General features: G+C 51.6%; 1 protein-coding gene and 1 long non-coding RNA gene across 6 annotated transcripts; both read left to right on the top strand.

Moving 5' to 3' along the window:
* Nucleotides 1-11,743: 11,743 nt before the first annotated feature.
* BMF (Bcl2 modifying factor) lies at nucleotides 11,744-32,332 on the top strand. 5 transcript variants are annotated; one of them, XM_084905168.1, is made up of 5 exons: nucleotides 11,744-11,933; nucleotides 12,250-12,383; nucleotides 14,563-14,856; nucleotides 16,298-16,461; nucleotides 28,440-32,331. In XM_084905168.1, the coding sequence occupies exons 3-5, from the start codon at nucleotides 14,568-14,570 to the stop codon at nucleotides 28,539-28,541; spliced, it is 555 nt and encodes a 184-aa protein (XP_084761294.1). In that variant the 5' UTR covers nucleotides 11,744-11,933; nucleotides 12,250-12,383; nucleotides 14,563-14,567; the 3' UTR covers nucleotides 28,542-32,331. The 5 variants fall into 5 exon arrangements, with proteins under 5 accessions (XP_084761294.1, XP_084761295.1, XP_084761296.1 ...); XM_084905169.1 differs by having other exon boundaries at nucleotides 12,253-12,383; XM_084905170.1 differs by having other exon boundaries at nucleotides 11,745-11,933; nucleotides 12,250-12,376.
* A 4,961-nt stretch (nucleotides 32,333-37,293) lies between these two features.
* On the top strand, nucleotides 37,294-41,494 carry LOC311633047. Its single transcript, XR_014796888.1, has 3 exons — nucleotides 37,294-37,758; nucleotides 37,943-38,019; nucleotides 39,859-41,494. It is a non-coding gene; the product is annotated as an uncharacterized lncRNA (long non-coding RNA).
* The last annotated feature ends 28,600 nt before the right edge of the window (nucleotides 41,495-70,094 follow it).

Raw genomic sequence — 70,094 nt, forward strand, 5'->3', positions numbered from 1 at the left:
CATAGCCTGTATAATATGATCTTTTAAGGAAAATATATGCTGTTTTTATAATGCTATACTTACTTTGTATGTGCTGAATTTTACTCCCTGACTAGAATATGTGCCTTCTGAAAGTAGGGCCAATGATTTCTTTCACTCTTCTTCTGGACTTTTTCCCCCTACCCTACACTTGTCACACAGTGTGTGTCACATAGTAATAACTATGATTTGTTGAGCATCTGCTATGTACCAAAGCACTCTGCTAGGTGCTTTGCTTAGTTTATTATACTTTCTACTCCCCAGCAACCACATCAGGAGAGCGCTATAATTATTTCCACCTGACAGGTGATATAACTCAGTTCAGAGAAGTTCATTTACTACTCGCCTATCACCAGCAGGTGCCAATACTGGGACTTTAATCCCCATTTGTCTGACTCCAAAACCTTTGTTCTTAGCCTGCTATTCTGGCTTCTTAACTGTGTCACAGTATTATCTCTGGCCACCTAAATGAATCCTCAAGGAGTCCTGGCTGCTTTTTTAATGGCCCTTGTGCATGACTGAAGTGGAGAAGAGAGGGGAGTGGTGTCATCAGACTTTGGGGATGCTGGCTTCCCAGGCTCGTAGCCCCTGCAGATTCTATCTTCCCAAACCACAGTCTTTGGCACATAGTTGATGCACAATAAATATTTACAGGTGCACTTGGAGATACTGTGTGTTTGTTTGGCTCCAGACCACCGAGATAAAGCAAAGTGCAATCTTTTTGTTGGTAGATGGTCTAGCCTGCAATTTGTAAAAAACACATTTGTAATAAAGCAAAGCACAATAAAACGAGGTATGCCTGTATTTAATAGAATAGCATTGACTGCATCTTATATTATAGCACTTGGTCATATACTGTTTTGCATTAAGTGACCTTTATTCCTTCTTCTGTGTAAATTGTACCTCCTCAAAAGGCAAAGACAACAAATGATTAGCAAACCAATGGCAGCAATACATGAAAAGGATTACACAGCACATAGAATTTTCCCTGAGATTGCAGGTTAATTTCATATATAAAATCAATCAATATAATGCCCAATATCAATAAAATAAAAAATAGAATCACTTGATCCTCCCAATCAACAAAGAATAAACATTTGACAAAATCCAACATGTTTTCATGATAAAAACACTCGATAAACAAGGAATAGAAGGGAAGGAACTTCCTCACCTGAAAAAGGGCATCTCCCAAACGCCCACAGCTAACATCATACTTAATAGCAAAAGACAGAAAGCTTTTTTCCCTAAGATCAGGAAAAAGACAAGAATTTTTACTCTTGTCACTCTGTGCAGCATTGCACTGGAGGTTGTAGCTTGGGCAGTTAGGCAAGAAAAAGTAATAAAAGGTATGCAGTCTGGAAAGACTACCTCTATTTGCAGATGACCTGATCCTGTACATAATAGTAAAGCCTTAGGAATCCTCAAAAAGAAAAACACAACACTATTTGACTAGTAAATGAATTCAGCAAAATTAGAGAATAACAGGTCAATATACAAAAATTAATTGTATTTCAATACACTAGCAATAAGCAATCTGAAAATAAAATTAAGGAAACAATTACATTTACAGTAGCACCAAAAACAATAAAATATTTAATAATACATTTTCCCAAAGATATTTAATATATATTTTTACTGATTGCAGAGAGGAAGGGAGAGGGAGAGAGAAATAGAAACATTAAGGATGAGAGAGAATCATTGATCAGCTGCCTCCTGCATGGTCCCTACTGGGGATCGAGCCCAGAACCTGGGCAAGTGTTCTTGGCTGGAATCAAACCCAGGACCCTTTAGTCTGAAATTTTGATTGCTATTGCACTGATTCTGTAAATCAATTAGAGAGTAATGGACTTGAACCCCTTTATACCATACACAAAAATTAGCTAAATATGGAACAGAGGCCTAAATGCAAGAGCTAAAACTGTAAAACTCCTAGAAGAGTAAATCTTTGTGACTCTGGATGAAATAATGGTTTCTTAGATAAGACACCAAAAGCATAAGTGACATAAGAAAGAATAGACAATACGAATAACGTTAAAATTAAAAACTTTTTGCTGCAAATGATATCATTAACACAAGTAAAAAAACAAAAAACAAAAAAACAACTAATAGAACAGGAGAAAATATTTGCAAATTGTGTATCTGCTGAGAGATTTGAATCCAAAATGTAAATAGAATTCTTACAACACATAATAAAAAGTCATATAATTAAATTTTTAAATGGGCAAAAATTTGAGTAGACATTCTTCAAAGATATAAAAGTGGTCAATAAGCCCATGAAAATATACTTCACAACATTAGTCATTAAGTAAATGCAAGTCAAACCCACTTGATTCTTGCCCGGCCAGCTTGGCTCTGTGATCTGTGGGCCAGGAGGTCACAGTTCAATTCCCGGTCAGGGCACATGCCTGGGGTTGCGGGCTCAATCCCTAGTAGGGGGGAGGGGTTGTAGGAGGCAGCCAATTGGTGACTCTCACTCATCATGATGTTTCTAGCTCTCTCTCCCTCTCCCTGACTCTCTGAAGTCAATGAAGATATATTTTAAAACAACAACAACAACAAAAAAACGACACATGATTCTTCAAAAGATTAAACATAGTTACCATTTGGTCCCGAGATTCTACTCCTATATACTCAAAAGAGCAAAAGAACAGGTGTTCAAATGAAAACCTGCACCCAAATTTCATATGCACAATAGCCAAGAGGTGGGAACAATCCAAATGTCCATCAGCTGATGAACAGATAAACAAAATGTGACATATTCCTATAATGGGATATTACTCCGCCGTAAAAAAAGAATGAAGTACTGATACATACTATCACATGGATGAATCTTGAAAATATTAAGTGAAAGAAGTAAGTATAGGGTTCTATTTATATGAAATGCCCAGAATGGGTAAATCTACAGAGACAGAAAGTAGATTAGTGGTTATTTGTGTTGGAAGAGTTTGGCAGAAATGAAGAGTGACTGCTAATGAATATGGGATTTCTTTTTTGGGGGGGTTGATGAAAATGTTCTAAAATTGTGATGGTGGTTAAAAAATTCTGGAAATATTTTAAAAACCATTAGACTGTGTACTTTAAATGGATGAATTTTATGGTAGGTGAATTGTATCTCAATTATATCTCAATAAAAATGATAAGGCCCTAACCAGTTTGGCTCAGTGGATAGAGCATTGGCCTGAGAACTCAAGGGTCCCAAGGTTTGATTTTGGTCAAGGGCATGTACCTTGGTTGTGGTCACATACCCAGTAGGGGGTGTGCAGGAGGCAGCTGATTGATGTTTCTAACTCTCTATCCCTCTCCCTTCCTCTCTGTAAAAAAAAAATCAATAAAATATATTTTTTAAACCCACAAACAAACAAACAAAAAACACCCTAAAAGGGCAGAAGGTGAGAAGGTGGGGAGGAGGTGACCTCTTTAACATTCCTCATATGGCTTGAAGCACGTGGTATGTTCTCAATAAATAATTAATTAAAGGAAATAGTTTGTTTTCAGAGAAGTAATAAAGTGCATTAGAGAAGTTAAACCTATTAGGGATGTGTAGAAATAGGAATAGGTCTCCATTGCCAAAGAACCAAAAGATATCAAATGAAACGAAGTCCCCAAAACATAAGACTAAATTGTTCCTTAAAATCACATTTCAAAGACCATGACACTGATTTTAAGTACTAAAGAAATGGAATGTAGAAGCTCTCTGCCTACCGGGTATATATGGCAGAAATAAAAGTTTAAGCAAAACTTCCTTCCTGCAGACAAGGAAACTAGTAAACTCTAGGAATGCTTCCCAAAGAACTGCATTCTAAACCAAAGCACATCAGTAATCTATTTTCTGCCAAAACCGGTTTGGCTCAGTGGATAGAGCGTTGGCCAGTGGACTGAAAGGTCCCAGATTCGATTCCAGTTAAGGGCATGTACCTTGGTTGCGGGCACATCCCCAGTAGGGGGTGTGCAGGAGGCAGCTGATCGATGTTTCTCTCCCATCGATGTTTGAGTCTCTATCTGTAAAAAAAAAATCTGTAATAAAATGTCTTAAAAAAAAAAAAAAAAAAAGAATCTATTTTCTCCTCCCCTCAGAGTTTACCTCGCCCACAGGAACGGTGCTGGTCACAGTCAGTGGCCTGTCTTGGAGCTGAAGTAAGCCGGGGAAGCAGTTTCTTCCTCAGGTCAGTAAGAATGTATGCCAGGGACTGATACAGAAGTCAGTTTTGTATATTTTATATCCTCGTTGTGAGAGAGGTCAGGATGAAAAAATGATTCCACCCTGAAGCGTCCAGGAAATGTTGACATTTTTCTCCAGCTGTGAAGTCCAGGGTTGATCTCGATATTTGGTTTCTTCCTCACGAGTCCACTTAGCCTCCAAGGACGCTTAGGAGGCCACGAAACCTGGAATAGGCGCCAAAACCCGGTCTGATTTGGAGGAAGCGCTCAGTGTCCGTGAGGTCCCCTTTATTCCTTAAAGGTTAATTTACATCTTGAACAGGTTTGCTGACCCTCAGGAGAGAGCCTGCATGGCCCTACTATTAGCCCATTACACATCGCATTTTGACATTTTTTTTCAAACAAAGTAATCCGGTATTGTTAAGGCTGGGCTGGTCCTAAAGGAACAACTTGATATTTATTCAATCACTGATTCAGATGCCCTCACCCCTTCCAAGGAGTAAGTCAGCTTAGTGGTGCAAAGAGCATCTCGGGGCTCCGAGAGACCACTGGTTTCATGTAGCTCTCTCTCTGAATGAAAAGACAGTGACAGCGTCACGCACAGGACCCTTTAATATGTCCCTCAGGCCGAAACTGGTTTTGCTCAGTGGATAGAGCATCAGCCTACGGATTGAAGGGTCCCAGGTTCGACTCCAGTCAAGGGCATGTACCTTGGTTGCGGGCACATCCCCAGTGGGGGGTGTGCAAGAGGCAGCTGATTGATGTTTCTCTCTCATCGATGTTTCTAACTCTCTGTCCCTCTCTCTCCCTTCCTCTCTGTAAAAAAATCAATAATAATAAAAAAATGTCCCTCAGACGCAAGCAAACCATTTTCAAGTGGGGGTGATAACGCCACATAGGATGACTTGCACTAAAATGTCGAGCATTTTATGGGCCCACGAAGGGCTGACCATTGCAGCGGTGGGCCAAGGTGAGCCCAGAGAGCGGTGGCAAATGCAGGAAGAAACAGGGCAGGAGGAGAGATGAAAGGGACAGAGAGTGCTGCACGGGGGAGAGGGAGAGGGGTGCCCGCAGAGAGAGGAAAGAAGCCCAGGTGCGCAGAAGAGAAACTACAGGGGCGAGGAGCTTCCTATCTTCAGATCCAGGAAATCCCACAGCCATGTAGGGTGGGAAGCCAAGCCCAGTTCAGTGCGTGTGCCAGTCTCCGGACAGGACGCCGGTGATCTCCTGGCTGTGCTGGGAGGCTCTTCCTCTCGCTGACCCGCCTGGCAGCCGGACACGGCCCAGACACGCGGGTACTCATCCTTGAACGGCAGATGTGAAGTCATGGTGGCTGCCTGGGACTGTCTCCTGCCTTCGGGAGGACTTTTCCTCTGAGCCCACAGGATCTTTGTCCTTGGCTGGGAAAGCCCCTTCAGCCAGCCACCCTCCCCCGTCTGGCAGCATTCAGACAGGGGAAAAGGGGCCTTTCGGGCCCCGTACACACCTCATCCAAGCGACAGACCACAGTCTCTTGTCCAGTCATGCACATTAGCCTCAACCCACAGCATCAGGCAAGGGGTAGGAGGTGAGGCCGCGGCTCATCGCAGGCACGGATAGAAGCAGGAACCGAAAATGTGCCCCAGAGCCGATGCCGGCCGCCAGACCGCTTCCTGCGGGTGATGCAATCGCATCTGCCACAGGTGGCGGCGGCTGTGGGAGTGTTTGCGACCGAGAGAGGCTGGAATTCACCTCGCGAGGTTGCCTCAGGCTTGGCCTTCCTGTTGTGGGGGCACTGGGGACGTGGTGTTGTTGGTGGGGGAAGGGGAGCGAATTCTGCCCTTGGGGAAGGACTGGGTGTGCCTTCAAGGCGGTAGACATAGGGTCCTCAAACTTTTTAAAGTGGGGGCCAGATCACGGTCCCTCAGAGAGCTGGAGGGCCGGACTATATGAACTACTAATTCCTACTGTAACACCTCGGCTGCGCTCACTGCCCAAAAAACCTGGCGGGCTGGATCAGACTCCTCTGCGGGCCGCATGTGGCCCGCGGGCCGTAGTTTGAAGACCCCTGATAGGGGATGAGAGCTGCAGCTTCCGTGCCAGACAGATGTGGCCTCGAATCGTAGTTCTGCCGCCGCTCGCCTTTCTTCAGAAACCGGACCTTGGTTTGCTGGAGTGTATGATGGCACCGACGGCGACAGCTCCTGCGGGGGCGTTGTTTAGGGTCCAATGAGATGTCTTTTGTCAGCAGGTGGGCATTGTTTGGATGATAGCTCAGAGACCTCATGCAGGGTTGGGATCAGAGGCTGGTGGCGCCCCAAAGTCCTAGCCCCTGCCAAGCCAGGCTGTTTGCCCGAGTTATGCCCCCTCTGAATCTGTTGGGGCAAGGACATGTATACGAGTCCTGGAAAGTCAACTGATGATAGCAGAGCTGGGAACTGCACCCAGATCTCCTGACATCTACTGCAGAGTTCTTTCTATTCAACCTGATGATGGGCAGGTGTTGGGTGCAGGGAAGAAGTGGGGCATCAGACATTTACAGCCCTAGCTGGTTTGGTTCGGTGGATAGAGCATCGGCCTGTCGACTGAAGGGTGCTGGGTTTGATTCCAGTCAAGGGCATGTACCTTGGTTGTGGGCACATCCCCAGTGGAGGCTGTGCAGGAGGCAGCTGATCCATGTTTCTCTCTCATCAATGTTTCTGGTGACTCTCTATCCCTCTCCCTTCCTCTCTGTAAAAAATCAATTAAAAAAACAAACGAAACATTTCCAGAAGGCTGTTTACTCTTAGCTTGTCCCGTTGCAGCTCCCCCTGCTATACTCTCCTCCTGTCCCCAAGTTTCTCTTAGTTTGTGGGTAGGTGTGCCTAGGAGGGTTCATGTTTGGGAAGAAAAGATGTGGATATGCGCAAGGGTCCCCCAGGGCCTGTCTCTGCACCTCCTGTGCTTGGCCAGGGGCCTAGCACAGGGCAGGGCCTTAGTTAACGGTTAGTGAAGTCACACCAGGAGCCGGAGCCTCTCTCTCTCACCGCCAGGTGGGAACCCTCTTCCACTTCAGGCCGTGGGGGCTGAGGGGTGGGCTGGGAAAGCAGCTGATCCAACTCCCTTCTCTGCCCAGATCCTCTTAAACACCAGATTCAAAACCTGGGAGGCTCCAGGCCCAGGAGGGACCAGTCCCCAGCTCCTCCGGACGGTCATTCTCAGTCCTCAGCTTGACATTTCCGAGGTTTCCCGGACAATCCTAAGGAGAGTCCGTACTGAAGTACTGATGCAGCTTTGTCCAGGAAAGAGGCTACATCCTGGGGGAGGTAGATTTAGACGAAGAGTATTCTGAGTGGATTTCTTCGTCTCTTAGCAGGACAAAGCCAACTTTCCCACCATGGGCTAGGTGTGCTGAGCGCTGGGCTGGGCTGGGCAGGAAGTGGGGGAGAGTGGAGTGGAGGCACCACCCTCAGGGCCACGCTTGTAGTTTTCCTGTAAATGTGTCTCCAAAGACATAGCTCCATCATGCGCCAAGCCTAGAGGGTGGTCTGAGGGTACCAAAGCGTTGGTGGCATCCGCTGGCGAGAAGAAACTCAGGTTAAGGCCAACCAATCCAAGTGGCAAACACAATGTAATTCATGGCAAAGCCTGCCACCGAAGGTGTTTTTCACTTATTTTAAAAATATGTTTTTTTCTTGATTTTAAAGAGAGAGGAAGGCAAGGGAAAGACAGAAACATCCATCAGCTCCTCCTGCATGCCTTCCATCGGGGACTGAGCCCAAAACACAAAACCCAGGCATGTGCTCTGAGTAGGAATCGAACTGGCGACCTCTCTATGCATGGGACAATGCTGCACACACTGAGTCATACCAGCCAGGCTAGTCATATTTTTAAAATGTGGACATGTACACTCATCCATTTGCTCACTCAGGAAATATTTATTGAATGTTCCCCCCAAACAAAACTGCATATGTGCTGAATATCATAATCCATGGATTTCACCTTATCTTTTAGGTTCCACTGGGCTTTAGCATGGCAGCCTCCGTCTCCACATTTCTCCTGACGTCCAGTTTTCTGAGTTCCCAAAGGTCTTCCCTTTAGTATCTGCTTTTTCTATTTCGGTCCCACGGAACCAGTGATTGGCACATAGTGAGCTCATTGACTGGGAAATCAAGTCTCTCCACTTGTTTATCCAATTAGCAGAAGCCAATCTGTCTGTCTGCTGTTCTCTCTCTCTCTCTCTCTCTCTCTCTCTCTCTCTCTCTCTCTCTTTCTCTCTCCCTCCAGGAGAGAGGGACTCATTCCCATGCAGACAGAGCAAGTCCAGCAAGGGATGGACACCCGGGTTGCTGGTCTCTCTTACCTCCAGGACCCCTCCTTGAGGGAGTTAAGAGGCAAAGGGGTCAAGCATTATGGGCTCCTCCACTGAGACCCCCACCTTCCCCATAAATCAGTTTCCAATCTAACCCCTCCCTGGGGGTTGAGTTACAAACCTCAGTAACCCCAGGGCAGCCTGCCTGGTAATTCCTATTATTCAGCTGTCAGCTGGTTTTTAAAAAACCTCCCTTCCCAGTGATCCAGTTACCAGAGTTTCAGAGCCCATTCCTTGTCTCGGAGAGAAATCCTATAGCCAGGTGAAACAATGGAGAGGGCTCCTGCCTGCTGTCTACTGGGAGCTGGGTTTTCTCTTTTGCTGAAAGCGTTCCTCTTAACTCTTTGCATCCCTCCAAGACTGTGGGGGAAGACCCGCCTCCCTCCTAGGCCTGCACACTTTGCCTTTCTCTGGGGACCCGCCTTCTAGAGCCAGGGTCAGTCAGCAGAAGAGAAAACAAATTGGGACAAGGGGGGCGGGGGGTGGGGGGGGTGGAGAGGAGAGGAGAGGAGTAAGGAAATTCTCCAAAATAAAGGCGGCTGCAGCTGCAATGTGCATTTGCTCTGAGCCCAGTCAAAAGCCTAGGGTTCCTCCGTTACTAGTGTGCGGCTGCTGCTGCTGGACAGGGGGCTCCGGTCCCAGATCTCTAACCCCGCAGGTCCTGCCTCTGCTGAGCTTGCCCTGTCTGGCAGGGGGAGAAAGGGCCCAGAGGGAGGGGTCTGTTTTGACAGTGATGAGAGGTGGGGAGTGAGGCTCCTGACCTCCCTGACCCCTTTATCCCTGACAGTCTTTTCTGGTCCCTCCGGCTCAGAAGGCTGGGCCCCTGCTGCTTGACCTTAGAGGCTGATAACACAGGAGGCCAAGCCACCAGGTGTCCTTTAGAACTAGCCTGAGGGAGCAGCCTGGGAAAGCCTGGGAGAGAGGTCTTAGGAGAAATGTCACTGGAGGGTGGGACCCTCCCTTCATCTTGCAAATGGCCCAGACCCACTAAGGGGACCCCCTCTGCTCCCCAGCCCCATTGCCCTACAATGATGATTTTTATCCTTTCATAGGGCACAGGCCCCTTTTGGAAACTGTTGTAAGCTATGGAGTCACCCCTCCAAAAATGTATGTGTGAACCCATGCAGAAGTTAGCCAGTTTGAGGGGTTCCTAGACCCTAAAGCTGAGGAGACCCTGGTGGGTGTGACAGATACACGGACCCCAGGTGAACACCCTGCTCTACCAGCTTCCTTGCCTTGTGGGCCCAATGCCACCTTGTGAGGGAGCAGACGGAGCGTTAGCAGCTTGGGTGGGTCGGGAGAATTAGGAGGACCCCTGCCCTTGGGGGCCTGTGCTGTCCCAGAGGACAGATTCAGAGCTGCTTCATCCTTCAGTCCCACTCTTCACCCTAAGTCCTTCCCATCACCATCAGTGGGCAGCCTGAGACACTGGCCCCGGAGGAAAGCCACCGGGAAGGATGGGAGGAAGGAGGGGAAGGAGGTCTGCATGACGAACGTGAAGGCTCCCGAGAACCCTGCACTGAGGCTGGGCTGGTCTCCTCCTCTCCCCACATGTGGCATGACAGGTTCTGACACTCCCTCTTGGCCAAGCCTCCTGGTAAAATAATAGACCTCGCTTTGGCTCCAGCACCTCTTTTTTTGGATGCCTGTCAACTCCTGGGGGGACTGGGCTGCTGGCCAACTTGGAGTCTCCCGTCTTTCCCTTTTCCCTCTTCTCCATCCTTTTGGGATGGTGCTGTTTTTTTACTCTAGCAACCATAGTGCTCACTAAGCCTGGTTTGCTCTCTTTGAAGCACCCTTTGAAGGATCCGGGGGGAAAATGGGTAGAAAAAAGGTATAAGATGATTCCAGGCTCCTCTGGGCTACGGGTCCCAGCTCCGCTTAAATCTGCCCCAGTTCACAACCACCAGTCCTATAATCAATCATCAGGTCTATTGCAGGGACTGGCTCCCTCTCGCTCATTTCTGGCCCCTTCATTTATCTTTCCTAAAATTCAGGCGTGGCCAAGTCACTAATTTTCTACAAAACCTTTGCTGGCTCCACTTTGCCTCCAGAATAAGTCCAGATTCCCCTGCCTGGCATTCTAGGACACTTCTGTACTCTGACTTAAACCTACCTGCCCATGCCCACAGCTCCTGCTTCGCAGTGTTCACCTAACGATCCCATCCTCTAGTCTGCCCCCAGGACAGATTCCCCAGCTTCCTTTATTCTGCTGCCCCGAGGCCTGGACTGTTTTTATCTGGTTTTCCATGTGGAAAAATTTTCCCATCCTCCCAGGCCTAACTCAAAAGCCTTCTCCCTAAAGCCTCCCACCTTCACATTCTGTGTTGTTCTGCATCTCTAGCAGTGATTATCCACAAATCAACACATTACCTCCTGCTTCCCATTATTGTCACGTCTGTTTCTCCGAGTAACTTGTAAGCTCCCTGAGGACAGACACCGGTTTTTGGCACCCCGCACAGTACAGGTGCTAAATAAACGTTTGTGAAACCCCACGCTCCCTTCCCGGTGGCATGCCGTCTGCAGGACACTTTGCTCTCCTGGCGGCACCAGCACCGCCTCTGGATGCGGATGTAAAGAGGATGCGTGTCCACTGCCCAAGCGGTCCCTGATCTCGCGTCTCCTCCGCCGGCCGGATGCTTATTTAGTAAGAGTGCTCGCCCAGTCAAGAAGAGGACCCGAGACCCCCTTTGGACGTATTTGATCTGAAAGCCACTCAGTGTCAGCTTCAGACACGTGTTCCCAGGCTTCCTCTATACTTGGGGCTGGCGTTTCTCCCGACTCGCCCGGCAAGCAGAGGGTGCTTTGCCCCCAGGCCAGGACCCACGGGCGCCCGCACCTGCACCCACTGGACGCCGCCAGCCGCGTCTTAAAGCTCTCAGCCCCTCTCCCCTCCCCCCTTCCTGTCTGGAGCCGTTTTTATTCAGCCCATTCCTGAGGAAGAAGACAAAAGTCATTTGGGCGCCCCCTCGCTCGCTCGTTCCTCGTGGAAGGGTGACGCTCTGGCGATTCCCGAGCTCGCGTTTGGGAACTGAATCTGCGCGGAGGACGGCGCACCAGTTGCGTTTCTGGCGCGGCTCGGAATTTTGCTCGGCCCCTTGGAGACACGGAAGGTTCGCACATTCTTGACCATCCCTGGCGGCCGCCCAGCCCGGAACCGGGGCTCCGCTCGCCATTGGCCAGCCGCCGGCGTGACGCGAGGGGGCGGGGCCTAATCAGCTGTTTGCGGGATGCCCGGAGCGGGCGTATTTTGGAAACAATACCGCGCGGTGCGGAGTGGCCTCCTCCCGCGCCCACCCGCCCGCCGCGGCTGCCGCCCCTGCCCGCGCCCCCCGCGCCCCGCAGCAGCCCGGAGGGCGCCGGGCGCCCGGGAGCCGCGCGGAGCTGGATCGCGCCTCCGCGGCGAAGCGGGGAGAGGAGTCGCGCTGTGCGTGGGGGCCCGGGGAGGGTTGGATTGCGGGTATCTGGGGTGACCATGCAGGACTGGGGCGCTGGGAGCTGTGGAAACGGGGTGCAGAACCCACATCGAGGGGCATTGCTCCCCGAGGCAACTTGGGGTCGTAGCATTGGAGAGGTCCCGGGAGTTGGGTCCAGGTGGGCAAGGGAGCCTGCCGCGCGCTGCCGAGCCGACCTCGGCGCCGGAGAACAGCCCGGTCTCCGGATCTCACTTTGGGGCAGGGCAGGAAGTTGTGGGGCGTCCTGCCTGCCTCCCCGCGGAGTCTGAAGGCCCCTCTCCCTAACAGCAGGGCTTTCCTCTCCTTCCCGATCGCGTCTGGGCGCCAAGCCCCCGAGAGCTCGTCACGCTGGACCCTGGCGCGGAGCCCTGGCACCACGACTCGGAGGCCGACACTCTCCCCTGGAGTCACCCAGGTCTGCTGTGAGTGAGTGTGTGTGTGTGTGTGTGTGTGTGTGTGTGTGTGGTGTGAGTGTGTGCGTGCGCGCGCGTCCCCAGAGTTTAGCCCGTGTCCAGGTTCAGAGTGCCTTCTCCTGGGAGGAGGAGTCTAAGTTGAGCATCCCTGTTAGAGCACGTAGGGACTGGGATGGCTACGGGCGGGCTTCAGTTCAGTATCCCTCGCTAGGAGTAAAGCCTTCCCTAGCGGTGCTCTCAGGAAGTGCCCCTCCTCTCATTTGGGCATCACCTCTTCAGGTCTGGGGACGGGGAGGAGAGGTTCTCTTACTGTATCCTAGTTTATACTTGACCTTGCCCAGCACCCCTCCGAGGCTCCCACCTGCAGTTCCTGTTGAGAGTAAAGAGGGTACCCTGGCTGGCAGAGCCACACCCTCTGGCTGTACCTACCCCCCACTGCCCAGTCCGAGAAAGGGTTGAACTTTGGGGCTTTGCTGGAAGGGGGAGGGGGAGGTGAGGTGACGGGCTTCAAAGGAAGAAACAAGACAATGAGTGCTGGTTGTGGTTGCCTTTGGGGGCCCCTTCTGAGGTTGGGGTTGCCGGCTTGCTGAGAGGAGGCTGAGGGACTGGAGGGGAGCCCCTGCCAGTTGACTGGCAGGACAGCCTTTGGTCTTTTCAGCAGGAAACTTTGTTTCCTGGCGCTGATAAGCTGGTGTTCTACCCCCTTCCCTACCTTCCCCCCTCCTTCCCCCCCCCCTTCCCCCCCCCCCCCCCCGCCCCCGCCACCTTTGGGAAACAATATTCAAAGAATAATCCAAGTGGCCATCTCCTCACTCTCCAGGGAAGAGGGCAGGGATAGGACCACAGCTTCAGGACTAGGTGGGGTGGAGGGACAGAGAGACAGACGGCTTGAGTTTGGGAAAGCCAGGACTTCTGAATTTAACTGCGATTTCTTAAGTATTTTACCAACCCACAGACCATTTGGCTTGTTCTTCAAAGGCAAGAGACTGGGAAGCAGAATTCCCAGGGGATCTCTAATTGAGTCTGGCAGTGACAAACATTGTCTCTCTGTATCCTTAACTATTCAGGTGGTTTTTGCTTCTAGCTGCTCCAGTGGGGTTCCTAGTGAGTGTGGAGGGGGCTGGGTTGGGAACTCAGGATGCTGGTTGGCTCCGAGGTCAGACTTCCAAGAGTCATCAGTCAGGCGGAGCAAGAGGAACTTCTTTATTACCAAGAAACTCATATCAACAACCTGAGTATTTTGGCAGTGAGTGAGGTCACAGAGAAAGGGCAGAATTTCACTTCCTCCTGCGAGGCAGATCGTACCAATCTAAGGTTCAGCGCTGGCAGGAGTGGTAGGCTGTGGGAAGAGGTTTGAAATCAGGGAGACTAGTGAGGAGGCTGAGCCGGAGGAGGTCGGCTACTTTGCTGGATGTTGGACCCACCCTCCAGGCCAAGCTGTGGTGGGCAGACAGCTCTACTGTGCCGAGAGGGCAGCTGCAGTGACTAACTCGGGTCTCTCTTCCCTTTCTCTCCCAGGACACGCTCTTACCACACCAGGGAGCCTGTTTGTTGTGTTGAGCAAGCTGGGGGTGGAGACTGGAATAGATGGGCAGATGGGCAGGGCCTAGCAGGTTTGGAGGGAACCTGGCTCTCCTAGGATTGCTGGCTGGCTTTTGTTTTTACTGCTGAGCCTGGGGCTCAGTAGAGACTTGGTGGTTGGTTACTCCTCAGGGCAGTGAGGGAGAGAGGAGAGAGAGAGAGAATGAGTGTTGTGAGCACTATGTGTCCCGTCAGTCACGGCACCCTTCTGCTCTCTCACAGAGGCTAGTCTCGCTGACATTTCCCCAGGTACCCTGAGTGCTTAAAGCAGCTGATCACACCCCTGCTGTTGCTCAGAGTTGGGAGCAGACTTCATGACTGTGACCAGCTGGGTCTGAAGAAGAGACTGAGGGGAGGGTGGTCGTGGGTGAGCTCAGGAAGAAGTATGGAGAGTCCCTGAACAGTGAGGTGAGGCAGTCCACCTTTGGGGACAGGTGTCACCCTTGGCAGCACTATATCACCGGGGTTATCAGTCATCAGAACCTGGCCCCACTTCCACTGATAAGAGGAGAGATAAGGAGGGGCGGGGGAGGACCCCTTCTAGGACTCCCACTGCAGGGTTGGCCTGGAAGGGATAGCATCCTGGATGCCTCATTACACCCAACAGGGGAGATGGATCCACCGCAGTGTGTGGAGGAGCTGGAGGATGATGTGTTTCAGCCAGAGGATGAGCTGGGGACCCAGCCTGGGAGCTTGCCCTCCGCTGACCTGTTTGCCCAGAGCCAGCTGGATTGCCCCCTCAGCCGCCTGCAGCTCTTCCCTCTCACCCACTGCTGTGGCCCTGGGCTTCGACCCATCAGCCAGGAAGACAAGGCCACCCAGACCCTCAGTCCAGCCTCCCCGAGCCAGGGTGTCATGCTGCCTTGTGGGGTGACCGAGGAACCCCAGCGACTCTTTTATGGTGAGTGCTCTTAGCCTCAGGACTCCTCCCATAGAGACGTGGGGAAAAGAGGGGACTTTCCCTCCCCGAACCTGCCTGTCGCTATTTCCTTCCCCAAACCAAGCAGCAGGGGCCATCGATTTCCTCGCCTCTCACCTGCTGCCTTTCTGCTTGTCGTTGCTCCTTACCTGTGCTCCTCCTCGGGCGCCAGGAAGGACAGATTGCCCTGCCGTTATTTCTGCTCTGTCATCCATCTCTGGAGGGGTCTTTGGGCCCATGGTGTCTCCTTGGGTTGGAGAGGGTACCTGAGCCTCAGCTTTTACATCCTGTGGCCAGTAAAGGGGTGCAGCCTTTTGTGTGCTGGCAGTGATGCACCTTCCGTAACTGACATTGCTCCGGAGAAGGTTGGGGGAATCTGTGACTGGCCATTGACACTGGAGGGGAAAACCCAGCTGGTTCTGGGACAGAAGGTTCCTGAAGGCAGAAGGTGGCCCCCCACTTGTCACTTGGGACTTTCTGGGCTTGGAAGGGGAACTGGAAAAAAGAGGTTGAGACTGCCTAGGCTCCATGCCAGCAGAGGGGCTTTTTCCAAGGTTCAATAGGACAAGACCCCTTCATTTGTGGGCTTACATGGTTTGTTTTATGAGCTGGGGGCCCTCCTCTGGCAAAAAAAAAAAAAAAAAAAAAGCCGGGTTAGACGCACAGTCTGCTTTCCACTTTTAGCACAACAGCGTATGGAGAGGGGGAAAGTTCAGAGGCTATCTTGCGGAGTCTGATGGACAGACTGGGGAGATGCTGCAGTTATTCCCAGACGGTGCCGGCCCATAGGGTGATTCCTGCACCGCAGTTCTGGCGGGAAGAGGGACAGGAGGGAGGAGGCAGGCGGGTGCCCCTAGTGGCAGCTCGGTTGCCAGCACTTGGTAAGTACGGAGCACTATCTGGAGGAACTGGGCTGTTCTGTGGGTCTGAGTTTTCTCTCACTAGTTTTTATACCACTGCCCAGAGCTTTAGGAACTGAGACCAGCCTCCCTCCGCTGCACTAATAAACGAAGACACGTTTTGGTTTTCTCTTTCTCTGTCCCTTGCTTTGCTCCACCCAGGAACTCTGGAGAGCTGCCTCCAGTGCTTTTCCAGAGAAGAGCTCCAACCTGCTACTACATGAATAATAAATTATGGTCAAGCATAGCTTGGTAAATAAGGACAGAAGGTTGGCAAGTTCACCCATACGTGTTACTTTTGCCACGGCACTGCCGACGAATGTAAACCCGAGGGGCGGGCTGGGACCTTTCCCTTCTGTCCTCCCGGCACCAACTTTTATATACTTGCTCGTGAGTCAGGTTGTCCGAATTTGGCAGACTGCCCTGATAAGGCCTCAACCCCAGGTCTCTGCCAGGAGCGTTAGGCATGGGGAGGAAGGGACGGCTGTGCAGAATGCTGAGACATGGGCCCTCTGTCCTTGCAGGCAATGCTGGCTACCGGCTCCCTCTCCCCGCCAGTTTCCCTGCAGGCTTGCCCCTTGGTGAGCAGCCCCCCGAGGGACAGTGGCAGCACCACCGAGCCGAGATCCAGATCGCCAGGAAGCTTCAGAGTATTGCAGACCAGTTTCATCGGCTTCAAATGCAGCAAGTAGGCACGGGTCCTTGGGGTGGGGGTGGGGGAGGGGGGATGAGGTTTAAGTCTGCCGGGAGGGTGGGTAGGGGGCTGGCTGGGGCCTGCCTCTGCAGCTTTGTCTTGCTAGATCTGAAGAACACGGTCCCAGAGTTCTGGCCTTGACTAATGTGATCCCTGAGGACCGGAAGGGCCCTCCTGGAGGAGTATGCCCGCCCTCACCTCTGAGCTCCAAGTTGGTTATCTGCCCACTTTCAGCTCAGGCTCCACAAGGTGGTTTGTTGGGAGATGCCACGATCCCTCCTTCCTGGAAAACGGGAAGGCTTTTTGCAGCCGTGCTTGACACACCGTGTCTTCTTGAGGCCAGGGTTGAGAGATTGTCCCGTGCGGCCCTCAGGGGAAGATGTTCAGGGTGCTGCAGGGGACCCGGGCAGTTGGGGGTGTCTGGCTGAGGTGCAATGGGAACCTAATAACCAAGGCCGAGGGATGGGCCGAGCGGGGGAAAGTGGTGGAACCGGTTGTAACCTGACACTTTCCAGCTGGGGAGGCTGCTCCTCATTGTCTGTGTCTGGGAACCGGGGCCTGGGACTCTGGAGAGCGTGCCTCGGGGAGTCTCTCCAGACCGGCGGCCGGCGCTCGGCCTGGTGCTTGGCCGGCAGCCTGGCACCAGCACCGCCAGGGCGGGGCATCCCGTGTCAGTGGAGCATGTGGCAGAGTCCGTCAACAAAGGCGGCGGCTGGCAGGCTTGTGCTGAAGGAGCCCTTGTGCCACGGGCTGTAGGCTGCCCGGCTCGGCAGCCCTGTCTGGGCGGCCCCCAGGCACTTAACCCTTCCGCTCTGGGCTGACTCTCTGGAGGGCTGCCAAGGCAGGGAGAGGGCTGCGGCTGATCTGGGCTAGGATGCCCGTCGCGTGAAGCAGAGGCAGGCCGCCTGGAAGTGAACACGTTCCCCCCTTTTGGGACAGTGTTCCTGGCCCGAAGGATAAATATGTGTGTGTGTGTGTGTGTGTGTGTGTGTGTATTTGTCTGGAAATCGGGAAAATAAATAGCATCGAGATTGGGCAAGGCCCTGAGGTTAGATGGGTCACGCCAGGTGGCCCGAGGAGAGCTATTGATGGTAGCAGGTTTGACTCAAGGACCAAGCCGTTGCCAGCACCAGGTGGGGAGAGAAATGGACGTTGGGTCTCCTGAGATCAGGCCATCACGAGTTAAATATGGTCAGTGCCTTCTGCCAAGGAGTTCGGAGGGGAATTTGGGTCTAGAACTGGCCCTGGTGGGCTCTCCTCGTCCCTCAGAGACCAGGAGGGGAGGGTGGCCCTGTGCTTAGATAATAAGGCAGCTTGGCCTCCTCTTCTGGCCCCAAACTCGTTTCTAGTCTGCCCTTTGATTTTTCTGTGGAAACTTGGCTTAGCGTCTCCCCTTCAGTCCATGTGCGGACTCACTCTGATTCTTGCTTTCTTTCTCTTGGCCTCCTTCCTGCCCATTCACTCTAGCCTGGCTGTACGGTACATGGTTGAGTCCAGCTCCCAGTGTCGGGTCCTGGGGCTGGAGCTGATGGATGACACGGTGGCTCTGGGTCTCCTAGACTCGTCTAAAGTACTGTTTGGAAGGCAGCTTTTTCATTTCCAACAGACCTGGTCTCTCTCGGCAGGTGTTTCCCGGAAAGTCCCCTCCCCTGGGAGCTCCTGGAGGCCTGGGGCAGGCTGGGAGGATAGGACTAGCCCACTGCCCAGCCCCCTTTCTTCCTGACTCAGTCCTGAACAGGAGGAGGGCGGCCCTTATCTCAGGGCCTGTCCCTGCTCTGCTGCTTGGCATCATTTCCCCCAGCCAGGGGCTGCCTCTGTGAGGATGCCGTCCTCCCAGCAGAGCCACCCAGCCGAGGTAGGAGGAAGGATAGAGCAGGAGGACTAACTGTAAGAAGGTGTTCCCTGTGCAGCACCTCACCCTGTACCGGCTCCTGAGCTCTCTGCCCCTCATCCGCCTGCCAGCTACCTGTTTCTGTCTGTGTCCACAGGCTGGCTGCCGAAGCCTTTCTAGCCCAGAGCTGGTTTTCCTAAATTTTCCATTACAAAGACACTCTGTGGAGTCCTCTTGCTTTTCACCCCCTCCTCCCCACTAACCCTGCTCACGGGGAGCGGGGAGTGGGGGAAGGGAGAGTTCGCTCATCCTGGGGGAAGGGCTAGGGTGATTGCACACATAGCATCTTTTAGCGCCTAGTTTTAAGGAGTTAGTCATTTTCTGAACTTCATTATTGCATAACTACCGTCTAATATGTCATATCTACAAAGTACTGTTGACACGCTTGCATTCTTACCCTTTATCTCCTTTCCCTATTTCCTTCCCTCATCTTTACAGGCAGGCAGACCGAGGCCCTAGGGAGGAAGGGGTTTAGGATTAAGTCTGTACGCTTTGAGTATAAAGTCAGTAAGCCCAGGTTTGAACACCAGTTTTGCCACCTACTAGCCATTGGGAAGTCACTTGACCTTGCCAAGCCTATTTCCTTGTCTATAAATTTGAACTAATACCACGGAATTTTACTTTGAAGGTTAAGTGAGTTAACACCTGTGGAAACTCCAGGCACATCAGTAGGCATTCTTTTTTTTTCTTTTTTTTTAATATATTTTATTGATTTTACACAGAGAGGAATTGAGAGGAACAGAGAGTTAGAAACGTCGATGAGAGAGAAACATCGACCAGCTGCCTTTTGCACACCCCCCACTGGGGATGTGCCCGCAACCAAGACACATGCCCCCGACTGGAATTGAACCCGGGACCTTTCAGTCTGCAAGCCAACGCTCTATCCACTGAGCCAAACCGGTCCTGGCTCAGTAGGCATTCTTTAATGGTTGTTTACTTCTGTCTCTGCCATCCCAATCAGCCCTCTACATTTCCCACCCCGCCCATCACCTGCTCCCTGCGCTCCCCTCTGCCAGTCTTGTCCGGAGAAATCAGTGTCCACACTGTTCAGCTTCGGGCTTTGGCCTCGAACACTCTCCTCTGTGAGTGGTGGTAGTTCCCGTCATTGTAGGCTGAGTGTGGAGAGCCACGAAAGATAACCCAAGAGGTAAGAAGAAGTTGAAGGGGCCTGGCCATCATCTTTCTCCTTGGATCTGGGATGGTCTCACGGAGCCAGACAGTGGCCATTAACCCCTGAGTCCTGAAGGCACTGAGCTCTGATTTTTGTCCCTGGTTTGAACCTCAGTTATTCTTTTTCTGTATAGGGTAGGATCTTCTCCCTAGGAGATGTGAAGCCAAGGGCGGGGGCATGCTGATGGGAAGCATGTTGATGGCAATATGGCAAACTGAGTGCATCCACGTGGCCCCAGACTGAAGAGGTTGCAGATCCTCCCGGGTCAGTTTGTGCTGGCCATGTTTCCCAAAGAGCATGCAGGTCTAGCCTGGTTACTCAAGTGATCAGTTCAGGTGGCTCCTCTGGACCAACCAGCAAGGAATTGGAGGCAGATCAGTGTCAGCGAGGGTCTTCAAAGCTGTAAGAGATTGGGAGGCAGAGTGGACGGAGGTAAAAGCCTTTCCAAACCTGGCCACATACTCTGCCTTCCTCTTTGTCCTTCTGTTATCTGACCGGCTACGGACTGTTGACAATGGCCTGCCTTGACCCAGGCTCTGAGTGTGCCCTGGTCCTTCCGTGTCCGTCCAGCTCCCACAGGGAAGTGGAGGTGCGGGTTTGCTTCCTCCCTGAGCTCATGGCTGCTCTGCCACCGTGTCCTCCTGCGTGGGCCTGAGAATGGACAGCGGGAGCTAGTGTCCCCTCCCCTTGAGAAAGTCTCCTGTCCCAGTGGCACCATCTTTAAATTTGTGGTGATATTTTGGGGCAAAGTTAAGAAGCCAAGAATCCTCCAAAAACGTAGCTAGTAGCTACTGTAGACTGTCGAGTAAAGCTGAAGGAGGGTTGGAATTTTTCATGTTGGAAATGACTTTTTCACTTGGACAAGGAGGATAGCTCCATTCAGAACAGTCAAATTTGGAAATTCCCTGAATAGTAATTAGACCCTCTGGAAAATGAAATCTGAGGAAAAAATTCAGCCACTCATTTGAAATCATCTTTAATTGCCTTACTATCACAGAAAGGATCCTGGACTTCAGAGGCAGATCGCGGTTGTAAGACATATCACTAGTAAGGAATGGAGAGTTTAACACTTTTGGAAATGTGTGAAAAGATGATTTTAAGGTTCCGCTTGGACTCGCCCTTGTGGTTCTTGGGGAGCTCTTTGGGCAGTTGTACCCAGGGTGGTGTTTGCTCGGTGTATTAACCAGCAGCTTCTCTGCCAGCAGCCTGGATCCTTTGTTCAGGGAGCCCCTGACTGCTTCCTGACCCTTTGGGATGCTCTCCTAGTTAGCGAGTGGTTTTCTGGAACTCAGACTGTGGCTAGTGAGGTTGTTCAGGCTTTAGATGGGACAGCACTGGGCAGAAGCTCCAGAGATTTGCCTCAAAGTGAGAAGGGCCCCAACGGAGCCAGCCCCTGACCCAGGATCGGGAGATCCACCTAGGAAGAGTGAGGCTGAGGGAGGGGCCGTGGAAAGCTCCGTGCGTGAGAGCCAGGGCAAGGGCTCGGGGGCCCTGTGTTTGCTCTGTGGCTGGCTCTGTTTATATCGCTCGCTATATTTAGCTTATGAGTCATCAGCGTGGCTGACTAGAGGCCGAGTTCCCCACACGACTCTGCACCTGACTACTCTCTTTTCTAGGAGAAGGGCCTTGCAGTTCCGGACAATTCCTTCCCTCCCCGCCAAGGCAAGCCGTGGAGAAGGGACGTGGCTTTTGTTGTGTGTGTTTTTCTTGGAGGAGGGGGGTGCTGACGGAGGGGGTGGCGGGAGGCACTAAAAAAGGAAAAGAAAAACGTCTAGTTTGCCTTTTGATCCACATCTGGCCACCAAGAGGGCATGTTCCAGGAGCAGGATGAGAACAGTCACTGGTATGGTGAGGAGGAGGGTTGGCCAGCTTCCGTGCTCAGGTGGCGACAAGAAGAGCCAGTTGCAAAGGCCCCAGGTCGGGAGTCAGAACCTTGGGGTTCCCTCTCCACAGCCTTGTAGATCACCACAAACCTGCCCCCTCCTCCATCCCGTCTCCCTTGCCTTTGGCCCTTTGGAGCTCTTGAGAGGTTGCCTGATAGCTGGGTGGAGCTGTTCTCAGACTGAGGGAAGCTGAAGCACAGAGCCCTCCCGGAGGGGAGCAAGGCAAGGGCCTCGGCAGTCCTTTCTGGGGAGATGGGGGTGGCACCCAGCCTGTCCCTCATCCACAGCCCCCAGTGGCTGAAGGTAGTGTCCTCCAGTTGCATTAGAGGAAACTCTCCTGCCTTTGACTGGGAGCCTGCTGGCTCCAGGCTGCCCTTCGCCATGGCGGTGGCCTGTGGCTTCAGTGTCCTGTTAGCACTGCTAGTTGAGCTGAGGAAGCTCTTGGCAGGGAGAATTGTTTTTAAAAAAAAATAATTTTAAATTGATTTTCAGAGAGAGCAAAAAAGAGAGAGAAAAAACACGTGAGAGCAAAACCAATTCACTACCTCCTTCACACCCCCTACCAGGGATCAAACCTGCAACCCAGGCATGTGCCCTGACTGGGAGTCCCACTGGCAACCTTTCTGTGCTCAACAACTGAGCAACAGCGGCCACAGCAGCGAGAAGAATTTTCACTTTCCCCATTTTGCCATTCCCCTGGTCTTTCTTGAGTATCTGGGCCAGAAGCATTTTGGGACAGTGGGCCCACTGGGGGTTCAGAATCCCTGGCTCTGTCCCTGGCCCCACGGCCTGCCTCCGGGTGAGAAGTCACGGTTTTCCCCAGGACTCGGTCAGTCTGTTCAGAAGACAGTGCTCCCAGACGGGCCCGCTGAGCAGAGCGTGTTGAGGGAAGAAGCCAGCGAAGTGGCCCAGGTGCCCCTGGTGCTCGCCAGGAGAGGTGAGCTTGCTCAGTGCAGCCACCAGGCCCCCTGCTTGACACAGCCTTTTCTCTTAGGATCACCACAGCCACCTTATACATCTGGACCCCATTGTGCCTGTCTGATAGGCAAGTGAGACGCAGAGACCCGAGATAAAGCGCCCAGGTTCCGCCGTGCGTGGCTGGGCTGGCAGCCGGGGCTTTTCCCGCACCCACCCCTGCTCCTCATCAGCACAGGCTGGAAAGTGGGAGCACCCTGCCCTGCCTCCTCTCACCTCAGTGTGGCTTCTTGCTTTTCTTCGGTTGTAAAATAATTGGCATTGCTCATCTCTGTATCCTTCATAACCCTCAGCTCAGTGGGGTGCTTGATTGTTCAAATATCTTCCCTGCTTCTTGCGAGTGGAATTTTCCTCAAGTCTCCCTGATCTCCATTCCTGGTTCTCAGCAGCAAGCCTCTTTCCTTCGGCCCGCTGGGCTAGGGTCAGGTGGGGGAAGGGAAAAGGTAGGGAAATGTCACTTTATAGAGAGTGTGTCTCTCCAGAAAGTAGAGTATGTAGAGATCTGCATTTTAAAGAAACAGCATGGTTTCAGAGCATGATCTGAAGTTATAACTTCAGACCAGTTTGAGCTTTATTTCTGTTTGATCTTCAGCTAGCTCTGCCTCCAAAAGGTTTACTTTTTCTGGTCCACAGCATCCTTACTAAATAGTTAATGATCTGGAAACAATGTCTTTAAACATACTAGGGGAGCAGTCCAGTTGTGATTTGCTTTGAAAAGTTAATACTATTTCCATAATGTGAATAAACACACGGTAATATTCTAGTGCCAAGGACACGACTCTGGAATCAGAAGTCAGGGTTTGAATAACCCACTATCTCAACTCATTTGCTTGGGTTAACTTTTCTAAGCCTTTGCTTCCCGGTCTGTGATAACATCTGCCCTTCCTACATCCCAGATCTTTGTGAGGAGCAAACGGGAAGATCAAGCACTCTGTTCCAAGTATGAGATGTAATAAATTGCTATCTCGGTTGGTAACTTTGCAGGGTCCTTTTAAAGCAGGGCCACCGCGTAGCAGTCTGACTCTTTCCTCTGGTCCCCTGGAGGGGAGTGAGCTCTCCTGGAGCATCTGGAACGCTGGTGACAGCCCCGGCCCCCCTCCCACGGGTGCAAATTGGATCCGAGGGGAGAGGTGGAGGGAGATTTTTATCTGGGGAGGGCAGGGGACACTCTTTGTGCGTAGAGCAGAGGCCACGTGGGATGAAACAGAGTTTGATTTGTGTAATCCAACCATGTCAGACACCACAGATAGCTCTTAAAAAAAAAAAGCCTTTTACTGGTTGGGCCTCTCCCCAGGCCAGAGGCTGATCCTATCACATCTAGTACATCTCTAGACCTGGCCAGACATCAGTTGTTCCTGGCCTCAGACAAGTGGGTTATCTTGCAAGGCTGACTTTTCTGTAGTCAGTCCAGTGGATACTTGCTGAATACCTACTGTAGATCTCTACCTGTTCCCCGTTATACAGGATAAATGCCCGTTTAGTCACAGTGCCCGGCACACCTTCAACCCTGGGCCACCTCTGGAGAGGGGACTGAGTTAGACAAACCTCAGGCCTCTAATGCCTGGTTGTACTCTCTTACCTGAAGACAATATCATTACCCACCATGTTTGAACCCCTTCCCTTGGGCATTCACCTCTACTCTTTCCCTCCATGCCTTGGTCCTACGGTCTAGACTGAGTTTGAATACTTCCAGTGTAAGCTTGAATTGCCTCCAGCTTGCCATGCCCTGTAGCCCAACCCTTTCGCCCTGAGGGCACCTGACTATAAATTCTGGAACATACTTCTTTTGTTGTTGTTGTTAATCTTCACCCGAGGATATTTTTCCATTGATTTTTGGAGAGAATGGAGGGGGAGAGACAGAGAGAGAAACATTGATGTGAGAGAGACACATGGATTGGTTGCCTCCTGCACAGGGATTGAGCCTGTTAACCTAGGTAGTGCCCTTGACTGGAATTGAACCCAGGACCCTTCAGTCCATGGGAAGTCTGTCCTCTGAGCCAAATATTCTGAGAGGTGCTCAGGCTGAGTCTGGGAGCCTGGGCCTTGCTTGCTCTGGGGTTTGCACTCACTAATCTGAGTTTAATGTGCTGGCTGCTGTGCCAAGAACCCGCAGGCCCTAGGCCAAGCACCCTCTTTCCTGGTTCCCTCTTCCTTCTCCCCTTCTCCCCCACCTCCCCTCCTGGAAGGACCCAGGCTCTCTGGCGTTCTGGCGTCTTTGTGTACTTCATCCTGTTGGGCCAATGCTCATTTCCTTCCTCCTCCCTGTTTCTCTCCCTGGCCTCCCTTCAAGTCCTTTTTCTTTCCTTTCTCGTCAGGCCCCTTTGTTTAAATTAAAAAAAATATATATATTTATTGTTGCTCCTCAAAATCAGAGCATTCTTTGATTCTCTTGGTGTGAGGCAGCTTGTTTTCCTCTCAGAAAAGGGCCCTGTGAGGCTGCAACTGCGGCAGGAGAAAGCCAAGCGGAGTGTGTGTGGCATCTGCTCATGCCCAGAGAGAGGGCTGCCGGGGCCTCGAGCAGGTTCCCGGCGGCTCTCGCTGGCCTCACGGCTGCCGCCGCCACCGATGTTCCTCTGTGCGGGGCAGCCTATGCTCCGGCCTGCCCGGACCCTCCGCCGAGCGCACTGGATTCAGTGGTTGGAGCTCTGAGTTGTAATCCTGAAGGTAATTGTGGATGACAAACTCCGAATCACCGAACCTGAGGGCTGGAAAGCACCTCAGTGGTTTCCAAATGCCGGTCTGTGGCCTGGCGGCTGAAGAACCACCTGGGCAGGATTTACCCCTGAGCTGGCCAAGGCATTACCCCGGTGGGAAGAGGTTGAAAGAGCGTGAAGGAAACGCCAGGTCATGAAGTGTTTTCTTCCAGGCTGTAGAATCATGGACGGTTTTATTTGCTCTTCTCTTTTTTTCTTGTGTGTTCCCGTTTTCTACAGTTAACAGGTAATTCCGTTTATGACTACAATATACAATACATGTTAACTTCTGATTTTTAAAACTATCACTCAGGGAGCTTGTTTAATAGACAAATTCCTAGGGCTCTTCCCTGGAGATTCCTACCCAATCGGTCTGGGTGAGGCCCGGGGACTCTGTATGTACCACCGCACCTCAGTGGATTCTGGGTGCCTCTGGCCTGGGAAAAGCATGCATCTATAAGAAAGTGAGGACTCACAGACAGGCTGGTGGGAGACCCCAGCCTACACCCAGGTCCTCTCACTCCTGGACCAAAGCCTTCCTTGCCAGTTCGTGAGCCCTGAGATCTTCACAGGCCGAGGCACAGAACCTCGGTCCCTCCTGAAGGTGGGCCTGCGTGCCCACCAGTGCCTGGGCCGGCCTGTGCTTCCCAGAAGACCTCAGCCTGCCCATCTGACAGCCCTCTCCGGCCACAGCTGTTCCTGGGTCCTCCAGTCTCCCCAGTGATGGGAGTGAGGCTGCTGGCCTTGCCTTATTCCCAGAGACTCAAGGCAGCAGGTGGCCTCTATTAGAGGATTGAGGGAGAAACTGAGGCATACAGAAATGGTATTGGACCAGGTCCCAAATCATGGAATTGTGATCTCCCATCCCTGGCTTAATTGCTGGTTGGAGACGATTTAGAGAAGGGAGAATAGAGGGTTAATTTGGTATACAGAAAGGTGTATATGGTGGTACTTGCAGCACAGTGACAATGGGTAAAGATACAGCTCCAGGGTCAGATAGTCTGGACTCAGTCCAATCCCTGACACGTACTAGTTACGTGGCAAGTTCCCTAACTCTTTCAATGATCTCCTCTGTGAAATGGGGATGACAACACTCACCTATCTCATCGGGTTGTCGAGAGGACCAAAGGAGTTAATGTATGTGTCATTTGTCTCAAAGTCACCCGGGGATGTAGTTATAGGTTCAGGCTCTGATTTAGTAGATCTAAATTTCTGAGCTCCCAGATGATGCCAAAGCTGCTGGCGTGTGGACCACACTCGGAGAGAAGAGATGTGAAACACTCACAACAGAGCCTTGCCCACGCAGTGTTACTATTATTGTTGTTATCATGGCCGTTGTTGCTACTTGGCCTTTTCAAACAGGCACCTGAGGAGACTGGGCATTCCAGCAGACTGGCCTCTCCAGGGACCGGCCTTTCCTGGAATCTCCTCCTGTTCCAGGACGTGCCCTTTGCACCTGTCCTGGGCGGCAGCTGGGGAGGGAGGGAGGGAGGGTGTTCGGCCCAGCTGCCGCAGGTCTGCGTCTTCAGGTTTGCAGCTGAGTCCATTTTCACGCTGTTTTACTGTAACCAGATTTCGCTAAGCCGGGTGTGTTTCCTCTTTTTACTCATCTTTGTTTACACAACGCGAGGAAGCTATCAGTCTCCCCAGCCGCTGCCGGGCCTCCTCCGTGGCACAGCCCGGCTTTCCTGCCCCTCCCTGCAGTGGCGGTGCCTCCACGTTGTTTCCAGTCCTCCTTCTGCAGGGGAGAGAGCACTCTTGCCGCAGGCACGGGGCATTCTGTTCTGGGCTGGCAGGGCCCTGAGGCCAGCCTGGGCTGACACCTCGCCTCTCTTCCCTCAGTGGCCTAAGGCAGAGCGACAGGGAACCCGGCAGCCTGCCTGCTTTCCCCAGGCCCGAGGTACCTGGGAAGCTCTGGAAGAACTGGACTCACTTTCCAGTTCTGCTACTGACTTAGCCTGTACTCTTCCTGTCTGGGGAGTCGTCTCCTGGTGGTGGCCAGGGCTCTCTTTCCCTCTCCCTTTCTGTGTGGTTAAAGACAGTCCAAGAGCCCTAGCTGGTTTGGCTCAGTGGATAGAGCATTGGCCTATGGGCTGAAGGGTCCAGGGTTCGATTCCGGTCAAGGGCATATGCCTGGGTTGCTAGCTCAGTCCCCAGTGGGGGGCTTTTAGGAGGCAGCCAATCAATGATTCTCTCTCAATAATGTTTCTGTCTCTCTTTCCCTCTCCCTTTCTCTCTGAAATAAATAAAAAAATATATATATTTTTAAAAAGCCCAAGAGAGGGCTCCAGCTCCCCTGGCCCTTGCTGCTGCAGCAATACAAGTCCAGCCTGTGCTGGTTTCTTCCTGCATACTAGGTTTTTATTCCCCTGTCCACGGAGAACCCTGTGGAGAGGGCCCCAGCCCAGTCCTGCCCTGGCAGACAAAGAGAGAACAAAGACCGCCTCTTCCAGCACCCCTCAGGCCCCTTCTGGCCCCGGGGAAATGTACCTGTGTGGGTGGGGCACCGGCCACAATCCTGTGAGCCACTGACCCCTGACCTTTGCCCCCAGCTTCCCTGCCTGACAGTAGGACCTGGGATAACCTCCAGAGGGTAGTGTGCATTCTTTGTTTTTGTTTTGTTTTCAAGTATGTTCTTGCTTAACGTTTAATTGGCTCCAGTCAGTAGGAAAGCGCTCCAAGAGGGGTTATTTATGGCTTACTGTCAAGAGCAGCTATAAAAAGGGCAGTGCTGAGCTGGAGATGCTGGGAAGGGAGAGAGGGCAGGCGCTCAAGTGTGTGTGTGTGTGTGTGTGTGTGTGTGTGTGTGTCTGTCTGTGTGCGTGTTTGCACTGGATGAAATCAGATTTTTGCTGCCTCAGCAGTGTGGTTTAAATTGAAGATTAACCCTTTGACCTTCACAGTGTCAAATCACTTGCAGATGGAGGCTCTCCCCCTTTTCCCCCTTGTTCTCTGTGTTACTTTGGAGTGGGGGGAGGGAGGGGGCACTTCTCTTTCTTTCTGAAGAAAGTTTGTTGTTCATGCAGCTGAGGTTTGAGGGGCTCGGGAGCCAATCTGATTAAAAGCAGCACTTGGCTAAACTCTGGAAAATCCTGCAAGCAGGGGAGAGAGTTTAATCCTCTTGTGCACAGTGCGGAATGAGCCTGGCCTTTTCTTTTTAATGTTAAAAACTGCAATTGTTTTTGGAGGACTCCGCTATCTCGCCACTTCTCTGGTCTCCCTCCTCCCCCCCACTTCGCTGCGCTGATAGGATTAAAGTGCCGCCCCAGACGTGTTGATCTAAACTTTTATTGGAAATGATAAGAAGTCATCTAAGGCTGCGTTTAGGAGTCACATTGATTTCCCCCCCCCCTTTTCAGCACCAGCAGAACCGAAATCGCATGTGGTGGCAGTTCCTCCTCTTCCTCCATAACCTCGCCCTGAACGGAGACCAGAACAGGAACGGGGCAGGTCCCAGGTGAGGCTGGGCTGCCCTCTTCGAAGGGGGCGCCACCAGAAGGACTTCGGCGAGGACTGGCACTGTGTCTTGTGAAGTCGTTTCTGTTGTTGTTCTTACCTTAAAATGTTATCGCTGTGTGTAAATAAGACATACCCAAGCGGGACCTGCTTCCCTGCTCAGGACCGCGACCAGGAATGGGGGCCTTTGTCAAACACTGTTGAAGTGAAGGCGGATGAGTCTCTGATGGCGGGTCCCCCCCGAGGGCTCTGACCAGCAGGTTCTTCAGCTGCGGTTGTTGAAGAAGGTGACCAGGGAGTGATGTTCTCTGGCCAGAGGACTGTCGTTCGGCCACGGGAACTCAGTTAAACCACAGGACGCTGGATCACACTCCTGCTCCCACCGATCCTGTCAGCCTTCCGCCATGGATGGAGCCGAGATCCGGACAGTCACACCGCTCAACGCCACCCGGGCCTTGGTCAGGGGCTTTCCAGCTGGGCACGGCCACCTCGCTAGGCCGCTCAGCCTATGTCTGCGCTCTCCTATGGCCCAGCCAGTGCCCACTCCAAGGGCTCAGGGATCCTTGCCCAGCCCCTGTCATCTCCAGCAGACCTCAGGGAGGGTTGGGTTTCTCCAAGGACCCCTCACACATGCCTCAAAATGAACCAAACTTCCGTGTAGGCCTCAAACCTGACTCGGTCCCACTGGGAGGCCCCAGGATTGATCCTGAGGTACAGAACCACTGCCACCTCTGGCTTCCTAGAACTGGCTGCGTGTCAGCCATGGATGAGCCAAATAGCCAATCACCGTGCTGCCACCAGCAGCTTGTGCCTTTGTGGGCTCTTCTTTCCAAAGACCCAGCAACAGACTGCACTCGGCCCCCAGATCAGCACTGTAGGCTGTGAAGGGGCAGCATTGCAGTGGGACGGGAACTGTGGCCGTCTCACCTGTCAGAGTCAGCCCGAGAGGAACCCAGACCACTTGGTTTCCTTGGGAACAACATACCTCCTCCTCCTTATTCCCATCCCTTTTCCACACCTGGTATGAAAGGTAGAAGGAAGAAGCCAGCACAGTGACTTTGCTGGCTGACGTGTGTCTTTTCGGGCAATGGACAACGGTTAGCGTGCGGAACCGTCAAAGCTGGGTCCACTGTTTCCCGTCTTCCTTCAGCTCCCAGCGAGGCCAGCAGGGCGTGCTCTGGGACGCAGCGGGATCGCAGCTGCCTCCGAACTTCCCTCTTCTCCCTGCGCGGCGCTAATGGAGAGAATTTGAAGCAGCCAGCCTGCCGCCTCTGACAAGACAGAGAATTTGGCCAACAGAACCTGTTAACAGATACCTAGACATGAAATGGCCGTGCGTGCCTATGGAGGGAAAGATAACATTGGTGCTAACCAGGGAAGCAAGGCCCAAAGAAAAGACTGCTTTCCTGGGCAGAGAAGACCCCGGGGCTACGCCGGGAAATTGGAGAGTCCAGAGGAGGCTCTCACACCTGAACGAGCCAAGGCTCCTCCAGTTCTGCAGAGAGGAGGTCTCAGGACTGCTGAAGGAAGCCGTGATCACCTGTGTGGACGGTGGGCAGGTTGTTCACCTGCAGAGGAAGGGAATAAACTGAAGTCGAGCTCCCGCTCTGCTCGCCGCGTTGTGTGCCCCAGGGCGGGGCTGTGTCTTCCAGAAGAAGCTGGTGCCTTTGCGTGAAGGTGCCTGTGGGCTCATAGTGACCCTGAGGAGAAGGACCTCAAACTGTGCAAATGCCTTCGTTTTGTTCTACTTAGATGTCCTGGAGGTATTACCTTTCCTTGGCCAGAATTCTATTCTCAGGGTGTGTACCATGGTTTGTCTGCTAAGAAGGTGGGTTCTCACTGACAAGGAGGAACCCAGGGAACAGGCGTGAGACTGGCTCTGGGACACGATGGCCGTCGTGCTGAGGGCCTGGTGCTTTCCCCTCTCCCGGACCCCGGCCATGGCCGGCAGCGGCTGGTGTAGATGCTGGAGTGGAACACACGAGAAAACCACGAATATTTCTACCAGCCATTTTTTAACTCTTGGCAGACTTTTCACCTGAGCTGAGTGAGAGAGCAAAGAAATGGTCTGGACTTTGGTGCTGAGGCAAAGCCATCCACTTCAGGGACCCTGCCCGGCCCAGGAGGGCCCGTGCTGAGAACTGAGCCCAGCATTTGGCAAGCCCATCGGAACATGGGCCAGGGGGAAGATGGTCCGGCCGCACTATCTCCACCCGTGAAGCCAAAGCAAGCCAGGGCAACACTCAAGACCTCCTTCCTTTCCCACCCCCCAGAAAACCCCGGGGGTAACTCCCAGAATAGCCCTAGGAGAGAGGTTCCTCCTGGCTGGCTGTTTTCACTTGGCCCAGTGATCGAGGTCCCACCCCTTCCCCCTCTGCCTGGTGAGCTGGTCTGAACATTCCTAAGTCCAGCCTCAGGAGACATGTTCCTCCCCCTGGGCCTCTCTCCCACCCCCTCCCTCCACCCCCACCCCCAGAGGCTGGGCTGTCTCCCGTGCGGGGGTGGAGAATCCCATTGAGAGGGCGGGGGAGTCTGACCTGGGTCCTGACCTGTAACCAGCTGAAGACTTGTGGAGCTTTTGTGGTTTGCTGATGGATGGGGGTGGGAGCGGGACTGGAAACCGCCCTCCTGGTTGCAGAGATGCCCTGGAGGAGGGGAAGCCTGCTAGTCAGGGTCTAAACGGCCCTTCCAATTCAGAACCCCAGAGGAGGGGTTTCTGGAAGCCTACAGACAGAAGTGGGGAGACAATCCCGCCAGGCCAGACCTCTGACTTGCCCAAAGTCTGGGCTGCGGAAGAGCTGACCGCCTCCTGCTCCATCTGAGGCAGGAGGAAAAGATCACCTCCCAGTGACCTCCCTGCCCCCGGGGGAGTGGGCCTGTTCTCAGAGCTGGTGTGGTGGGGTTCGAGTGCTCAGAGGGCCCGGCCGACTTGTCTCACTGTCTCCTGCAGCCAGGCCCCGTCCCAGGATGGCTCCTGCCTGGTCCTGGCAGGGAGGGGCTGATTGGGTGGCCCATCCAGGTCCTCCATCTGCCTGGCGTCATCTGGGAAGGAGACCGGGGGCCACTTGACTGTCCTCGTCAGCAAGGAGCACACTGTCTGTGAAAGCTTGCCTGTGGCGGGGACTTGCTGAAGAGGGAGTGGGGGGGGGGGAGGGGTGGAGAGCAGCAGAAGCCGGCAGACTTAAACCGCACTGCCCTTGGGGCTTCGGGGAACCAGTGCTGCAGCCCAGGCTGGAGGAGGCCTAGGGCCCCTCTTGTGTAGCAGGCCAGCCTGGCCAGACTTGCCCGAGAAAGGGGTTCACCTATCAGCCTGCGATGCCTCCCGGGAACACTGGGCAGTGGGCAGGCATGCCAGGGCTGGTGAGGACTTCGAGCCTCGAGGGAGTGAATGGCAGAGAAAGCCCAGCCCTTCCAGAGATGCACCAGCCTCGACGCTGACGGGGCTCGGAGCCCGTGCAGGTCCCAGGCTCACACGGCTCCTCCCTGCGCAGTGGGCGGGGCCTCTCCCTGCTGGGGGAGCATTGCTGGGTCCCCAGGGGAGACCCGCTGAGAATGTAGCATTTTGTTCACCCCAGATTAGCTGCCCTGGGTTCTAGGCACTCTGCCTCTGGGAGAGAGACGGGGAAAGAGGGAGGGGACTGGGGACCCGTTGTTTTTTAACCTGTACAGTGTATTTGACTTTCTGTTCTTCGAGCGTGAGTGCGTGTGTGTGTGTGTGTGTGTGTGTGTGTGTCTTCCCTCCATCAATTGGTACAGTTTTTAATAAAAACCATTTAAAGCAAAACCGGTCTGTTCCAAGGTGTGGTAAAAATGCAGCGGGATCCGCTAGAGAATCTGAGATTCCTAACGTGTGTCCCAGCTGCACCCCTGAGCTGTCCCTGAGGCTCCGGCCCCTCGGGGCTTTCCTTCCCCCGTTGGATTGCAGAAGAGCCTTCTGCCCACACAGGGAGCAGCACAGCAGAGGCGCCATGGGCTGGAAGACATGGGCTTTGGGTCCAGATCTAGATCTGAATCCCGTTCTGGCCTCCATCGGCTGCATGATCCTAGGCAAGTGAAGTCACCGCCCTGAGCCTTCGGTTCTTCCCGTGTAGGACACGGCCGTGCCTGCCTTGCAGGATCGAAGGGAATGTGTGCAAAGACTTGTCCCCACACCTCCATTCCCCAACCCCTGTCAAGCCAGGCTTCCGTTCTCTTTTATCAAAGGAGCATCTCAGGAGGTAGGCTCCTGGTAGGGGGGCTTCCTGGCCTGCGTTTCTTTGTGGATTAACAATGTGTCTGATTCAAGAGGGTAATTTAAAGCTCTTGACAGAGTTCTGAAAATCCTCGGGGAAAACCACCCCTGGTCCTGTCAGCGGCGAGCCGGGAGCCAAAGGGCCGAAGCACCTTGCCAGCGCCGGGCCGGTGACTTAGGAAGCTGCCGGCTCTCTGAGGACCAGCCGTGGACTCCAGTTCCTCCCCCACAGACAGCGGGAGTTTGAGGTGACATTGAACCGTCCGGTCGAACCTCTTCCTTTTATGGTTGAGTAAACTGAGGCCCAGAAAGGGGCTGCAGTTTTCTGCGGGGCTCTTTAAATAGCTGAGTCAGTCTGAGGGGGGGCCTGCCCCATCCATCTGGGTTTCCACTTGGAAATTGCAGTGCTCTTGCCCAGATCTGCGGGGAAGCCAAAACTTGTCTATTTTTAATGCCAAATAGCTGCCTCTTCTCCTGTAAAACATGGCACTTCTAACCACTCTATATTTGGACGGAGAGGTTTATTTTTACTGGAGTGTGGTAGGAGTGCGGCCTGGTGCCACGTCCGGATGTTATTCTACATTTCACGTGCTGGGTTGTAGTTGAGCCCATTAGCAGCTCCTATGAGCTACACAGGGAATTAGTAGGTGATTGGTGATGTACTGTCTTTCTTTCAAGTCATCTGCTCCTACTTTGGGTACGGCTGCATTCAATTGCCTCGGCTGGAAACCTGAGAGCTCACCCTGTCCCACCCTGCCCCTCCCTTTCTCTCTCTCTCAACCCTTCCCAGGAAGTCCAGAGAGAAGTTAAAGGTGCAGCTGCCCCGGTTTGAACCCCGGCTCTGCTGCTCACCTGCTGAATGGCATCGGGCAGGTCACATAGCCTTTCTGTGCCTCGGTTTCCTTATCTGTAAAATGGGATGACAATAGTAACTGTCTAAAGTCGTTGTGAGCATTAAATATGTGAATACGTGTCAGGTGCTTAGAATAATGCTTGGTACATATTAAGTTGTCAATAAATGTTAGCTGGGCCCTGACCAGATACTTCAGTTGGTTAGAGCATCGCCCCCATATGCCAAGGTTGCAGGTAGGATCCTCAGAGCACTTGTAAGAACCAAGTAATAAATGCACGAATACAAGGCGTAAGTGGAACAACAAACCAATGTTTCTCTTTCCCACTCTCCCTTATTCTCTCTAAAAATCAATAATAGAATAAAGGCCCCTGCCTCCACTCCCACTCTGCCTCCTCTTAAATAATGTTAGCTGATAATAGTATTACTTTTATTATCATTATTTGTAGGCACCCAATCAATACGCTCTGACCAGTATTGATTTCAGAGAGGAATGGAGAGAAAGAGAAACATCAATGATGAGTAAGAATCACTGATCGGCTGCCTCCTGCACACCCCAATTGGGGATTGAGCCTGCAACCTGGGCGTGTGTCCTTGACCAGAGATCAACCCAGGACCCTTCATTCTGCAGGCTGATGCTCTATCTTCTGAGCCAAACTGGCTAGAGAGCAAAGTCTGACCATCCTTACTAGGAATTGTCTTTTGCACATATCTTCTATCTCTGCTGTGTTGTTCTAATAGGATTCTTTTTGTTTTCCTTCCCCTCCCCCCCTAAACAAACGTAGAGCCTCCTGAATGGTCTCCCTGCCAGCCTTACTCCTCCCAGTGACCGCTCTGCGCAGAGACGTTCCTAAAGGACAGGCCCGTCCCCCTGGCCTCCACGGGAAAGCTCGCACTCCCGAGTCAAGCTCCCAGTCCTTAGCCTGCCTCTCCGGCTAGCCTCGGAATTGGAATTCTGCATTTGTATTCTGTATAACGAAATATTCCCAAACCTAGCAGCTTCCAACCGCAAACATTTATTATCTCACAGTTTCTGCGGGTCAGGAACTCAGAAGTGTGAGCCCCAGGTGGCAGCATGCTGAGAGACTGGTGCTAAGATGGAGACTTCCTGGAGCACCCATTTAATTTACACCAAGTCACCGTACACACTCAGTTTGGAGGGGTGTGGAGGGGGGAGAGAGGGGCATGTATACGGTGACAGTGTAGCAGATGGGACTCCTGCCCTCCACTCAGGGAACATGTGGTGCCTGTAGTGAGTGTGACATGGGGATGTGCATGGCAGCCCTTTCCTGGCCTCACGGCACACCAGCAGCATGTCACCCTGGGAGATCAGTGTGCCCCGCTGCCAGTGGCTGCCTCTGCTGCTCCACTGAGGCCACAGAGCCCTCTTCCAAGCTGAAGGAAACGCGAGCTGGCTGGGATTTCCTGAGAAGCGATATGTTTGCTTGTTGTACTTCACGGGTGTCTGAGAGGACTTTTAAGGGCAATTTTCACATCATGTGATTTTTGCCCCGTAAGAGGTCTTGGAACCAGCTCTTGTGGAAAATGAGACTCCATTGGACCACTGAAACCCCAGTCATTCTCCCTTAATCCCCTGCTTCTCAGAAGAAGTGTTTGTCCTCCTAAAGGAAAGGCTCAGAATGGGATTGGAGTTGCCCTGAAGGGAGGGTGAGAGTAAGTGATGTCCTCTCTGGCTGGTGCCTTTGCTGCCACTCAAAGATCCGCGGGCTCCAGGCTGCCTTGCAGGGGAATCTGGCAGTAGCATTTGAATTATGCCCTGCCCTGCGGGTGAGGGGAGACAGGTCCACTGAGTGAGTCAACAGCACTGGCTGAGCTCTTTCCGTGAGCAAGACATCACCCTAACCCGTGCACAGATTTTAAAGAAACAAGCCAGCCCTGGCCCGTGTGGCTCAGCTGGAGCACCATCATCCTGTACACCAAAAGGTGGTTGGTTTGATTCCCAATCAGAGCACATGCCCAGGTTGCTCTATTGCAAGAGACAGCCGATACATGTCTCATGCTCACATCGATGTTTCTCCCTCTCTAGAAATCAATAAAACTCTTACGAAATAAAATAAAGAAGCAGGCCACAGGATGCCTGCACTCAAAATGACAGCCTAAAAGAAATCCAGTTGGGATGAAGGTGTGGAAACCCCATCTGATCAGGATTAAGGAGACTGAGACTGAGTTTTTAGACGGACTCTGTTGCTAACTGGCTGAAGGACTCTGGGCAAAGAAGTGACTTCACTTCTCCGGTCCTTGGTGTCCTCACCTATAAAATGAGGTAGTGCCAAACTGCATGTCTGTGAAGAGCAGGAAGTACAAAAACTTAGAAACCCACCCTGGCCGGGTAGTTTAGTTGGTTACAATATCATCCTGATACGCCAAGGTTGTAGGTTGGATCCCCAGTCAGGGCACATACAAGAATCAGCCAATGAATGCATAAATGAGTGGAACATCAAATCAATGTTTCTCTCTCCCCCTCCTTTCCTTCCTCCCTTCCTCTCTCCCTCCCTCTTTCTTTCTCTAAAATAAAACCAATTGCGTACACAAAACTTAGAAACCAAAGCCAATTCTTTCCTCTTTCTGTGCCTGACTTTGTTTATACCACAAGAAGTTACCTCTGGCCCTAACCAATTTGGCTCAGTGGATAGAGAGTTGGCCTGTGGACTCAAGGGTCCCAGGTTCGATTCTGGACAAGGGCATGTACCTTGGTTACGGGCCACATACCCAGTAGAGGGTGTGCAGGAGGCAGGTGATCGATGTTTCTCTCTCATCGATGTTCCTAATTCTCTATCCTTCTCCCTTCCTCTCTATAAAAAAATCAATAATATATATATATATATATATATATATATATATATATATATATATATTTTTTTTTTTTTTAAAGAAGTTACCTCTGCCTCCTAGACATTTCGACCTCTGTATAACCATAAAAAAGGACAGTGCAATCTCTGGATGCACTTCGTTTATTATTCTGGATCTCAAAGATGCACCCTCCTTCTGCACACTTGGAGACTGGAGCTGTGACGGTGGTCTGGTTCTTTGGAGACCCCCATCTCCATACTCGGACAGGGTATTTGTGGCCACAGCCGTCTTTGCAGCCCTGCCATCCTATCCAGCCTAAAGCGAGCAATAAGCCCATGTGCCATTCCGTAAACTCGGGGAGGAAAGGGGCTCTTGCTGAAGGTGTCTCAGGATTCGTGCAAATGAGCTGGTGGGGTGCAGCCAGTCACTGAAGGCGCAGGAGAATGTGGCCTGTGGCCCTGGCAGACCCAGGAGCTGTCAAGGGTAAAAATCAGGGCGCTTTGGGCAATCCCGATAAAAGGTTCTTGTTTTTCACCTGAGTGAGTCCAGGGTTCTGCCGGGTGAATTTATCTTTGAAGTGGAGAGGGTTCAGTGCCTGGTGGCAACCTCATTTCTAACACATCATTACACTTGCCAAGTGCCCTTGAGCACTGGGCAGCAGTTTCATAAATACTGTGCGTGCGCGCGCGCGCACACACACACACACACACACACGTGAACTGTTGCTGTTTTTAAATTATGTGACACAATTTTTTATTTTATCTTATTCTTTTTTCTTTTTCTTTTTTCATTAACTTCAGAGAGAGAGTGGGGGGGAGAGAGAGAGAGAGAGACAGAGAGAGAAACATCGATGCAAAAGAGAGCCGATTGGTTGCCTCCTGCCTGTGCCCCAACAGGGGATTGAACCCAAAATCTGGGTATGTGCCCTGACTCGGAATGAAACCAGCCACCTTTCGGTATATGTGATGATGCTCCAACCAACAGAGCCACACTGGTCAGGGTGAACTGGGTATAGTTTTGTTGTTTTTTTAATTAATTGATTAATTAATTAACTAACTGCCTTTGCTTCTTTATTTTTATTAAATTTATTGGGGTGACATTGGTTACTAGGATCATATAGGTGTCAGGTGTAGATTTCTACGATATAAGATCTGTATATTGCACTGTTTTAAGTAGCAACCTCGGAAAAATCCATCAGCTCCAAGTGTGGTAGATGAGGATGTGGCACTTGCTCCCCACGCTGCTGCTGGCCGTCCTCCCAGCAGTGATCCCTCCCTGAAACACAGAGAAGAGCTGGAGACATGTCAGCAACTGGGGAACCGAACCCACGGTACGACTAGATTTCAGTCCATCGGGGCGACCTCTCACACGGGCAGTCCCCATTTACCCAGCACCGTTACTACCACGCTCCTGACCAGTGAGCAATAGTGTGTGCACGGCTCTGTGAATGTCTGTAGGCTAAAGGCTCCTGGTGGCCAGAACTGGTCTGTCTCATTCTGTATCCCCCCACCCAGCAAAGCACGTGACACCGGCACAGTGCGAAGAAAGCTTTGTGGGAGGAAGGAGTGACGAGTTGCAGCTGGAGGCTGGGGTGAGTATTGATATGATGTTCAGCAAGGTATGCCCCCATTGCCATGTTTATTTCTGAACTCCTCCTGAGGAGCGTCTTGGATCCAGGCTTTGAGTGATCTTTGTTTCCTTTTCCTCACCCAGCCGGAGTCTGAAAGTCAGATTCTGTAGACTTTCAGGAAACTTGACTCACTCATTTCTAATACATTTGATGCAGTAATATCCGGGCAGAGGTGGGATTGGGGAAGGGGCACATGGGCACCGGGGCAGGTGGGCTCTGAGCAGTGTAGCAGAGTGGGCCAGCCTGAGGACCACCTGCCTCACTCAGGACGGACCGTGAGCAGAGCCCAAGCTCACCAAGTGCCTGTGGGTCCCGGCACGTTGGTGAAGGAAGCTGCCAGGGGGCTGCTGCTGCCTGTGGGGGCAGCCGGGGTGGGCTGACTCAGCCGCCCGCCCGCCTGCCTCCCTCTTGCAGGGCTCACCCAACACCAGCCTCCCCACTGCTGAGCGGGGCCAGTGAGGAGGAGATGCGGTGCAGGCTGCCCTGCTCTCTTCTCCGGCTCATCCCAGCCGTCCAGGGTGAGAAGCAGGGGGAGCTGGGGGCGGGGGTGGGGGGGTGCACTGGCACAGGAGCAGCCTGCAGTGTTTAGATGTTAGGACTCCAAGGAAGTTCTATCAGATTATCTATCAACCCCACCCCCTCCCAGGCATTGCTTTTGCTTCCAGTTGCTTCAGCCTACCTTCACCTCATCACTGGCTACAGGAGAACATGCATTTCTCTGCAAGCCAAGAAAGCTCTACTCATTTTTTCCCTAAGGTCTTTGCTCTAGGATGAGCCACGAACAGCAGCTCTCCCCAGGGAGCCTCAGAGCCTGACACAAAGAGTTAACCTCCCTCGGCGGTGTCCTATCAGACCCTTGAAACCTGTGTCAGCGCTCTTTCCCTCTCCCCCTGTGTTTAGCCTTGGGACTGCCAATCGCTCGCTCCCTGCACACAAAGGCTCCTCTGTTTCTGGCCAGGCTGGAGTCACATGTTTTCACTCTTAACCCCAGAGCTTTAAAACTAAACACCCACCCTCTTTGGCCCCAGATGACCCTGTTTACGTCTGCTGAGCCAATTCCAAACAGCCAGCAGTAGTGAAATCCTCTGCAGGGAGAGACTCCTCGACTGTGGTAGTGAGAGAACAAATCTTCACTCTGTATAACCGGAGAACTTTAAGACATTTTGGGAAACGACTCAAGAGAAAAAAAAAAAATACCAGGAAGCCAGCAGCCTACCCCAACTTCTCTATTTTCTGAAGTGTCTCTTACCAGAGACCCCAGGGACTCGGGTTAAAGCTCTCAAGAAACAGACATGGTGAGCAGAGTGTTAATGGCTGAGAGGAAGAACATTCTGGATTTTCTTATTCAAGACCCTACTTTGTTTAACTCTTCAGAAAGGGGATATTTTTTTTTTCCTTTTTAATGTCTTATTACTTTTAGGAAGGCTATTCTCTTTGCCACACATCACTCAGGGGAGGAACAAAAGATTCCCTTTCTGGGTTTAGGGGACTGGCCTGTGAGACTATAGAAGCTTCTGGAGAGGAGATCTGGACTGTTCCAGTCCACAAGTCTGGGTCGGAAGGATTTGTGTTTCTGTTTTCCCCCCAAAGGTCCCTTTTCTTGTGTTAGCCATGTTAGTGGTGAAGGAAGTCAAGTTTCCTTTGATTGTTCTTACCCTGATCAAAGTGGTAGACGTTGAAGGGAAAATACCGGAGTCCAAAAAATGCTGGTAGCATTGGGGGCCCCAGATTAGGTGTTTGTAAACAGGACAGATAACAGAAATGATCAACTGCCTGCTGGTTTCATGTTCTCCCCCAAAGGAAGAAGTGGAGCCAAGCAAGCCAGCACCACTTCCGAGGCGTCAGTGAAATCCTCCAGCTAGGCATGGAAAATAAGTCTCATCTCCACCTGTGTTGGGGAGTTCCGATGCTGCCTCTTGGCCTAACAGAGAAGAGTCCTGTGATCAAAGAGCAATGTCTGCTGGGCATGGGAGGAGGAAATGATAGCACGTGTTTGCCAGCCCTGTCCCAGAACCATGTCAGAAAGCTAGATTACTGTACATACGCTAACCTAAGTAGAAAACAGGCAGTTCCAGAGAGGAAACGGTGGACAGGATGAGAGAAGACGTAGTAATTACAGCAGAGACAGTGGTGCTGGCTAAACATTGTATTTAGTCCTTCGTGTGAGGTGGACCATGTGACAAGTTGTGAGCAGTAAAACATAAGTAGAAATGGTGTGTGTGTCACTTCCAGGCTGGGCCAGAAAATACCCGTGTACCATTCTTGACTCTCTCATCCCTTGTTCCGTGATTGAGGAGGCCTCTTGTTCCAGATAGCGCAGCTATAATGTGGTGTAACCTGTCACCTTGGGGTCCCTGAGGACTATGTGGAACCAACCTGGGATGAACACATAGCCTAAGAGAGAACAAAAATCTCTCCTGTGTCCACTGGAATTTCAGAGTTACTTTATTACTGCAGCATACCTTGGTCTATCCTGACTAATAGAGACAAAAGGGGAACATTTTTTTAATTTTAATTTTTTCATTTTCTGCCCATATTTGAAATCACTATTTCAGAAACATGAAATAATAGAACCTTGAAAGTTATTTCTGGTGCATATGTGAGTTGCCAGTCTGAAAAATGACATTTGAAGTAATAATAATGACAATGCTGCAAAATAGTGAAAATGTATTTGGAAGTATAAGCAATATATAAACATAAAATATTTTAAACATTAGTACTACCGTGTTTCCCCGAAAATAAGACATCCTCCGAAAATAAGACCTAGCTCATGGAAAGATAAGACATCCTCTGAAAATAAGACCTAGGGAAACTTTGGGAGAAAAAATTAATATAAGACACTGTCTTATTTTCGGGGAAACAGGGTAGTACTTTACTAATACTACCATCACTGCCTGGGGTCAGAGAAGATGTGAGAAGCATCACTGACAAAAGAGAACAAAAAGCTTCGGATTTATGAAAACGCTAATGTAAAGGTTTGTGAGCTAGAGAAATCCAGATAGAAAAGGTAAAAGAGCCCTGGCAGGTGTGGCTCAGTTGCTTGAGCATCATCCCATGCACCAAGAGGTTGTAGGTTCTATTCCCAGTCAGAGCACCTGCCCAGGTTGTAGGCTGGATCCCTAGTGGAGGTTGTGCAGGAGGCAGCCAATCAATGTTTCTCTTTCTCCCGCTTCCTTCCTCTATAATCAATAACAATAAAAATGTTTTAAAAAGAATACAAAATTTAGCCGGGACAGATTTGGCTCAGTGGATAGAGCGTCGGCCTGCAGACTGAAAGGTCCCGGGTGCGATTCCGGGCAAGGGCATGTACCTTGGTTGCGGGCACATCCCCGGTGGAGGGTGTGCAAGAGGCAGCTGATGATGATTCTCTCTCATCGATGTTTCTAACTCTCTATCCCTCTCTCTTCCTCTCTGTGAAAAATCAATAAAATATATTTTTTTTAAAAAGAATACAAAATTTAAAAAGAGACCTTGAAAATTTAATCAGATGTCAATGGATTTCTTAGGGAAAGGAGGGAAATGCTGATGGCTCCTGATTGCAATTAACAAAGTATTTCCCTGCAAGAATCTATTCACCAACCTCTTCCAAAATGTTTGTACAGATGGTTCAGTTTACACTCTTGTTAAACACAGGGACTGTTGATCAGTTTTCTTATTTTCTTCTCAACTGCTGTTCTTCCTTATTTCCCACAAATTTAGTATTTGTACTACTGTGCAATTGCCCAATCTGTTTTCTCTCCTCTGCTGGCCACTTCCCATTCCCACATTTCAGAGCTCTGTGCAGTGCTCACTGTGATTATAACCATTTAAGGTTTTGCTCCTTGTTCTCAGGCTCTATAAATCTTCGTTTCTCTATATTTCTTTAGGAAACATTTCTATAAGTGCAATTTCTGGGTCAGGGATGTAAGGAGCGCTAGCTGCTCTAGTACACACACCCCCGAAAACCTTAAAGGCTTAACACAAAACAAGTTTATCACTCACCCTGTTGTCAACGGAGGGTGACTGGTGGGTGGCCTTTGATGTGGTGAAACAAGGATCCAAGCGCCTTCTGGCTTGTCATTTGGTCAACTTCACAAGTACCTTCAAAAGCCACTGCAGACGGGGAGAGAGGGGGCGGAAAAGGCACATCTGCTTCTCAGCCACATCGGTTTGGAAATGACACACACCGTCTCCACTCATTTTCTGTTGCTGAGCACTAGTCACGTGGAACCGCGCACACTGCAGGGGAACTGGGGAACATGGCCCCTGGCTGGGTGGACACTTCCCAGCATCACCTGCGCGCCATGGAAGGGTGCATCATGGTGCACAGACACCACTTCTGGCCACGGATGGTATTCCAAGCCCCTGTGCATTGCTGCTGCTAAGAAAGTCACAGACACCATTGGTCACAAGATTGACTAAGACAGCTAAAACGTCCCTCTTATTGCTAGACTCAGGGGGTCACTCTGATTCCAGTGAGTGATCTTCATGCTCTGTGTGCCTCTCTCGCTTCTGCTTTTACCCCGTATCTTGGCAGTCTTGCTGAAGGGGGTAATTTCCACCCTTACTCCTCTTTCCTTTTGGGAAGAGGGCTTAGAATTTTTGCTGACTGCCCTCATGTCCCCCTTCCCCTGGAGCCTGAACAGATACTCCTCTGTCAGTGGAGTCTGCTCCACAGGGGTCTTTCTGGAAACCAGCCCCCTCTTTCTTTTGGGATTTGAATTTGCAGGGCATGCTCTTGCTGCCTTTCAGTCTACTGTTCACCTTGTCACCTGCTCACAGTCCTGCCTATTTAGTCTGGTCCCCAGGCCGGGGGTGCCCAGGGCTGATCTGAAAGGGAAGGCTTGGGGCCCAGGGCATGCCCTTGGCCTGGCAGGCTCCTCTGCAGTGAGGGGTTCTGCCTGGATGGGAACAACAGGCAAGGCACCTCTGCACCCTGGTCCTGCTGACTCATTTTAATCGTTGGAGGGGGAAAGAGGGAGAGCCGGCAGGATGGAGGAGCAATGTCAGCTGTGTTTCCACACTCTGAGCACTGTACTAGTTTTCTGGGGCGGTGAGAATTGACGAGTAGAGTGCTGACCCTTCTGAGTAAACCAAGTGTAGGCCCTTCCGAGCCCAGGGCCTCTGCGGCTCCAGCTGCTCCGGTGAGAGCCGGCCTGGGGGTGAGGGTCCAGGGGAGGGGTCTTGAAGCTCCTGAGTAAATGATGCCAAAAGGATGAGTCAGGGCTGTCGATGGGAAGACCAGGGGTGAAACAATCCAAACTCCTTGAGTCTTCTGGTTTTAAAAAATATTGTGGAAAAAGCAAGACTCTAAAAAAAAAAAAAAAAAATCAACACTAACGCCTCGGGAGAATCCGAAAACGCCCAGTTCGGGGCGGGAATGGCTGCTTCACATTCTAGAACCAGAGGCCCACTCTTAGGCCCCTGGGATTCAAGGTTCTTCCCAGTGAGCAGCCTCAGCCAACTCAGCTTCCTCCGCGGGAAGGCAGCAGGTGGGCAAATCCCCCTGTGGCCTAGGCCGCTGGGCAGTGTGACGAGGAGGAGCAAATTATAAAGAGTCCATCACCTTCTTTCAGAATTGGTGATGCATGCTCTAACGAGAGCTGCTCGTGTTCTCCTACCCCCCACCCCCCGGCGGCGGGGGGGCCTCCCTCTCCGCTTCTCCCTCTCCGATCCTCTGAGAGTCTAACTCCACAGCGGGGCCGCTGGCAGAGGGACCCCAGCGCCAGGGAGTTGCTGACTTCTGACCCGCCTTGTGCTTGAAAGGACCCCTTGTCCCCCCGCCCTCAAACCCCCCCACACACACACACACACCTGCTTTCAGGATAACCCTCATAAACGGACCGGGTTTCCCGGAGAGAGGCGGGGCGGGGAGCAGCCAAGAGAAAGGGCTGCCTCTGGAAAGGAAGCCAGAGAGGAAGACAGAGTCTCTTTGAACTTGTCCCACCGCGCCGATAGGAAAATGGCAAAAACACCTTCCGACTGGATCAGGATGCGGAGGGAGCAGCCAGGAAGGCCTGGCTCCTTTGAAGGCTCCCCGCTCCGTATGAAGTCCGGCTTCTGGAGGGGACTCCAGCCGCCCTGAGGAGCGGGCCTGGCTGCCCAAACCATATCACAGTGGACACAGCTCTGAAGTGCTGCTGTGCTCCAGGTGGCCACCAGAGCCAGACAAAAGGGGGATGTGAGAAATAGATGCTGACGCGCTGGCGGGGGCAGGAGGGGGGCGGGAGGATTGCGGGGCCTGCAGGGAAGAAGGAGAGTTGAGGAAGGACAAGGCCATCTGGGATCCCAGGGACTCGGAGCTGTGAGGACCAGCGATGGCCCAGAGGGACCGGGACCGGGAAGGCCAGTGCTGGCCTCAGGCAGAGGGACTGGTAAGGGTGCAAGTAGAATCCACTGTGCAATCCGTGGGACTCGGTGCAAAGTGAAAATGTGGGCCCCTTGTTAGAAAATTATGGAGAATTTTAAGATGGCAACAGCAGAGCAGTAAACCAAGTGCGGGCCCTTCCGAGCCCAGGGCCCGCTGCGGCTCCGGCTGCTCCAGTGAGAGCCGGCCTGGGGGTGAGGGTCCGGGGGGAGCTCCTGAGTAAGCGATGCCAAAAGGATGAGTCAGGCTGTCGATGGGAAGGCCTGGGGTGGAAAAATCCAGACTCCTTGAGTCTTCTGGTTTTAAAAAATATTGTGGAAAAATCAAGACTCTCCATTAGCAACACATTTATGACTTTATAACAGGCCTTCACATCTCCAAAACCATATAACAAAGGTGACAATTTTATGAGCCAAGTTATGCATAGCACAGTTTATGTTCCTAAACGACCTCAGTGGCTTTTGTAGGTCCTTCAGGACTCTAAAAAGTAAGTGTGTGTGTGTGTGTGGGGGAGATAATTGTATTTCGACTCAATTTTTTAAAAATATGTTATTGATTTTAGAGAGAAAGGAAGGGAGAAAGAGAGGTACAGAAACATCCATGTGAGAGAGAAACATCAGTTGCCTCCTGGACGTGCCCTGACCAGGGATGGGACCCTCAGCCTAGATATGTGCCCTGACCGGGAATCGAACCTGTGACCTTACAGTACGTGGGACAATGCTCCAACCAACTGAACCACACCAGCCAGGGCCATACTTCTTTTAGAAAAATCTTCCCCCCCATTTCTCCTTTTAGTACAAAATGGCCATTTCTCATCCCTAGTCCAGACTAGCTTTGTTTCTTGTCACCGTGTCCATTCCATTTGAAGGCCACAATTCCCCAGTGTTGTTAGAGCTGATGTCACTTGGGCCACGCATCTCCCCCCTCCCCTAAGTCTCACCTACCCTCAGTCATTATACACACCAACCGCCCTCTGAGAAGAGAGTTCAGGGGAAGAGTAAGATCTTGAGCTTGAGAAGGGAGACTAAGAGTTTGAGGAAGAACAGGAAGTGAGTGGCATGAGAGCTATCTGTTTTACCTGGGCCCTGGGGTGGTCCATTTCAAATGCCTCTCTCACTCCTTGGCTCAACTTCCCGCTCTGGGTATTGGGGTGAAGGGGTCCATAACGGCCTCCCGGGATGGGGTAGTCTCCACCTGCAGCTCCGAAGACGTGGTATGATCGGCTCTCGCGGGACCTGACCTCCCGCTCTCCACCCGTGGCCTCGGGGAGCAGGGACTGCCACTCTGGGATGTGACCAGGTGTTTTCTCTCCTCAGTGGGGTTCCGGAGCCTCTCAGGGACCATCCCCTCAAATGTGGGGACTCTTCCCAGTGGAATGAGGTCAGGCCAAACCTGCAAAACCTTTGCTCAGCAAGACCGAGACCGTGAATCTCCTCAGCATGGGACCAGGAGCGGACCTGAGGTCAAGGCCCGTGCGGTGATGGAGTCAGATGATACTGTACTCCACTGCCCAGGGGAGAGTGTCCGAGGAGAGTCTTGGAACTGGAGGCGAACTTTAAAAAGCAGAGCATTTCCTTTGCACCCAGGCAAGCCGGGCTTGTCAACTGCAACATGAACACCTTTTAAGCAGAGAAGGGAAGGGAACCAAAGTTTTGCCACCTTGAAGCTGCCTTTTGGGATGTTGATTTTAAGCTGTTTACTAAGAAACGAGACTGAGGAAGAACCTCTGACCCTCCCCCCTTTCCTGCCCAAGAGATTCAGAGAAACCTGCCTTCGGAAGGGTGTCTCGGCTTAATCGCCTTACAGATCGTCACCCTGGCCTTTCTCCAAGCCCGTTAGCTGGATGCCCACGGTGTGCCATTGTGGGGCTGCCTGGCCAGCATTTCCCTGCCGTGTCCTTCCTCAGCTACCTGTACACCGCCCACCCTCACTTTTGAAATCTAAGAGCCTGTCTGTGCGCTCCCCTTTTCTCCTTTGTCCAAAAATGTCCCGTGCACCCAATAGGGCCTCCCCGTCTCTGGAATGTTCATGCTTATTTGAGTCCCCATGCACATGTATGAACATTTGGCTTTCTCCTGTTAATCAGCTTCTGTTAATTGGATGAGGATGAGCCCAGCCGGCAGGGTTCAGAAGGCGGGAGGGAAAGTATTCGCTATTTGTAGCCCCCACAGCAGCTCAGGAGCGCCCTTCAGGGTAGCTCTCCAGGGTGGGGGTGCTGAGGCGGGGCTTTTGGGGGACAGGGAAAGAGAAAGCCCTCCCGGGGCCCCAATCTGAAGACGCTTTGGAGCCTCGGTACCTGCTCTTCCCGCTCACAGACACCAGCCAAGCCTAGCAACTCCCGCGGGGTCTCAGTACCCCCCCACCCCCCGCAGTCTGGGGCCCCGGGCAGCCGCCCCCCCCCCCCCCCCCCCCCCGCGCCAGGGCAGGATGGGGCAGCCCCGGGGAGGCCCGGAGGTCAGCCGTGCCCTCGCGGCCGGGGTGACGGTGAGCAGCCGGCGGGGCCGCCGTGCCAGGGCCGCCGGCTCCGTCTGGCCGTACGGGCGCTGGCGCCGGGCCAGGCCCCTGCCCGCCGGTCACACTCGGCCGGCGCGGCGGCCCGGCCCCGCAGCTCCTCGCCAAGGCCATTGTCTGGGCCCCTGCCCGGCGCTATTTACTCCGGCGGCGGGCGGGGCGGGGCGGGGCGGGGCGGGCGCGGGCGGGGCGCTGGCCGCCGCGGGCTGAGGGCCGGCTGGGCGCAGGCCTGGAGGCTGGTGGCGGCGGGCAGAGCCCAGGACTGGGGAGGGTCCGGGTGTTCACCTTTTTGTTTTTGTTTTTGTTTTTGTTTTTGTTTTTGTTTTTGCCACATCACAGAGCCCCCCTGAGGCGGAGCGGGACTGTGCGCGGCCAGAGGAGCCGAACCTGGGGGGTGCGGGTGGAGGTGGGGAGGTCACCAGCTCCCAGACCGTGGCCTTCAAATCCTCTAAACATTTTTTTACATTACATACCCTCTTGTATTCTTTTTTTAAGTTAGCATTTAGAACTTTTCATCAGAAGCTTCAACAGTTTCAAAGAATATCCTTTCTAGCACTTGATGAAAATGGATTTTTTTCACTTCTATCTGCCTGTATTTGATTATATATTACAGTTTTCATTATGAAAACTCCAAGAAAAAGGAATATTGATATGTTAAAATAAAAAATGTTCATGTCCAGGGGAATGCAAACATCATAGCAATTGGACATCCTTCATTATCCATTTTTAAAAAATTGAGAAACACACTGATTCTTCGCCAGCTGGGAATGCACATCGGTCCTTTCCTCCCAGGAGCTTGTCTTTTCATCACACCTCATTACAGTTTATCCTTCTGTAACACAGCTTATGACTGAAATATCTTTTACTGAGTAACATATCAAGACAGTTTTTAGTTAAAACTCTTTGTTCAGAAAACTCTGTTAATAATTCTTTTATGATTATAGTTGTTAACAGTGATTAGCACTTGATTGATCAGAACAATATAAATAATTATAAAATTTGATAAATAACTATTAACAAAAAAAAAGTAAAATCTTATTGGAAATACATCTTTTAATGAGGTGGTATGGGTAGGTTTTCTTCCAAAATAGTCCATGCATATATGGATGCCTATTACTTATTGCTAGGTGAAAGGCTGAGCATCTGTTATATTGCCATGCTTTATTTTTATAGATTGAAACACTCAGAAACATTGTTCAGATAGATGATGATGATAGATAGTAAATTAAATGGAAACCAATGAGCTTTGTAACAGAAATGTCATTCAGTTCTTTGAACTTCTTCCAACTTATATGCCTAATATTGTTAACAGAGAAGAGAGGCCTTGTCTGCCCCAGTTACTAGTGGGGGGACAGGGAGAGAGGGCTTTTTGCCATATCCTGAGAAAAGGAGTTTTCTGAGACTCACAAGTGTATTTCTGTGGAATTACACTCCTGGGTTTCCAAAGGCCCATTTCCCTTAGTTCGGTCGTCATAGAGGAAGGGTGGCTAGCTGGGGCTTCAGTAGAGTTAAAATCAGAGTCAGTGTCCAGAGTTTCTTTTCCATGTTGGACCCGGGTCCAGTCCAGCATCAGGCGAGCTTAGCTTGTGTTTCCCCTGCATCCATCAGTCTTTATTGCCATGCAGGAGGCAGCTGGATCAATTAATTCTCTTTAAGCATTAATGTTTTTATTCCTCTTTCCACCTCCTTTCCTCTCCTTGGGTCCACATGGCAATAAAGACAGATGTAAGAGAACCAAGAGCCACAGCCAAGTATGCCAAGAGTAACAAGAGAGAACTCCTTTGTTTAGGAGATTATGTATTCCCAAACTTTCAACGGCTTGCAGTGGCCACGTCAATTCTGGGCATTCATCTCTGTCCCCAGGTTTGATTGACAGGCAAGAACCTTCCCTATGCCCCACCAACTTTGCTGGGCGTGTGTCTATCTTTCCTTTGTTGGATTCTTCCCTCCAGTGTTTTGCAGGGAATAGGCTGATGGCTCCGTTACCTGGGGAGTACAACCTCGCAGCTTCCTGGTGAAGCTGCCCAAATGACATGCCTATCATGTCTGTGGCCTTCCCCTGGCTTCTTTCCTATTATTATTTTTTTAAAATATATTTTATTGATTTTTTACAAAGAGTAAGGGAGAGAGATAGTTAGAAACATCGATGAGAGAGAAACATCGATCAGCTGTCTCCTACACACCCCTTACTGGGGATGTGCCTGAAACCAAGGTACATGCCCTTGACCGGAATCGAACCTGGGACCTTTCAGTCCGCAGGCCAGCGTTCTATCTACTGAGCCAAACCTGTTTCAGCTGGCTTCTTTCCTATTATTAATAACTAATTACAATGGTATCAAAATAATCAAATTGTTTTTAATGCTCCACTGACAATTTCCTTCAATCTTTTTTATATGTTTTTATTGATTTCAGGGAGAGGAAGGGAGGTGGAAAGAGGAATAAAAACATTAATGCTGAAAGAGAATTAATTGATCCAGCTGCCTCCTGCATAGCCTCTTCTAGGGATCAAGCCCACAACCTGGGCATGTGCCCTGACCAGCAATTGAACCTTAACTTCCTGGTTCATGGGCCAAGGCTCAGTCACTGAGCCACACTGGCTGGTTGCCTCTCCTTCAAATTTGTTGAAAACAAAGAGTTGGAAACCACCTAAGTTGTAAAAAGACTTGTTTGGAGTCACTCAGAGTTCTTGTCCACAGTGGGGGTCAGAACAGAGGTGCCACTTTCTCTTGTAAAACCCGCCATTCCATCAGGTGTGGAAGGGATTGGCTTGTCAGAGGTGCCTTTTTAGATAGGTCACTTTAAGGAAAGAGCGTAAAAAATTGAGGATCAGAAAATTGATTTTTTTCAAGCTCTCTTGACGTACAATACCCTTTGAGCACTCCTGGGGTAAAACACCCCAATTTTATGACTAAGACTGAAAATTTACTTGAGAACCAGAGCTTAAATTCTGACTCCTCTGCTAAGAGTGAGCTCAAAAATAGATATGACTTAAATACACAGTTGCCTGTGGCATCCAACCAACCAACAAAAAATTGAGAAGCAGCACCCCCAGATATGTGTACATTTATAACCTACTTGCAAGTACTACCACTGTCAGCCCATATAGTATGTGGATTCAACTTTATTTTTATTACTTTTTTATTTTTTAAAAATAAATCTTTATTGTTCAGATTATTACAATTGTTCCTTCCTGCCCCCTCCTCCCCCATAACTCTCCTCCACCCGGTTGTCATCCCACCCCATGCCCTTATCCCCACCCCCCTCACTGTCCTTATCCATAGGTGTATGATTTTTGTCCAGTCTCTTCCTGCACTCCACACCCCTTCTCCCCTCCAAGAATTGTCAATCCACTCCCTTTCTATTCCCCTGATTCTATTATATTCACCAGTTTATTCTGTTCATCAGATTTTTTATTCATTTGATTTTTAGATTCACTTGTTGATAGATATGTATTTGTTGTTCATAATTTTTTTTTTTTTTACCTTTTTTTTCTTCTTCCTCTTCTTAAAGAATACCTTTCAGCATTTAATATAATACTGGTTTGGTGTTGATGAACTCCTTTAGCTTTTTCTGATCTGTGAAGCTCTTTATCTGACCTTCAATTCTGAATGATAGCTTTGCTGGGTAGAGTAATCTTGGTTGTAGGTTCTTGTTATTCATCACTTTGAATATTTCTTGCCACTCCCTTCTGGCCTGCATATTTTCTGTTGAAAAATCAGCTAATAATCGTATGGATGCTCCCTTGTAGGTAACTAACTGTTTTTCTCTTGCTGCTTTTAATATTCTCTCTTTGTCTTTTGCTCTTGGCATTTTAATTATGATATGTGTTGGTGTGGTCCTCTTTGGATTCCTTTTGTTTGGGGTTCTGTGCACTTCCTGGACTTTTAAGTCTATTTCTTTCACCAGGTGGGGGAAGTTTTCAGTAATTATTTCTTCAAATAGGTTTTCAGTATCTTGCTCTCTCTCTTCTTCTGGCACCCCTATAATTCTGATGTTGGTATGCTTGAAGTTGTCCCAGAGGCTCCTTTCACATTCTTCATATTTTTGGATTCTTTTTTCTTTTCCACTTGGGTGTCTTTTGCTTCTTTGTATTTCAAATCTTTGACTTGATTCTTGTGATCCTCTTGTCTGATGTTGGATTTCTGTATATTATTTTTAATTTCAGTCAGTGTATGATTAATTTTTAGTTGGTCCTTTTTCATATCCTTAAGAGCAGGGGTCCTCAAACTTTTTAAAGTGGGGGCCAGATCACGGTCCCTCAGAGAGCTGGAGGGCCGGACTATATGAACTACTAATTCCTACTGTAACACCTCGGCTGCACTCACTGCCCAAAAAACCTGGCGGGCAGGATCAGACTCCTCTGCAGGCCGCATGTGGCCCGCTGGCCGTAGTTTGAAGACCCCTGCTTAAGAGTCTTGCAAAATTTATTGGCCTTTTCTAGGAAATTCTTGAAAAACCCTATAACCATGATTTTGAACTCTATATCCAGTATTTGCTTTCCTTCATTTCTTTCATTTGTGACCTGTTTCTTTGTCTCCACATTTTGGCTGCTTCCCTGAGTTGATAGAGTAGCTTTGTGTGCTAGGTGTCCTATAGGGCCCAGTGGCTCAGCCTCCCCAGTTACCTGAGGTGGACACTCTTGGTGCACCCCTTTGTGGGCTGTGTGCACAGTCTTGTTGTAGTTAAGCCTTGATTGTTGTTAGTATTACTGGAAGGAATTGACCTCCAGGCCAATTGGCTGTGAGGACCAGCTGTGTCTATGCTGGGAGAACACCCTTATGAGACAAGACTTGCAAAAGCCTCTGTGCTCAGCTTGGATGTGATGGAGTCTCAGGGCTGAGCAGAGAGTCTTGGCTTCCCATCAGCCCTGACCTAAGAGGTTCCTGGGTCTCAGTGTCCCACGGTAATCACTGTAAGCACCTCTGAGAGAAAGCTGCCCTCGAATTTCACCCACTGTCAGACAGTTTCTCTCCAAATGAGTCTGGGTCCCCAGAGTCTTGCCTGGAACTGGAGTTCAGAGCAGTCAGGAGCTTTTGTCTCCCTCCCAATTGAGAAAGCCTATCTCATACTCAGTTGCCAGCCCTCTCCACATGCACGCCTCTGCCATTACTTCCGTACTTCCTCTGAGTCTCAGTGTACTTTTCTATTTCCTTCTAGTTGTAGAATTTTCACTCAGCCAGCCTTCCTGTGGTTCTGGATGATGTCCGTTTTGTCTTTTAGTTGTAGTTTTGAAACAGTTGTGTGAGGCAGCAGGTTGGGTGTTTACCTATGATTTCCCTCTCCACTTTACTTTAGATTTTAAAACATAAAGTGTATTTTATTCCCTACCCCCAGTGGATTGTATTGTGAATCTTCTTTACAACCCTGTGCTGTAGAGTTTTACTCAAAATTGTTCTCAAAGCTCAAGGGCATGTGTGGAGGAGGGGTAGAAAGTGGCACTGGAACCTTTAAAAGCCTGGAGCTCTCCAGTCTGTCAGTCAGTACTTACTAAGATTATGTACCAGGCACTGTGCTTGGATCTGAGAATACAAAATAATAAATTATTGTTGCACAACAGTGTGAATATAAGTTAACACTATTGAACTGTGTACTTAATCATGGTTAAGATGGAAAATTTTATGTTATGTGATCCCGACACACACACACACAAAGACACGGTCTTTGCTCTTAAAGTGATTACAGAGTTTCATGAAGGAAACACAGAATTTGCTCATTTGTTTATCTGGCAATTTTTAATTAATGGTATGCCAATCATGCCCAGACCCTGTGTAGGTCCTGGGGAGAAGCTTGTAAGCAAAACCAGGCATAGTCAGTCTCTCCTAGAGTTGACGGCCCATGACCAGGCAGGAATGTGCACCTGCCCTGCCCGCTTGCCACATGTGGCTGTTTTACTAAAATGAAATAAAATGAAAAATTCATCCTCCAGCCTCACTAACCCCCTTTCGAATTCTCAGTAGCCACAGGTGGCTAATATTGGACAGCAGCGATAGAGAGCTTTTCCTTCATTGTGAATAGCTCTCAAGCACCGAGTGTGGTCACCGTAATGAATGGAATATGCCAGGTCACCAAGTTGGTCCCTTATCAGCCTATCCAGTCCATTGGTGGCAATTTGTAAAAGGTTTTCCCTCTGGGTGGGTGCAGCTGTATGCCAGGGATAAGGCTTGGGGAACAGAATGTGGTTCCAGGCCTATGAGAAGTCAAAATTTCTCAAATAGGATGTGTAGATCACTGTGTCATAACCAGGTCCCTGGAAGTAAAAGACTTGGGAACTCTGAATTCTGTCTAATCTCATCTCACGCTCTAGTCCCCTACCAATGTGGCCTGTGGCCTTGCTCATCCCCCCCTTCTCTGCACCAACTCAATTTCCTTCAAGGTCCCGGTGAAACATCACCTTCTTTCTCCCCAAAGCCTTTTGTGCGCTCTTTATGAGGCTAATTAACATTTATTGAGCACAAATTACAGTTATGTTGTGGGGTGGGTACGTGCAGCTGAGTGTGATGGTGCAAGCACAAGATGAAACAGTGTGAGTGGTTTTAAGTCCCCAACCAATAGCAGCTTCACCATCAACAGGGCATGTTTACCAGGCACCGGGAGGCTCTAGGAATCTGCCTATCCCTGCTCCTCACCTGACCCGAGCAGTAACTGTGCCTGGAATACCTTTGGCCCCGCCTTCTGCCTCATGCTGCACTGAAAAGACTACAGGAAAGGATTCACTGAAGGAGTCTCCCCTTCGTGACTCAATTATCCAATCTGAGAAATGGTGAGGCTAACACCAGCTGACAATGACTGAAAGGTCTCCAGAGATTCTCTAAGGAAGCTGGCATATCGCCCCAACCAGTGTGGCTCAGTGGTTAAGGGTTGGCCTATGAACCAGGAGGATCATAGTAGAAACTAGTTCAGAGGGTCTCTGTGAGGATGACTTAATGCCAGACACATGGTGAGCGCTGAGTGAACTTACCTTTCAACGAGGGAGAAAACAAGGTCCTTATTACTTAAAACAAGGTCCTTATTACAGCAGGCCGGGAAGGATCACTTACTTGCTGTTAGTGAAGCCCGCCTCCTAGACCAGAACTTCAAGTCCCTGGCCAAAGCCTCGTTCTGGCTGGTTCCCTGGCAGGCCCCAGGCTTATGGAGCGGTTGGGTAGTGAACAGCCCACCCCTGAGCCCTGCCTGCTGCCTTTGTTCCGTCCAGAGGGCCTGGGAGCCTCTGTATGTCTGTCTGTTCCTTTGTCATCTGTCCCTGGTACTCTTCCCCACGGCCTGCGGGAAGTTTCCCCTTCTGACTCCTGCCTGAGGTTCTGCCTCCGAGCTACCCGGGCGGCAGGAGCGTGGTGGATATATAAGGGCCCCGGAGGCCTAAAGCCTTGGCTAAGTGGTTGGAGGCTGAGGAGAAAGGAGGTCATGGACAAAACGGGAGAGATCAAGATTCCAGAGCTGGAGGGGACCCCCTCTTCTCTCCATTTTATAGACAAGGAACAGGATGCCCATTTTGCTCAACGAGACGTAACTGTTTGTAGGAAAGGTTGGGACAATCATCTAGCCTCTTTATGCCCGGCTTTCCTTCTGGTGCCACATGCCGCCCTCGCCTCGCACTCTGCACAGTTGCTGTCTGGCAATGTTGCTGCCACATACCACCCAAAGGCCCAGACTGCAGGAGGGGGCTGGGATGAAACCCGTCACCCACCTTGCCTTGATAGACCATCAGGATAATCCCATCACACCCTGCAGTCCTCATGTCCCCAGTCACCACCAGATGCCTGAGAATTTTAGCCATCTTCATCCCCAAGACTTGCACTCCTCGATTGCTCTGAAATGCCCTAATTGTTCCCAATCCCCAAATCCTCTCACTTTGCTTTCTGGAGCTCATAGTTTATCATCAGTAAAATCTCCTCATGTGCCCAGCTGGTGTGGCTCAGGGGTTGAGCATCAACCTATGAACCAAGAGGTCACGGTCCGATTTCCGGTCAGGGTACATGCCTGGTTTATCAGACTCCACCCCTAGTGGGGGAGAGGCCAATTAATGATTCCCTCTCACCATTGATGTTTCTATCTCTCTCTCTCCCTTCCTCTCTGAAATCAGTACACACACACACACACACACACACACACACACACACTCAGACTTCTCTTTGAGCATCCCTTCACCTTTCTGCTCTAAAGAAAACCTCTCTGATCCCCCAAACATAACTTTTTTGCAGCCACCTCCTAGGGTGGCGATTTCCTTCTCCTACATCCGTCGTACCAATGTGTCTGGAGGCGGGGAGTTATCCTCCTTGTTCCCAATGGCTATTTCTAGGATTTTCTCCTCCCGCACCCTGAAACTCCATATCATTTGAAGGCCATGCCATCCGACCAAAGCAGCCACAATCCCTTCTAGACATTTACCATACTTCAGGCCAGTCCCACTCATTCACAGAACAGTTCCCAGCTCACGATCTTCCTCTTTGCCACCACTTCTTCATTATTTTTTTAAGACCTTAACATTCAGTCTTTATTCAACGAGTATTTTCTAATATTTAATATTTAATATCTTAATATTTTTAATATTTAATATCGTAACTGAGCCAGGAACTATTCTTAGAATCGAGGGTACAGGAGTAAATCAAAGAGAAAATGTCCCAGCCCTCAAGGTGCTTACATTCTTATGGGGATAAGAACTATTAACAGATAAATAAGCACCGCAAAACATCATGTCAGGGAGAGATGCTACAAAAGGAAAAACAGACAGGAGGAGGAGTGCGGCAGGGGACCAACGAGCTCTTTCAGAGGCAGGGGGCAGGGACGGCCAGCCATGGAGATGACCCTCCCCACACCTCCCACTCATGGTCTTTGGCCTCCTCTCTCCACCAGTCTTCTTTTTCCCACCTCACGCCCACTCCCATGCCAGAACCTATCACCGAGCTCTTCTAAACCCCCCACCCTCTGACCACCACTTCCTGTGTTTAGATCATTTACTCTGTTGCCCTCCCTCTATTTTCTGTCCCTTTTTGGGACTTCCATGCCGCTGAACTCACCCCTTTCACTGTCCATCAGTCCCTTCATCTCCTTATTAGCCTCCCTCTCCCTCTGGATTCTGTGGCCGGTGACAGTTACCACCCTTTTGCACAAGCCCCCCACTCTCTGGGCCTTTCCCTCTGGTTGGGCTCTTCTGACACCTTGACCCTGCTTAGTCCCTACGCCCCGCCCCCTCTGCACCTGCACTGAGTAGCTGAACATCACGGGGAAAACTCACCACCATGCTGACTAGCCGCACTTTACATTTCTCACCACAAACCTCAAGTGGGCACTCAACTGGCCCCGTGATCCTACTGTGTTTCTCTACCAAATTCACTGCCCAGTTTCCAGATGACTGTTTCACATCTTCTCCTCTCGTCTCCAACTCTCAGCACCTCCTCTTTGTTCCCGCTGTTAGCAAAGGACCTTGCTTCTTATGTCTGTGGGAAAAGAGATGCGGGCACAGGAAAAGGACCTGTCTTCTCATCATCAGGTCTCCCCAGGCGCCGGCACCTGTCTCCTGCTCTCTGCCCTCCTTCCCATAACCCATGGCCTCCTCTCGGGATGCGGGCCAGCCAGCCCCACCTCCGCTCATACATCAGATCCCAATGCCTTCACTGACTCGAGGGCTGACCAAAACTATCCTTCTCTTTCTTTTCTTTCTTTCTTTTAAAAAAAAAAAAAAATTTATTGATTTTTTTACAGAGAGGAAGAGAGAGGGATATAGAGTTAGAAACATCGATGAGTATCATCGATCAGCCGCCTCTTGCACACCCCCTACTGGGGATGTGCCCGCAACCAAGGTACATGCCATTGACTGGAATCGAACCTGGGACCTTTCAGTCCGCAGGCTGACGCTCTATCCACTGAGCCAAACCGGTTTCGGCAAAACCATCCTTCTCTTTCCCACACTATCCAAGGGCCCCTCTCTATCAGATCGTCTCCTTCGGCATATAAACACGCTGTAATCTCCCTCATCTTTAAAACAAACTCTCCCTGGACGCTATAGCCTCTTCAGCGGCTGCCCTGTTTCCTTCCTCCCACGTGTCACCCCATCCCCTCAGCCACTGCAGCCAAGCTTTTGTCTCTGTCACTCCATTGAAGCTGCGCTTGTCCAAGTCATCAATGACCTCCTGTTGGCACATCCAAAAGTCAGTTTCCTCTCTCCCATTCAGCTTCTCAGTAGCGTTTGCACAGGAGAGAAACTGCTCCTCCTTGAAATCCTGTCTTCCTGTGGAGTCCAGGACTCCTTCACTGGCTCCTCCCGCTCTTGATCTCTGAATGTTAGCGTGGTGAGGGGCTTGTTTCCTATGTACGACCTTTCCCCGGTCAGATCCCATCCGGGCCATGTCTTTAAATTCCGTCCAGGGGTTGGAATCCTTGAGGCAATGGGTAGAGATGGAACAGCATCTCCAGAACCCCTGCTGGGTAGGAATCCTAGCTTCACCCCTGCTGAGCTGGGACATTGCTGTTAAATAATCTTCTGTGGCATCTTACCTGGGACCTCCCAAAGGCAGAGTCTGAGACAAAGGCTTACAAGTCAGTCGTCAACCTGGGAACGTGAGCCAGGGAGCAGGAGTGAGAGAGAGGAGCATGAAACAGGGTCGGGGGTTGTGTTAACGAATTGGCCTCTTCTCTGGGTGACTGTTGCTTGATCCTGCGGGAGCTCTCAGAGCATTGCTGGCCCTCAGCATAGATGACCACTTACATGGTGGTGACCCTGACCCTCATAGCTTCCCTGCTTGGTGGGCATCTCAGAAACCTGTCATGTTCAATGCAGAGTTCTGTTTGCCTGTTCCTCCCCCAATCTGACTCTTCTTCCAGTCTTCTTCATCGCCATCATCTGGCCCAGATCATCACTACCTTCCACCCTTCATATCCAATCCATCATCAGACTCAAAATATACCCAGTCTGCCCTAACAGGTTTGGCTCAGTGGATAGAGTGTTGGCCTGCGGACTCAAGGGTCCCAGGTTCGATTCCGGTCAAGGGCATGTACTTTGGTTGTGGGCACATCCCCAGTAGGAGGGGTGCAGGAGGCAGCTGATTGATGTTTCTCTCTCATTGATGTTTCTCTCTATCCCTCTCCCTTCCTCTCTGTAAGAAATCAATTATACACACACACACACACACACACACACACACACACAGTCTGACCTCCTCATTAATTTCTGTCACAAAGCAACCAGCCCAGGCCAAGTCACCGTCCCCCTGCCTGGCCCACTGCAGTGACCTCCCAGCGGTGTCTGGCCTCTGCTCTGGCCTCCCTACAGTTTATTCTCCGACAGCAGCCTGAGTGATAATGTCACTCCCCTGATTAAAACAGCTGCGCAACAGCTTCCTGTTATCATTTTTTTATAACAGCCTTATTGAAGTGTAATTCACATACCATGTAACTCACTCATTCAAAGTGTGCAGTTCGCCGAAACCGGTTTGGCTCAGTGGATAGAGCGTCGACCTACAGACTGAAAAGTCCCGGGTTCCATTCCGGTCAAGGGCATGTACCTGGGTTGCTGGCACATCCCCGGTAGGAGGTGTGCAAGAGGCAGCTGATCGATGATTCTCTCTCATTAATGTTTCTAACTCTCTATCCCTCTCCTTTCCTCTCTGTAGAAAATCAATAAAATATTTTTTTTTAAAAATGTGTGCAGTTCAACAGTTGTTTGGTATATTCACGGGATTATTTGACTATTACTATGATCAGTTTGGGAACCTTTTCATCACCCCTATTAATATTCTCTGCCCATTTCCTCCCAACCCTACCAGCCCTGGGTTAATCTCCCTGAGAAATGAAGCTACTTTCTGCGACTATGGATTTGCCTACTTTGGACATTTCACATAAATAGAATCATGTAATATGTGTCTTTGTGACCAATTTCTTTTTTCTGTTATTCTTTTTTCATTGTTTTGCTGTTAATCCTCACCTGAGAGTATTTTTTTCCCATTGATTTTATTTTTTTCAGAGAGATTGGAAGTGAGGAGGGGAAGTGGGGGGAGGTAAGGAAGAGCTGAGAGAGAGAGAAACATCGATGTGAGAGACCGGTTGCTTCCCTCACATGCCCCAACCTACTGGGGCTTGGAAATAAACCTGCAACTCAGGTATGTGCCCTTGACCAGGAATTGAACCCCATGATTCTTCCGTGCACAGGGCAATGCTCTAACCACTGAGCACACCGGCCAGGGCTTTCCTGATATTCTTAAAATAAGAACCAAACTTCTTATTTGGAGTGGTTTGGAGTCCGCGTGAGGCTCCCCAGCCCCTCCCGCTCCATCTCCTGCAGCCTCAATGTCAGTGCTGGGAGCAGGGCCCACTCCTCAGCCTCAGGCAACCCTTGCTTGTCCTTCTCGCTCCTTCAGATCAGTGTATGGGCCACTCCTTTTCATGGCTCAGGTGTCTTGACTGCCCAAATGTCACCTCCTCAGGGAGAATTTTCCTCTTTTCCATAACCTCTCCCCACTGCCAGTCCCTAGTCCTTCTTGCTATAAAAATATCTGTGTTTCCTTATTTGCTGACTGGCTTAGACCCCACCTCTCTTCCCTTAGACCTCTACAGAGTGAGGACTTTGTCCTGTTCACACTTGTATTCTCAGCACTTAGATCAGAGCTGGGCACAAGGTGAATGTTCGGGCAATGCTCCTAGGAACCCCACTGAGGAGTTCCCACAAGGCCTTCCACCCCCTAAAACAGACACCTTCAGAGTTACAAGTTTTTCCTAGGTCTTACCAAGCCCGCCATGTCACATCCGTTTTCTTTTTCTGCTGGGTATTGTGGTCCTCATGCATACCTCGCCCCCGACAACCTGCACACACCAGCTGAACTCTTCCCTCAGCCTTTCCTCAGAAATTCTCTTCCTGGAGTCTCTGCTCCCCCAGGGGAGAGTGCCCCACTCACCACTGTGAGGGCCGCTGCTCCAACTCAAACCAAACATCGGGGCCTGAAGACCCCGGTCCTCAGCTCTCTGTACACCATCACCAGCCACGCTCTGGGCTTCTGCTCTGGACTGGGTCGTCTCCTTACCCTGTTTTTTTGGAGCCTGGTATTGCCTTCTTCCTTTCTCTTTAAAAATCTCAGCCTGGCCCCAGTGAGTTTGGCTCAGTGGATAGAGCATCAGCCTACAGACTGAAGGGTCCCAGGTTCCATTCTGGTCAAGGGCACATGCCCGGGTTACACATTTGATCCCCAGTAGGGGGCTTGTGGAAGGCAGACAATCAATGATTCTCTCTCATCATTGATGTTTCTCTCTGTCTCTCCCTCTCCCTTCCTCTCTGAAATCAATAAAAATATATTTAAAAATAAATCTCAGCCTGGTGGCAAAACAGGTCCTTTCACACATTGCTAATGGGAATGGAAATGGCACAGCCTCTACAGAGGACCATGTGGAACATTTCTCTAAATTACAAACGCACAAACCATTGGGACTTGGATACCTGTTCACACCTGAAGGTGCACATCTGGCCCTTCTGACAAAGGGCTGGGGACTGGCCACCTAGTGCCATCAGTAGAGACTGGTTTGGAACAAGGAACACTTTGCAGCTGTAAGGAGAAATAGGAAACCTTCTCTGTGTGGATGTAGAACAATCCTTAGGACATATTGTCAGGAAAAACCATGATGCCCTAGCCAGTTTGGCTCCCTGGATACAGACTGAAGGGTTCTGGGTTCGATTACTGTCAAGGGCATGTACCTTGGTTGCAGGTTCCCCAGCCCTAATCGTGGTGCATGCAGGAAGCAACCAATCGATGTTTCTCTCTGTCCCTCCCTCCCTCTCCTTTTCACTCTCTATAAGGAAAAAAAAAAAAAAAAAGGGAAAAATATTTTTGGGTGAGGATTAACAAAAGACAAAAACACATCTGACTCAGGGCTTTCTGCAGATGGGAGCTCTGTTTCCTTTCAATGATTTACAGTACACTACCTTTTAAGAAATAAGGAGGAAAGTTAAGAAAATATTTACATTTAAAAATACTAGAAAGATGGGCTCTTAAGGAAAAGTTAGTAGGAAACTTGATTGAGATTTCATGTCATTTTTTGTATGTGACTGTATTACATATTTAAAAATAAAATAAATGAGTAAAATATATATTTTTTTAAAATCACAGTCCTATTTGTGGGGGTACTCCTCTTCTAAGGACTCTACGATCTTTCTTTCAAGAAACTGGAAGTGCTCAGTGGTCATGGTTGGGTGCAGATAGTAACTTCTTCGGGGGCGTGGCCTGTCATCTGACCAAGGATGGGCCTCATTTTATTCCCAACATCAGCACAGTGGGTGGCACACAGTAGGAACTCACTTAATATTCGCTGAATGAAAAATGAAATAAATGCATGATTAGAAAGAGTCCTAACTCAGTATTGGAGCAGCTCAGTCTTGGCAAAAAGCCCAAACTGATTTAAAATGGTCAGAATGGATGGATGTGAGCAAGGAGGAACGCGCCGCTGCTGCTCAAGTCACAAACCAGAAGGCGGTACTCCAGATCTGTGGCATCCCAACAGATTTCCGGGAATTTTCTTGACACCTGGGGTCTGGACAATCGTAAGGAGTAACCGCTGAATACAGAGTAACAGCAATAAAGCAAAAACAACAACAGAACCCCAGTGAAGGCGGGATCCCCGGGGCCCCATCAGCCCCCTCTCAGGAGCTTACTGGTCTTTCAAAGGGCTTTGGCTCCATGTACCTGAGGGCACACCCACTCCCAGCCACACTCTGTGCTCAGGGCCACGTGGCGCTGCTGAGAACGGGCCAAGCACAAGTCTGGAGTACACAGTGGACTCCTGGCACTGCCACGGGTTGTTGGCATCGGTTCTACCCCTTTCAGAGTGTCAGGTTACACGAGAGCCAAGCCCGAAGCTTGCTCAGTGCCCGCCTCGCACGCACCCTCGCCTCCTCCGCCGCCGGCTGCCGCCCTGCAGCTGGCCTCCTCCTGAGGCCCGGGAAGGAGGGCCGGATCGCAGCTTCTGCTTGAGCCCTCTCTTCCTCCTCCCCACGTCTGACTCAGGGGTTTCTGCAGATGGGCAGCTCTGTTTCCTTTCAAGCCTCTCTGCCAAATCGCCCTCCCTCTTCCTATCCCGGTGGGGGAGTTATCTCCAGGGGGAGCGGGGCTTTTTCTGCAGACCGGAGGCCCGAAGCCCTGAGCAGGAGGCCGGCCCCAGGGCCTCGCAGAGAAAGTGTTGACTTGAAGCAATTTGCCTGGAGCTGGTTGTGAGATTAGCCAGAGCCCCGGGCCCTGTCACCACCGGGTGCCTGTCAGGTTCCTGCCTGCCCATCCCTCCATCTCTCAAGCCGTGGCTCTGGACCCAAGCGATCATCTCTTGGCTGTGACCTGGGGTGGAGCCCCTCGTGTAGCAGCAACCACACGCTCCCCTGGGATTTCAGCGCATGCTCAGTGGCCAGAGGTGGGGCAATAGGCTGTTACCGAGGGGCTGAGTGGGGCGGGGGGGGGGGGGGGGGGGGGGCGGCTGCTGAGCCCTCCCTGGGACAGGTCCCACAGCGCCCTCCCACACTTCTTCTCCATTGCCTCATACGGAGGAGTGTTCAGAGGTGTCTCTTGAGCACAGATGTCTAGCCCAGCGGGCAACTGGGGATCTGCCCAGGCTCTGCGACAACCTACCCTTTTCTAGGCCAGACAGAGGGCAGAGCCTACCAGTGTCCCCGCATCGTGGGTTCAAGGTTGTCTTGACCAACAGAGGCCTGGCCTGCCAAATCTCACTTCCCCCTGTTCCTTCCTGTCCTTCCCACTCACTTCTCACACTCAACTCACCCTCTCCTGCAGGGGCTCCACTCCTCCCGCCCCCGGGCCCCCGCAAGCCCACCCTCCGGAGGCCATCCTTCTCCCAGAAGCCAGCGGAAGCTGCAGCGAGGGAAGGGCTGGGAGGCCCTGGGGAGGGGGTCTCTGGCCGCCTTCCAAACGGGAGTCTCTGCCTTCCGCGTCAGCGAGAAGCCCCGCAGACCCCGCCCGGGCCCGGGCCACTCCTCGTGGCAGGGCCAGGTCAGAGGGCGGCAAGCCCCGCTTGCTCACGCCACCCCCAGCAGCTGGACCCGGGTGAGGAGCCCCTCCCGGGGCCTCAGGCCACGGGGCCTCTCAGGTTCCCTCCGAGGGAGGGGGCTGCGCGGAGCCAGCTGCAGCTGTGGGAAACCACACACCGCAGCCTGCAGGTGCAAGAGGCCTGGGGGAAGGGGAGAGGATTAACTATTTCTTAGGAGCAAGTCTCCATTTCTTCCATTCCCAAACCCTGGCTTCCCCAGGATGCCGGGCGCCACTCTGGGGAGTGTGGGGAGGGTCCCTGGCCACAGAAAAGTCAGAGAACTTGTGCCCCAGGGACTGACAGCCACCTGCCTGAGAAGCCCTGAGCCTGCAGACAGAGACCAAGGCATCGCAGGGCCAGCTTCGGGCATCATGTCCCTTTTCATGTCTGGCTTCCGGTTCCCCTGAGCGAGTCCATGTCGTGGGTCCCTGACTGGAGGGAGGTGAAGGGGAGCCTCATCCTCAGCTGTGGCACTCACCTCACCCCTGAGGGGCCGCCTCCGGCAGCATGAGGCCGGGCCTCGGCCTTGGCTTTGGCCTTGGGAGCAGCGGGTGTCTGAGCAGACCTGCCCCTCTCCGCCCAGGGCCTCCAAGTGGTAACCATTAGTGGCCAGTGAACTCTGGTTTGGACGCCGCCCTGGGGTTGTCAAAGGGGCTGGAAGCCGTTCCAGGGGAGAGCTGTCCCACAGCTCCCAGAGGCTCCTCCCCGCGATGCCCGTCCCCACGGCTCATTGTGGTGCTGACGCTGCCCATCTGCTGGCCGGTCCACCTGGGTCGGTCCGGCTTCTCACCCTGCCGCGCACCTGCCCGCGGGTGGAGCACCCGCCAAGAGCAGTCCTCTGGCAGGAGGGCCAGGAGGCCCAGGGTCCCGTGGGAAAGGCCAGCGTCCCCGGGTTTTAGCTGCCCCCGCCCTCCCAGGGTAACCATCCTCCTCTCTCTCTCTCTCTCTCTCTCTCTCTCTCTCTCTCTCTCTCTCTTAATATATTTTATTGATTTTTTACAGAGAGGAAGAGAGAGGGATAGAGAGTTAGAAACATCAGTGAGAGAAAATCATGGATCAGCTGCCTCTCTTCGAATGCCTGTTTGTGGGACTACTCAGTCCATACTCTCTTTTTCTTTTCTTTCTTTTTAATATATTTTATTTTTACAGAGAGGAAGAGAGAGGGATAGAGAGTTAGAAACATCGATGAGAGAGAATCAATGATCAACTGCCTCTTGCACACCCCCTACTGGGGATGTGCCCGCAACCAAGGTACATGCCTTTGACCGGAATCGAACCCGGGAACCTTTCAGTCTGCAGGCCGATGCTCTGTCCACTGAGCCAAACCGGTTTCGGCCCATCCTCTCCTCTCTTGATCTTTCCTCAAGGTGAGAAAAGTAACATTCTCTTAGAGGAACAGATCTGCTTCTGCACACGTGTCTGAGCTCCCACCACCTGTCAGGCTGTGCGCAGGCTTGGAATGCAGAGACATGTCCTCGCCCTGGAGGATAGACAGTCACTCTCTTCAAAGAGAGAGACATTCACACTCTATTCAGAGAGACAGGGAGGGGCGTGTCCTGCTGAGGGAAGGCGCCATGTTCTCCGGGACGGAGAAGAGGACCATGGTAGCGATGGATGTCTGCAGGGAGGGAGCTCACAGATGGGACACAAAACACACAGTGCTGGCTGTGGGGAAAGGCAAGGTGCTGGGGATCCAATCGGGAATGTAAGCGTGTGAGTCGCAGCATAGGGCGGCCAGGGACTGACTGGCCCAAAGGGCTGTTGGAGTTTGGAGCAGGGTCACTCCGCACTGGGGTAATCGGAGAAGGCTTCTGGAAGGAGGTGGCACTTGAACTGGGGGGGGGGGGGGGGGGGCGGGTGTCAACAGGCTGGGTTGGGGGAAGGTGGACTGAAGTCCTGGCGGCCTCGGTGCCAAAGCAGAGCCTGGGGGATGGCTCCTCCTTCTGGATGGAACACCTGGGAGGAAATGAAACACTACAAAGGGTAGAGATTCTGCCAAGATACTGAAGGGAGGGAGCTGTCTCTGCTGCTTTTCCTCTGTCCTTAGGAGGGAGCCAGGGATTCCCTCTCCTCTTGCCCATCAATTCCTGACCTTAGACATTTGTCCCATCCTGCATTTCCATCCTCAGCTCCCCGCCCTTTGCTGCAGCATCTTTGTCCCCCTTTCCTGGCACAGAGCTGCCCTAAGTATTAGCGGTGTCTTTTGTTATCCATAGAGCCCTTTATTTATTATTATTTTAAAAATATATTTTTATTGATTTCAGAGAGGAAGGGGGAGAGAGAGAGAGAGAAACATCAATGATGAGAGAGAATCATTGACTGGCTGCCTCCTGCACGCCCCCTATTGGAGATTGAGCCTATAACCCAAGTATGTGCCAGAATCATACCCTTCAGTCCGCAGGCTGATGCTCTATCCACTGAGCCACACCAGCTATGATGTCCAAAGAGCCCTGTTAAGCCGTACCTGAGTTTATGCTAATGAGATGACTCAGGTAGGCCCTTAAAATAGTTTCAAGTGAGGGGCCGGCCCTGCAGAAGGACTGTGGGAAGGTGTGATTAAAGGGTTGGGAATTTCATCCCCACCCTACTCCCAACCTCTGAGGGGAGGAGGGAGCCTGGAAACGGAGTTCAATCACGTGGTCAGCGATGCCATCAATCACGTCTGTGGCAGAAAGCCCGCGTAACCATCGCCAGCACTGAAACCCAGAGAGCTTCCTGGTTGGTGACACACCTGTGCTCCTGGGGAGAGGGCACGGGGGCCTGGCGGCCCCTCCCCCAGCCCTTCCTCGGTGCCTCTCCCCGGGGCTGTGGCAGCCCTGTGGGTGACACTCTGGTTGTAAACACAGCACCTGCAGTGAGGCCTGAGAGTCATTCTAGCAAATTGTGGGACCTGACGGGGGCAGTGGGAGCCACGTCAGATGGAAGTGGGGGCGGCCTGGGGGCCCATGTGCACCTGGCGGTGGGAGTCAGGGCAGTCTTCTTGGGGACTTTGTCCTCTAATGTGTGGGATCTGATGCTAACTCGGGGTGCTAACTGCAGGACAGTTCGATTGGTCTGACTCAGTGGGTGTCAGAGCCGTGTCAGTAAACCCAAAAAGTGTTCCTTATACACCTTTTCTGTAAATGACACGCTTCACCCCTCTGTCTGCCTGCGATGTCTCCTCCCCATCCATGACCATGGTCCACGAGTCTCAGTTTTCCCAAGCCCATTCTTTCCTTCAAGTCCAGCTCTTTCACAAGTGCTGCTTTTTGTCGTTGTGTTGTTGTTAATCCTCACCTGGGGTGATTTTCCCCATTGATTTTCAGACAGAGTGGAAGGGAGGGAAGGAGGGAGGAGAAGAGAGAAAGAAACCTTGACTGGTTGCCCCGACCGAGGCTGAGGATTGACCAGGAATGTGTCCTTGACCAGGAATCGAACCTGAGACCCTTCGGTCCCAGAGCTGACGCTCTAACCATTGAGCAACCAGCCAGGGCTAGAAGTGCTGCTTTGAAGCTCTTCCTTGTCTGCGTGAATCTTCCCTTCCCGCCAGACAGCATCCGATCTGAGGGAAGGAACGAGGTGCTTGGAGTGCCCGGTGCAGGGAGCTGCTTCCCCCGGCGCGGGGCCGCGGAGGGAGGAGGCGCGTGTGAGGAGGGCCCTGGCCGCTGAGCCTCCTGAGGATGAAGCCTCCCCTGCAGACTCCCCACCCCCGCCTCCCGCGTGCTGGGGGAAGCCGGGTCCTGGGATGGGCAGGGTGGGAGGTGGGCTCTGGCTCTGCATCTCCCGGCACCATTGACCTTGATGGTAAATACAGAGTTTTGGCATCTCCTCTCTGGTGACTGCCAGTGCTCACTCAGGCCAACGAACACACACGCCCTCCTGCTGTGCATGTTTGCCTACACACACACACACACACACACACACACACCACACATACACACACACACACACACACCCCACACATACATACACACACACACACACACACACACACCACACATACACACACACACACACACCACACATACATACACACACACACACACACACCACACATACATACACATACATACACACACACACACACACACACGAGCATGCCAAGCCCACGTCTCTATGCTCTAGGCTGCAGTTGAGAAGCGGCACACATAGGCTTGGTGTGGCCAGTTCCTCCTCTCCCTCAGCTTTCTGCCAACAATGGTCTTGGCAGCGTGCAGCCCCGCAGACTGGAAGCCAACGGAGGCTGGCCCGTTCCCCTCTCCTCCTCCTTCTCACCCTCCCTTCCGCGCCACACAGGCCACCCGGTGCGACCGCTGCCTCTGAGAGCCGAGGGCTGTGGCTCCTTTTTAAACAGTTCAGACAGAGCTGAAACCAGTTTGACTCAGTGGTAGAGCGTCGGTCTGCGGACTGAAAGGTCCCGGGTTCGATTCCGGTCAGGGGCATGTGCCTTGGTTGCGGGCATATCCCCGGTAGGCAGTGTGCAGGAGGCAGCTGGTCGATGTTTCTCATTGACGTTTCTAGCTCTCTATCTCTCTCCCTTTCTCTCTGTTAAAAATCAATAAAATATATTTAAAAATAAAAAAAAATAAATAAATAAACAGTTCAGACAGAGTCTCTTCCACCTACACCACGGGGGCCATCTGGTGGGAGGCCAGGCCTCCCCCTCCCCACCGGAAGGTGAGCAGGCAGCAGACTCACAGGAGTTAAGCTGGGCTCCTCTGCCGGGGAACTGCTGGCCTGGGAGACACACGTCGGGGGTTTCAGAAGGTGAACCGGCGGGCATTCATGCTGCCCACGGCCTCTGCCATATCAGCGCCCACAGGGACCGGGTCTGAGCTGCCTGGCCCGGATGCGACCTCAGAGAAAGCCTGGCTCCTGTGATCTTTGGAACTCCACCTTTCCTGCCTCTTCCAGCCCACCCCTCTCAAAGCCTCTCCCAGCGTATCCTGGGTCCGAGAAAGATAGGATTTAAATGGTGGTGTCTGGCAGAAACCGGTTTGGCTCAGTGGATAGATAGATCATCGGTCTGTGGACTGAAGGGTCCCAGGTTCGATTCCGGTCAAGGGCATGTACGTTGGTTGCGGTCACATCCCCGGTAAGGGGTGTGCAGGAGGCAGCTGGTCGATGTTTCTCTCTCATCGACATTTCTAGCTCTCTATCCCTCTCCCTTCCTCTCTGTGGAAAATCAATAAAAAAAATAAAAAAATGGTGGTGTCTGGTTTTAGCTATAACTGTGGGTGCAAGGCTTGGTCCCCCGCTGAGGGAGTTTTAAGGAGCAGCTTAAGCGAGGAAGAATGTTGCGAAGGACGGGATTCTTTCCTTCCTGGCGTTATGGCAGCAGGCTCTCTGCCCGCAAGCAAGTCCCTTCTCCTAACTCGTTCCAAGTTGGGGCGGGGAGGGGGGCTGGGGGGGACTGAGGAATGACCTTAAAGCATCTGGAAGGATTCTAGCTCCTCAACAATTCCTGGGGAATCTTCTTCCATAAAATTATCTCTTCCTTGAGGTGTTCTCAGTTCAGCAGACCCGTATCTCTTTATCATGGGGCCTGGGCCATCTCAGGCCCTAAACTGAATCTAATTCCACTTTATCTAGACCTTGATCAGATTCTCGTCCCAATTTCTCCCCCAGCTAGCCCAGCCTGAGAGTCACTTTAGCAACCTCAAAGCTACCCCACAGCACTAGATTCACATTTTTAAAAAAATATTTTTTATTGATTTCAGAGAGGAAGGAAGAGGGAGAGATAGATAGAAGCATCAATGATGAGAATCATTGATTGGCCTGTGCCCCTGACCAGAATTGAACCTGGGCCCCTTCAGTCCATAAGCCAACGCTCTATCCACCGAGCCAAGCCGGCTGGGGCTAGATTCACATTTTTAACTGGAAGGCACCTTTGAGCTTATCGATTCTAACTCCCCAGGGGAGGAGACGGAAGACCACCGATGGGAAATGACTTGTTCACGGTCACACAACTTTTTGGGGGCAGAATGAAGATGAGAACTCGGGGCTTTGACTTCTGATCCAGTGCTGTTTCGGCAAAGCCACCCCACTTAGCATCGCCACGCAGTTCAGAGTTTGGGACCAGGGATGAGGTCTTTATGAAGGATCAGTCCCTGTTGTACCCTCCACCCCCACCCCCCGGGAGAAAGCCCTCGTGTTGTGTTTCATCCGCTCAGTAAACAGGGCAGCAGGCTCAGGGGCAGGAGGAGGCGGGGGTTAGGGAAGCTGCTGTGCCTTGTGGTGCTCTGCTGGGCTCCCTGCCCCTGCCGATGGGGGCTGGTCCAACCCGACCTGGGAGCAGGTGTGGGACCTTGTCCCCGAGCTTCTTGAGGAACAGTTTGTTCTGCAGACAGGGTAGGGGAGTGACAGACACCATCACTGCCCTGGAGCCTGCGGCAGCTGCTTCCTGTTGTCGGAGGGCTCCTCCACCCAGGCGCTGAGCCTGGCAGCCCTTTGCCCCGTGCCGAGCTCTCCACACGGTCCCCTGCCCCACAGGCCAGTGTCTTCTCACGGACGGAGGAAGAGAGGGTGGAGGGGAGCTGAGGACGGACCAGCTCATTCCCAGCCTCGTTGCCGTGCAAACAGGGTCCAGCCCCCTGCAAGTGCACGTTCATGGCTGCCGTCTTCCCTTCCCTGCCTGGAAGGCCTCTCCTCCCGGCCCTGCAGAGCTGGACCCTCCCCCAGCCTGGGCCCCCCTCAGCCTTGTCCGCAGTGACGTGCCCCTGCCGCCAGGACTGTCCAGCCTGAGAACAGGGGCCCCGGTCTCACTCAGTCTCGGGTTGTGGTTTGACATTTCGCCTGGGTTTGCTTTGTCTCCTCTTGAGGACTTCACGACAGGAAAAACTGGGTCCCTAACCACTACCTCCTACTCAAAGAAGATCCCTCGCAGAGCTGAGCTTAGAGCTGACCCTGTTGTGGGGGGAAATAAAACCTCACCCAAAGTCCCAGTGCCTCTGCCTCAGTTCCTGCCTGAATGTCAGTCGGGCCGGGCCGGGCCGGGGGGAGGAGGAGGACAAAGGGGCTTCCCTCCCCAGAATGCTCTGCCCAGCAGTCACGTTGCCTCGTTTCAGGAAGCTGACGGCGGCCTGCCTCTCCCAGCGTGCTCCCAGCTCCCCTCTGACTAACAGCGAGTGTGGGGCTCCCTGAGCGGACCAGCCCTCGTCCTACGAAGGACTCCTCAGCCTGAGTGCTTGCA

Source organism: Pipistrellus hanaki (genome assembly GCF_964339955.1).
Source record: "Pipistrellus hanaki genome assembly, chromosome: 1".
Taxonomy (NCBI): domain Eukaryota; kingdom Metazoa; phylum Chordata; class Mammalia; order Chiroptera; family Vespertilionidae; genus Pipistrellus; species Pipistrellus hanaki.

Coding starts and splice junctions, on each gene's coding strand:
- BMF (XM_084905168.1), top strand. CDS start 14,568: ATGGATCCACCGCAGTGTGTGGAGGAGCTGGAGGATGATGTGTTTCAG. Junction 14,857..16,297: donor ACCCCAGCGACTCTTTTATG/GTGAGTGCTCTT, acceptor CTGTCCTTGCAG/GCAATGCTGGCTACCGGCTC. Junction 16,462..28,439: donor ATCGGCTTCAAATGCAGCAA/GTAGGCACGGGT, acceptor CCCCCTTTTCAG/CACCAGCAGAACCGAAATCG.